Source organism: Zootoca vivipara, chromosome 6 (assembly GCF_965207765.1).
Source record: "Zootoca vivipara chromosome 6, rZooViv2.hap1.1, whole genome shotgun sequence".
Lineage (NCBI taxonomy): Eukaryota > Metazoa > Chordata > Lepidosauria > Squamata > Lacertidae > Zootoca > Zootoca vivipara.
The window spans coordinates 11603192-11675280 of NC_142589.1; the positions used below are offsets into that span (position 1 = coordinate 11603192).

General features: G+C 47.5%; 1 protein-coding gene and 1 pseudogene across 7 annotated transcripts in view; one reads left to right on the top strand and one right to left on the bottom strand.

The window, feature by feature from the left end:
- The first annotated feature begins 15779 nt into the window (after positions 1–15779).
- On the top strand, positions 15780–54669 carry LOC148685249 (eukaryotic translation initiation factor 1-like; annotated as a pseudogene).
- A 13870-nt stretch (positions 54670–68539) lies between these two features.
- The window catches only part of UBIAD1 (UbiA prenyltransferase domain containing 1), a 9846-nt gene continuing 6296 nt past the window's right edge, over positions 68540–72089 (bottom strand). For 6 of the 7 annotated variants that reach the window (XM_060276249.2, XM_088671535.1, XM_060276250.2 and 3 more), the window contains one exon: positions 70318–71420. In XM_060276249.2, coding sequence (XP_060132232.1) covers positions 70933–71420 — 488 coding nt within the window. In that variant the 3' untranslated portion in view covers positions 70318–70932. Of the gene's footprint in view, positions 71421–72089 lie in introns of all 7 variants that reach the window. The other variant, XM_035120884.3, reaches the window with a different exon arrangement.

Here is a 72089-nt window from a genome sequence, read left to right on the forward strand (position 1 = left end):
AAAACATGAATCGATTAGAGGCCAGTTCTGCTGCTTCATTACAATCTCTCCAGGTAATGGAGCCGGAAGCCTTGAGGAAACTTATTTACAAGGTTGTGAAAACATCCTGCCTTGGGCATAAATTAGAACTCTTCAACTTGAGGTTCACAATCAATGAACTGCCTGGCATTTAACCCGTGAATTAACTTGTTAAATTTAAATAAATTTATGCACTGCCAGACCTCAATAAAGGTGGACTCTCTCTCTCTCCCCCTCCCTTTTGTTAAAGTGAAGGCTGCAGAAAGATGAACGGATCCCTTGATTTGTGAAATATCCTTAGGGGGAAAGCATAGCTGACTCAGTATAAGGCAACTTCCTATGTTCCTGTATCTTGCCAGAAGGGTTGTAGCTCTCGGGAGGGCTGGGAAACTCTAGAGCAGGCATCCCCAAACTGCGGCCCTCCAGATGTTTTGGCCTACAACTCCCATGATCCCTAGCTAAGAGGACCAGTGGTCAGGGATGATGGGAATTGTAGTCCAAAACATCTGGAGGGCCTAAGTTTGGGGATGCCTGGCATAGGATGTCAATCAGATTAACCAAAGACATGGTTAAAAAGGAACATTTTTGCCTGGTGCCTAAAGGTGTATAATGAAGGCGCCGGGCAAACTTCCCTGGGGAGAAATTCCTTCCAGTAGCACCTTAGAGACCAACTAAGTTTGTCACAGGTATGAGCTTTCGTGTGCATGCACACTTCTCGAAAGCTCATACCTATGACAAACTTAGTTGGTCTCTAAGGTGCTACTGGAAGGATTTTATTTTTATTTTTTGTTTCGACTACGTCAGACCAACACGGCTAACTACCTGTAACTAGTTCCCTGGGGAGAGTGTTCCATAGATGGGGAGCCACTGCAGAGAAGGCCCCTCCTCATGTTGCCACCCTCTGCACCTCTCGAGGAGGAGGCACACTTAAGGAAGGTCACTGGCCGGCACGTGCTGTAGAGTAGAGTTTGGGGATGCCTGCTCTAGAGAGCCACTGCCAGTCAGTGTAGACAATAATGAGCTAGATGGATGAATGGCCTGACTTATAGGATAACAGAACTGTAGACTTGGAGGGGACACTAAGGACCACCTTGTCCAAACACCTGCTTATGGAGCTGGGAAAGTCCCGCATCTGAAACCCTGAAAAGCTGCTGGGGGAGGTATTTGCTAGTCCTACCTAGAGATGCTGAGAACTACACCTGGGACCTTCTGCATGCAAAGCAGATGCTCTAGCCCTGAGCTATGGCCCTTTCCCAACTGTAATGGCTGCAATCAAGCCAAAAATAAAACTGTCAAGATCAACAAAATGAAATCGAAACATAAGAAGGGCCCTCCTGGATCAAGCCAAAGTTGAGATTCCTCCATCATAGGAGGTTAGACTAGATGACCCTCAGGGTTCCTTCCAACTCTACAATACTAGGATTCTATGAAAGAGTCACCTAGTCCAGCATCCTGTTCTTGCAATGACCAACCTAGTGGGTGCAGGACAATTTTTAATGGCATCCTAAAATAGATTAGAAAAAGTGGCCAAACTGTCGTTCAAAGAAGCATGCTGATAATGGCATTTTTGTTGTAGGTATTGTTTAGTGAGGATCCCCCTGATAAGCATTAGACAACCATAAGAACATAAAAAGAGCCTGCTGGATCAGGCCAATGGTCATCCAGGCTCCCATCTGTTCCCACAGTGGCCAACCAGATGCCTTATGGCAAACCTGCTAACAGAGCCCTTGCGACTGGCATTCAGAAGCATTGCCCTCTCTCTCCATGGAGGCAGAGCAAGCCATCATGGCTAATAGGCTGTGCCGAAACACAGTTTGAAAACCATTGATTAATTCCACCAATTAATTGATCCAAGCTAGACATCTGGCAGGCATCTGAGGAGCACCAATTCCGCTCGGCTTTCCATCTCCTGCTTTGGTTTGCTATTGGCACACAGGAAGAGAGGATGAAAAGGCCAAACTGGCAGCCAGAAGCAGTTTAATTAATTCATTTTATCATGTAATCAATGGCTATTTTCCTCCTTTCAAGTGTACACACACACACACACACACACACACACACACACACACACACACACCACACATTATCACTAAACTCTCGCATAGTAGATTCCGGCAAATCACAGACTTCAAACGAAGGGTGAATCTCACTGGTTGTTTATGGATATTTATTATTATTATTATTATTATTATTATTATTATTATTATTATTATGACTTTTTGCTCCTGTTGAATAAGAAAGCACCCTTGGCTAATGGAATAAATATAAAACATTTCAGAAGATAGTGATGCAACAAATCGGTGTGTGTGTGTGTGTGTGTGTGTGTGTGTGTGTGTGTGTTATGTAGTTGTGGGAAAAACCTCCAGTGCTTTTGGAAGCTAAATTCCCCAGGAAAGTACATACAGGATGAACAGGGGAAAAGAGCTGGAAGACTGGGGGGCAAGTGATGAATTAAACATAGCTTCTTCTTTTTTTACTAGCTTCGTTCCTCTGAACATTGGGAGCTGCTCTAGACAATCTGAAAAATGTTTAATTAATAACATGAGAAAAAGAGCTGGGAGTGGAATGAAGAAGCTACATTCACACACACACACACACACACACCACAATTTTAAACCTGGCAACCACAGTCGGTTATTTCTGATAGAGTATCCCCCAAGACAGACATTTATTATTATTATTATTATTATTATTATTATTATTATTATTATTATTTTCAATGTATCAGGTTGCATCCAATTAATTGTGTGTTTTAATTGTAACCTGCCCTGGGACCATGGGGTAAAGGGAAGGGAATGAATTTAATACTGCTACTACATAAGAGCTGTTTGAAGGTGGAATAGACTCCCTCAGACGGCAGTGGACTCACCTTTATTTGAGGTTTTTAAGCAGAGGTGCTTTGGCTGTGATTCCTGCACTGCAGGGGGTTGGACTAGATGACCCTTGGTTCCCTTCCAACTCTAAGATTCTATGACTACTATGAAGAAGTCCTACTCAGAGCCATTGAAATGAATTGGGCTAAGTTAGGCATGTTCATTCTTGAGGAAATCAGCCCTGAGTGCTCCCTGGAAGGACAGATCGTGAAGCTGAGGCTCCAATACTTTGGCCACCTCATGAGAAGAGAAGAATCCTTGGAAAAGACCCTGATGTTGGGAAAGATTGAGGGCACTAGGAGAAGGGGACGACAGAGGACGAGATGGTTGGACAGTGTTCTCGGAGCTACTAACATGAGTTTGACCAAACTGCGGGAGGCAGTGGAAGACAGGAGTGCCTGGCGTGCTATGGTCCATGGGGTCACGAAGAGTCGGACACGACTAAACGACTAAACAACAACAGGCATGTTCATTACCTCCAATGGATCTACTCTATGTAAGACTAGCATTGGATCCAACCCCCCTGGATTGAATTCATTTGAACCTCCAATTACTGCTGTTCTAATGGTTTCCCCCCCCATTTATTTATTATTTAAAGTGTGATTATTTGTACTCTGCTGTTCCAGTTAGGATGAGGGTTGGGCGACCCGGAAACCCATCCGTGGCTGAACAACGGAGGCTTAACTCTCTGCAGAAATGAATAAAAAGTGAAATTTACCCCTTCCCTTATCTCACAGTTTAAGTGTGAGCAGATGTGAGGGTCCTCTTGCATTTGCTTTATTCCCAGACATGCCTTTCAGTTTAGGAGCAAAACACCAATAACAAAATAAGAACAGAAACCTCCCCAATATATACACAACCCTGAGCTTCTGTATGCTAAAAGCTGCTTCCTCCAGTGTTTTCCCCTCTGTAGGCCTATTTCCATTGGCTTAACATCCCCCCCACCCCCAAACATGGGTCTTTATTAGCAATGAAACCGTGAAGTCTTTTGCACAGCTCCTGCCAAAAAATTTTATGAAGGCAAGAAACAACCTCTGCAAGATGGATGTGCCAGGGGGGATGGTGGGCAGTAAGCAGCTGTAAGGATTTTGGAGAGGTAAATGCGAGAAAAAAAGAGGAGCAGGAAGACAGAGAAAAAAGATGGCGTGCTCCCAAAAATGATGCAGGGAGACCATTGCACAGATTTTAAAGAAAAACTGGGTTGATGCAAGAAGAATGCAAGAATCATAGAATCATGGAATCATAGAGTTGGAAGAGACCACAAGGGCCATCCAGTCCAACCCCCTGCCAAGCAGGAAACACCATCAATACGCAGAAATACGCAGGGATTTGTGATGTGTGAAATGAACCATGGAAAGAGAGGAAGTCATTGATATCTTAAGGACGTAAAAATGAGCACTTTAAATTGCAAAACAGAAAATGTATGTATATATATATATATATATGTATTATATATATATATATGTGTGTGTGTGTATATATATATATATATATATATATATATATATATATATATATCGCACACACGCACCTGGTTTTCTGCATTCAGCAGTGACCCAGAAGTGTGCTTCTTGCCAATCAAGCTTTTCCAACCTACCTCTACCCCTGCCCTGGTATCTTGTAAATGCCTACATCCTTCTTGCTCCACCACAGACCTGGAGAAAAACCTATCATCCCGTCTTGCTGTATGCAGCCCCACATTGAGGTGTCAAAGGATGCCTCTTCTGCATCTTCCCACTCCAGCCAAAGGGTAGTACCAAAGGGCTGTGCTGCCACTGAACATCAAGGCTACCCTCAGACACAGCAACTGAACACCTGTGAAATGCAAGGAATGAAGCCAGCCTTCATTTCTTATGCACCATCTCCCGTGCTCGGCTCTTGTACGCCCATCAATCTCCTCTATCTCTCTCCCTGCGATGCTGTCCTCTTTTGCGCAAAGAGCCTTCCGCTTGCATGTCAAATAAAACCCCTGTTCCCACTCCAATCTCTGGAATGAAAGTCAATATGGAACAGGCTGGTTATCTCCAACTTTTTTTAAACACACACACACACACACACACACACACACACACACACACACACACACTATATAGCTTCACTTTCCCTGGCAAAATGTGATTGACAGTGAGATCTCATTGGCTTTTCTGTAACAGAGACTCACAAGCTGTATGAAACCTTTTGTCAGGGACTGGGCAGAGGAGGAATGGTAGAGACCGTCTCCCCAACATGACCCTTCCAGGGAGGAGGAAGACAGTTTAGATTTACGACAGGGGTTTGCGGGAGGTCACAGCTCAGAGGCAGATGAGGGGGAAAGTTGGGAAATAATGGGAGGGAAGGAGGAGAAAGCAGCAGAGGGGGCGACAGCTGACGGACATGGTGTCTTTTGAAAGCATTCCAGAGCCCCACTCCCAGAACCCGGCAAGCCTTGAAAGTAGGAGAGCAAAGAGCTCAAAGACAGAGGACACGTAGCAGCACCTGTAGGAGAGACAATGAGATTGACGAATGAGGAAGTGGGAGAGACGGGGAGTGGAGATTCACTCCAGACAACACCATTATAAAAGAGGCTGGGTTCTATAGCCTCTCTGTGTAAATACTGAATAAAAAGCAGAAACATTTTCTTTCTTTTTTTAATAATAATTTTTATTGATTTTACAACAAAAAGAAACAGCACAATATAAGAACAATAAACACAATAACAATAAACACAAATAACAATAAACACAACAATATGAAAGTAACAATAAACACAATAAAACAACATTAAAAAGACAAATACAGAAATCCAAATGCAAAATCCTTATTCTTTTAACATTGTATTGGGGGGGGGACTTCCTCGAGTTCCCTCCGTCTGCGGTTCAATACTCCTTTATCTTTAGCAATTTCCAATTCATTATTTAAAACTCCTTATGATTTCAAATCTCTCATACTTCAATTTACTTCACATAATTCCCAAACCCGCAGTTTCTATAAACTTCTAAATCTAATCTCAATATACAATTTTACCATATTTTTTTAAATAAATTTTGAAATCTTTAAAAGCAGAAACATTTTCTTGTCTTTGTTCATTCCTGGGCAACTGGCCAGGAGTTGCTAGCAGCAGCCTGACCCCTTTGATTTTGCATGGATGTTCCATCCATAGCCCTACCAGAGTAAGGGAAGATGGGAAATGAAAGAATTTGGGATAGTTTGGGGTGACAGGGCTGAGAAAATGGAACTATTTCCCCCACATACCTTAATACAAACCCACATTTACCATGTTGTACCATAGTGGTGTCATCAACATTCCTGGTGACATCATCAGAGTAGAGCTGGGTTGGGATTTGACTTCACAAATGGAACACCCCCTACCACTTAAAAACTCAATTTATTCTGAGTTTAACCATAAACTGAAAGGGGTTGTTGTGCCCAGGGCTGGGAGAAACCAGTGCCTAATAACATGGAGAGCTGCTGCCAGTCAGTGCAGGCAATCCTGAGCTAGATAAAGCAAAAATAAGGTTTCCCTACATTCATGAAATAAGACTCGAATATGTTCAAAAGTGGGGAGGAGGGAAGAGAGTGAGGGACAGCAATAGAATTAAGTATTTAATGTGAGTAACAGTCCAATTTGCCAAGTTATCAAAGGTGGCAGTTCAAAGGATCATCAAGAATAATCAAGCTACAAAACCCCCCAAAATGAACAGCCTCGGTTAATTTGATTCCTGCCAAAGAATGGCTAGATCTGGAAGCTGACAGAATCCATTTGAAGATCAAACTGAATGACGACTGATAAGTAGCAATCATATTAGTCGAAATTGGGTGTGAGGTTCACCCCCCCCCCTTCATTTTGCGGCTTGGATACGATGTTCATTCTCGACAATTCTGTATACGTTAGCTCCTTCTATATTTTACAAATTGGATTGCTGCAATTTCGTAGCTCACTTAATTCCCTGATTTCATTGTTGTCTCTCGTCTTTTGAGTTGGTTAAATTTTTACTCGGCTTTAGGGGTAGCCAATGGGGTCATTGAACTCCACCTCCAAACAACTTTTTTTGGGGGGGCACCCCATTGGCTACCCCCTATCTTAGCACTTCTACATATTTTTAAAAGCAAATAACTAGGCCGTATTTGCTTGTAAAAGTTGAACTATGCAGCACATAGGCAAACTATGGAACTCGTTCCCGTGGGAGGCAGTGGCCGCCACCAACTTGGATGGCTTTAAAAGAGGATTGGGCAAATTAATGGGGAAGAAGGCCATCCACTCTGCCTCTATGGTCAGAGGCAGCAATGCTTGTGTTGGTCCGGAGTACCTTGTCAGCAATATGCTGATGACACTCAGCTCTATTTCTCCTTTACATCTGCAGGTGAGGCAGTGGAAGTGCTGGACCAGTGTCTTGCCTCGGTAATGGACTGAATGAGAGCCAACAAACTATGAAACTCAATCCAAATAAGACTGAGGCATTGTTAGTGGGTAAGTTCCCTAGACCAGATGGGTGGGAGATTGCCTGCTCTTGTCAGACCTCACCTGGAGTATTCTGCTCTGGTCAGACCTCACCTGGAGTATTGTGTCCAGTTCTGGGCACCACAGTTCAAGAAGGATACTGATAAGCTGGAACGTGTCCAGAAGAGGGCAACCAAAATGGTCAAAGGCCTGGAAACGATGCCTTATGAGAAACGGCTTAGGGAGCTGGGTATGTTTAGCCTGGAGAAGAGAAGGTTAAGGGGTGATATGATAACCATGTTCAAATATATAAAAGGATGTCATATAAAGGAGGGAGAAAGGTTGTTTTCTGCTGCTCCAGAGAAGCGGACACGGAGCAACGGATTCAAACTACAAGAAAGAAAATTCCACCTAAACATTAGGAAGAACTTCCTGACAGTAAGAGCTGTTCGGCAGTGGAATTTGCTGCCAAGGAGTGTGGTGGAGTCTCCTTCTTTGGAGGTCTTTAAGCAGAGGCTTGACAGCCATCTGTCAGGAATGCTTTGATGGTGTTTCCTGCTTGGCAGGGGGTTGGACTGGATGGCCCTTGTGGTCTCTTCCAACTCTATGATTCTATGATTCTATGATGGGGTTACGCTTCCTCTGAAGGAGCAGGTTCACAGTTTGGGGGTACTCCTGGATCCTTTGCTGTCATTCGAGGCTTAGGTGGCCTCAGTGGCCCGCACTGCCTTCCATCAGCTTTGGCAGGTGGCCCAGCTATGCCCCTATCTGGACAGGGATAGCCTAACTACTGTCTATGCTCTGGTAACTTCAAGGTTAGATTACTGCAATGCATTATACGCAGGGCTGCCTCTGAAGACGGTTCAGAAACTTCAGCTAGTGCAGAATTCACAGCCAGGCTGCTCACCGGTTTGAGCGTATTTCACTGATCCTGGTCCAAACGCACTGGCTACCAATTAGCTTCTGGGCCCAATTCAAAGTGCTGGTTTTGACCTATAAAGCCTCAAACGGCTCAGCAATACTTCAAGGACCGCCTCTTTCCATATGAACCTACCCAGACTCTGAGATAATCTCCGGAGGCCCTCTTTCATGTGCCTCCTCCTCAAGAGGTCTGGGGGGTGGCAACACGAGAACGGGGCCTCCTCTGCGGTGGCTCCCCATCTGTGGAATGCTCTCCCCAGGGAAGTTCGCCTGGTGCCTTCATTATACACCTTTAGGCGCCAGGCAAAAACATTCCTTTTTAACCAGGTCTTTGGTTGACCTGATTGACAACCTATACCCTTTTAAAATGTGGCTCTTTCTCTCTCTCTCTCTCTCTCTCTCTCTCTCTCTCTCTCTCTCTCTCTCTCTGTGTGTGTGTGTGTGTGTGTGTGTGTGTGTGTGTGTGCTATTGGGTTATTGTTCTGATTTTTAATTTATATATTGTGATCTTTTCTGTGAACCACCCTGAGACCTCTGGGTATAGGGAGGTATATAAATTCAATAAATCATCATCATTTACAAGTTCTTGGAATTTGCCAGAGGGGATATTGCTCTTGTGCTCAGGTCCTGCCTGCAGGCTTCCTGCAGGAATTGGTTGACTTTTGTGAAAAGAGAATGTTGGACTAGATGGGCCATTGGCCTGATCCCGTAGGAGGTTCTTACGTTCTTTGGTGTGAGGGATGCCATGCTCCTAGGGGCTAAGTACAGCTCCTCCAGACCTCAACAGGCATCCAAGGCAGCCTACAAAGTCAAAACTGGAGGGAGGGATGCCATCAATGAAGCAAGGCTTGTTTTGTTTTTGAAGCTGAACCGAAATGTTGTACAGGGAAAAGAGAGCAGGAGGGCAGGGGGGAAGGTATCCCAGAGGTAGTTGGCAGATGCGTGTAATTGCTCATTGCTTGTGTCATGAAGATGCGAGACCTCCCTCCTTCCTCTCTCTTCCCATTTAGCCACATCGGCTAATGAGAGCTTCATTGGAAAGTGTGTCTGAAAACAATTAGAATCACATTGCCAGCGGGTAGATAATTCAGTCCTGGAATATTGAGCCAGCAGAGCTGGAGGAAGAGGAGGGGGTGTGTGCTGGGAAGATATTTCCTGATTTGCCAGGCTGGGAAGCACAGATCAAATGTGAGAAGGGGATCAGCAGTAGAGGTTGACTCCACTGGGGCAAATGGGGTGGTGCCCCGCCAACCTCAGACTTCCCTCATCCAGCCCCTGTCTGCCTTCTTACTTGCAAGCAGTCTAGAGGGTGACTCCGCCTGTCGGCTTCCTCTTCCTTAGTCTCAGATGTTTCCTTTGTAGAAGTCAGCAGGGAGGAAGATGAAGACATAAACTGGACTTAGTTGGCCCTGCCTGCCCTTATTCTCAGATGTTGCCTTTGTAGAACTCGGCAGGAAGGAGAATGAAGACAAACTGGACTTAGTTGGCCCTGCCTGTCAATGACTCTGGCTCCACCCCCTGTTGGCCTCCCTGCCGTTTGCCCTACCTGTTTCAATGGACACCAGCCCCCACTGTATATCGATATCAATACGTAAGGCTGTCGTCATGCTGCAGTTCCCGTGGCCAACAATTCAGTGACCAACTTCCTCCTCCCTAATCTCAGTGTTTCCTCCTGTAGAATTCAGCAAGGAGGAGGAACATGGGGACAAAACTAGAATCATCTAGCTTTGCTTATTGTTGGCTCCGACTCCACCCACTGTTTGGACTCCTTGCCTTCTGCTTGGCCAGTCTCAATGGGCACCAGTCACCGCATATCAGACGTTGGGATGGCAAAAGCCATCAATTCTGGTTTTCCAGTCTTCAGTTCAGTTCTTTCCCATTCCTGCATCAGTTTGCTGCTGCTTCTTTATTTCTTTTTCAAGATCATAAAGGCTTGCATGCTTTTTGTGGACATTTCTCCTGATCTATGTGTTTTTAGCACATTTTGGCCCAATATGCACAGTTTTCTCCAGTAATTCTTCCCAACACAAGAGATCTTTGTATGCTTTCCCCCCTTGCACTGATAGTTCACACACACACACACACACACACACACACACACACACACACACACACACCTGGGCAAACAAGAGGCAGGATCATTTCAATGACACCTTCCCACTAGCCAAAAACCCTTAAGGAGGGTGCAAAGCAGGGCTGGAGAGGTCTGTGGCCTGGGGAGATTCTTGAGGGCCAGATAGTGAAGACAGTTGGGAACAGGCTTCCCCAGGTGAATTTCTGCCTGCCATTGCAATTGTTCAAGGCAGAGAAGGAAATAAACCCGTGAGCCTACTTAAGCTTGATGGCTGCATGAAGGAGAGAAATCAGCTGAAATGCCTCTCATGCAAGTCATTGCCTGCCTCTCAGCGCCTCAGTGCTGCTGCACTCCTGATCCCTGGAGGTTTGTGCCTGTGAATTGGGAGGATTACTGGGATTCAAAAGGAAGCAAAGCATTCAGCAGGTCCTTATGGGGTTTGCTTTCATTTGCTGCAGCTCACTGCTCTTTGCCCAAGAGATTTGCTGCAGCAGAATGGATTCGATTTCTTTCTCTTTTTTTGTCATTGGGAGAAGTCAAGATGGGGGTGCCATGAAGCCAGAAGCCCTGGTTTCACTGGGACTTAGCAAGAGAGCCTTTGTTTGGCAAGGCAGGTAGGCTCCAGGTTGGACCCAGTGGAGGCTTGGTGACCATTGGGACTGACAGGGCAAAAGGCTGGGAGCCCAACAGTAGGGGGCACCAGAGCCAAAGATAGGTGGTTTCAGACAGAGAAGCTTTCCCAGCCCTATCTGGAGATACTGGGGATTGAACCTGGGACCTCCTGCATGCAAAGTGATTGCTCCACCACTGAGCAATGGTCCTTCCCCAGATGGGAAGTTGCTTTATACCAAGACAGACTACTGGTCCATTTAGCTCAGTATTGTTCACACCAAACATCATCAGCTTTCCAGGGTCTGAGGCAGAGAACACCCTCAGCCTTAGCTGGAGATGTTGGGCATTGAAACTGCAACATACTTCATGCAAAGCGGATGCTCTACCACTGAACTATGGTCTTCCCCACTGTTGCAGAGTGGCTGTCTGGATGGAGAGGAGTGGTGGTCGGCACCAGCCAGGGAAACCCCAGGGGAAGAAGGCCAGGGGATTGGTGGTGGGATGACGATGAGGGCCAGGGGGAGAAGAAGAAGGATGACGGGAGGAGATGTCAGAAGCAGAAGAGGTAGCAGGCTTAGTGAGCAAGAAGAGGCTGCCTCAGAACACAGTTCACACTCAAATGCAGAAGTGGAGGCTGGAAAGGGGTGGAGCCAGGAGACCGAGAGGCAGGTGACTGAAGAAGCCAGAGAGCTTCCCCCTCCTGCTGCGACCAGTTCCCCTCCTCCCTGGTCTCCTAGAAACCGTGAAGAAATGAAATGGGCAGAACAGAGGGTGGTTGTGCGCAGACACAGCCTGAGAATGCTTGGGAAAGACCCTGGAAAGGAAGAGACCTTCTGGACACTGGGAAGGCAGGGACCTTCAGTCCTTGCAACTACTTCATCGGGACAAGACCTCCTGAAAAGAGTGGCTGAGACCACTAGGTCAGAGCAGTGCATTGTTTCCTTGAATAAAGAGTTGATTCACTGACCTCTAGTAATTTATTGTTTTGTTGCTGACCTACACCTGACTCCCACCCTGACACCCACATAGGAAGTTTTTTAATACTAAGAATATTAGTCCATCTCATCCCACATTGTCTTCACCAAACGGCGGCAGCTGTTCAGGATTTGAGGCAGTTGTCTTTCCCCAGCCCTACTAGGAGATGCCAGGGATTGAACCTGGGACCTTCTGCATGCAAAGCAGATGCACGACCACTGAGCTACAGCCTTTCACTTAAGAAATAGGAATATGGGAAGTTGCCTTCTACCAAGCCAGACCATTGGGTCCTTCTAGTTTGGTACTGATTGGAAGAAGCTCTCCAAACTCTCTAGGCTACCTATTGTGTATGTTATCTATGAATTTCAATAAAGTATTTAAACTGGGGGTGGGGGTGGGACAGTATGATGCATGAAGACGTATGTTCGTCTTTCTGTCCTGAATCTTCAGCTTCATTGGATGTCCATGAGTTCTAATGTTATGATATGGCTGCTTCTCTCTCTCCCTCCCTCCCTCCCTCCCTCCCTCCCTCCCTCCCTCCCTCTCTATTATCAATGGACATGGGTAACATGTGCAAAAGCAAGCAAAGGAATTGAAATGTGCATTCCTAAATCGGCTGGGGGGGGAGAGAGAAGGAAATCCACAAGATAAGCCTAGAGCTATCTCTGCAGGCTCTATCTGTAGACCCCTTCAGATACAGTGGAGCGGTAGAATTACCTCGCTCCCTTCCTCAAATGTAAGGTAATTCTCACTTACAGGTGGTACCTAACGTCATGGAAACTAACGCTAATGCACCCAGGAACCTCACCAAAATGCTGGAGAGGATGCACCTCCACAGGCACATACCTCCACATGTGGTGGGAATGCCCTAAAATCCAACTCTTTCTGGACATCAACCATACAAGAAATACGCAAAATAACTAAGCAAGTATTAGAAGTCACCCCAGAACTGGCCCTACTAAGCATCTTCCAAGACAATAATGCCCACTCACAACACAAAGAGCTCATAACCCACCGACTCTCAGCAGCCAGAAACATCATGGTCAGACACTGGAGGGATTTGCCAGGAGTAAGCATAGACCAATGGTATCAAATAGTACGGGGAACAGCCTTATTAGAAAAACTAACCACCAAATCGAAACTGACATGGGGACCCGATATGGTTACCCTTTATCACATACACAGCCCAACAAGACAACAACAAGAACCCACCAACAGCATTCAAATCAATCTGGCTAACCTGATCCAAAAACACACACCCCACTCACACACAAAAAACAAAGCTCACCACAGCCAATCAAAGACAAACAACCACATCCTAGGCCAACCCCAATCTCTCTCACCAGCAAAGGAATACAAGTGAATAGTAAAGAGAACCCACACAAGCGACGTTGACACAAACACTAAGTAGAATAGATGCATTGCCACCCCACCCCATCCACCCACCACTCCCCCATCACCTCTTTCTCCCTCTTCCCCCCTTTTCTTCCTAATGTAACACTAATGTCTCAACAAATGAAACTTATCTGTAGAAAATGTAACTTGAAAAAAGAGACATCACACATACTTTTGCAAACCAAGAAATCTTTAAACCAAGAGAAGCAGGGGGTTGCCTCCTTACTGGGATTCCTTCAGACTTGTGGGAGGCTGTAGTAATTGAAGGGATTTATTTATCATGATACACCTGCGATTCTCTTGAGGCACACGCACGCACGCTGGGGAATCCAAAACCAAAGAAAGCCGAAAGTAAGCTAATTTGTACGCTCCAGACCCGCAGGCTCCCCATGGGGAGGGGGAAAGCTTTAATTACTTATGAATGCATTGATCTGCTGCTATTTCAGGAGCATCTAATGACCTGGGAAGAGAGAGAGAAAGAAAGAAAGATGTATCCTAGACAGAAGCTCTTCATCTATCACCTTACTGGGTGATCACAGAAGAGAACACAGTCAGAGGCTGACTGGGACTGAGATCTGAGAATGGCCACCTATGCCCATCGCAGAACATCACCTAACTTTCAGTGGAAGTTCAGAGGTTTCTTACCAAGTGAAGGGTTGAAGGAGAGGATGACAAAGAGAAGGGTGGGGAATGCCACAGACTGAATGGGGCTTCCCAGATCCTGGGACTCTCCATGGCCACACTCTCTTCCAACAGGCCACAGCTCTTGCTGGTTCTGCTTCTCAGCCTCCTTTTGGTCTGCCTGGAATGTATCCTTGAACTCTGATAATGCCCCTTGCTTGCTTGGATAGTGTCAGGCTCCAGGGAATCTGATCCCTCCCACAGTAGGTGGCCAAGAAGTAGATGAACAAGAAGAGTTCTTACCAAGTCTTTTATTCGATATTCACAGAGAGAGACATAGAAATGCCACCTCTCTTAGATAATGGCGTTGCTCCAAGTAAAGCCCCACCCCTCCGTCTCTCCTATTATACGTCATCCCTACGTTGGCTGATCAGTGCTTTCTGCCTCTGAGCTTTGTGTTCTCCTACTTTCAATGCCCACCGAGTTCTGGGAGAGGTGGGGTCTGGCATGCTTTCTAAAGATATTGAGTCTGTCATCTCTCTCTCCCCTGGTGCTTCTTCTTCTTCCCGTTTCTCTCCCAATATTTCCAAGTTTCTTCTCTCTGCAGCCTCTGAGCTGTGACCTCCTGCAAACCACTGTTGTGAATCTATACTGTCTCCCTCTTCTCTGAAGAAGTGTGCATGCACATGAAAGCTCATACCTATGACAAACTTAGTTGGTCTCTAAGGTGCTACTGGAAGGAATTATTTTATATTTTGTTTTGACTACGTCAGACCAACACGGCTACCTACCTGTAACTAACTCCCTCTGGCCCCACCCACCTCTGGAATATTGCCCACATAAGGCTGCCCAGAAGGGAATGCGGCCCTCAACATATTTTTTTTAAAGTTTCCCTACCCCAGCATAAGGAACAGACTAAAGAGCCATCCTCTTGTTCAGTCTCCTCCCCCTAACTTTCACATGTTATTAAGGCTATCTTAAGGACTAGAAACTTCTGGGGTCTTAACAGGCACTTTCACATACTGAAGCCTACCTTAAAGAGTAGAAGCTTTTAATTCCAATCCAAGGTTGGCAGGGTGTTTTCACCCAGACTTGCTTTTCCACCCTTCTACCAGGTGAGAAAGAGTACATCCCTCCACCAATGGTTCTTCCTTTTAGACTTTTCCCAGATCTTCCCACTTCCAAATTTCATTACCAACTCAGTTGGAAAGGATACATCTTGCCCTCTTTCTGTTTTCACCACCTTTAAGAAGTGATTCCTCCAGAGCTGGAAAAAGCCACCAGTTCACATCACTGTTCGGGATGTCTTAGATTCCATCTGTCAACGCTTCATTTGTCACGCTGTCTAATTAAATCCCAATTATCCCTCCAGTGAATTGTTGAGCTTCAACTTCAGCTGAAGCCTTAAATAAATTATCATCTTTATTAAGCATTTAAACTCTAAATAAAGTCAACAGAAGCCAAACAGTGCTGATACATCTCCCCCAGTAAACCAGTGCCCAGCTGAGCGACAATGAAAGCTTCCTTCCTTTATTTTAAATTTCCCAAGGATGCCAGCTTCCCATATTCAACCTTCAAAATATCAGAAACAACCAGAGCTTCCACTCAAATCCACCCACCCAGAATTCTGACAAAAACAGAAAAAAGAGGAAGAAATGGTGGGTGTTCACGGATGTCCAGAATGGGAATCAATTCAGTGAATTATCATCGGTAGTCGCTGTTGTTTTCAGTCTGAAAATGATGTGTAATTGATTATGTCCCTCCATGCCCAGTTTGCATTGTGTTTCCTATGCATTCAAATGAATGCAGTAGAATAATGTAAACAGACAAAGTACATTATGCCATTTCAGCACAATGGACAGCGGGATGAACAATGTCACTTTGGGTGGAGGAGGAACTGCAGCAGCATGAAAACAGGGCTGTGAGTGGCAGATACAGGGCAGAAGGGGAAAGCAATGCCTTCTTGCCTTGCTGACTCTTCTCCTACAAATAATTTTCATGTAAAACAGCCTTGCCCAAGAGATCTGTAACACTGGCTTCTGGTTTCTCCCGCAGACCGAGAAGGAGCGCGGGGCGTTCTCTGGAGAGAAGTCCTGAGCTTTGAAAAGGCAAAAAAGAGGTTCTGTGCCTTCTTGCCTTGCTGACTCTTCTCCTACAAATAATTTTCATTTAAAACAGCCTTGCCCAAGAGATCTCTAACACTGGCTTGCCCAGCCTGATGCCTCATCCCTGGCAGCTGGCCATCCTGCCTGGGGCTGATGGAAGATGGAGCCCAACAAAGCATCCAGTTTAGTCTGCAGCATGGAATCTGTGCATGGAATGCCACCGCAAGGTGAAGGTGAATGGAACTGTCTTGTTGTTTTCGGGATCCATTTCTTTTCAATAAAGTTTTCCTTAATGGGGAAAGGAGGAGGGGTGGCCTTGGCAAGATGGTGGCGCCTGTGGCACCCTTGATTACTGGGTGCTGCTTCCTAAGGACTGTCTCTCAACACCCTGCTCTCTTGCTAACTGGGTGGGGTGAAGACACCACTCTGCAGAAAGCTTACACTTTGGGGCAGCTGAGAAAGCAGCCAGGGGCACTTGAATGGGTGCTAATTCGAAAGCCTTGTTAATTTTCAATAGACCTTTAGAACATTATGAGTTTCTGATCAAAGCCGAGGAACTGGTAAGGAACAACAAAAAGTTGTACAATGCCTGCAGAGCTGTAAAGGCTACAGAATCAGTCCAAAGGACATATTTTATCAAAGCTGCAAACTCTGCAGTTCAATGGAAAACTGCAACCTGAAGCCAGTCCCATGGGATAGTGAAAATGCAATCCAACCAGCAATTCATGTTTTGCTAGATAGGCACATGATAGGAACCGAAGCTCACAGTTTCCCTGTAAACTTGCTAGAGAGGACTCTATAAGAAACACTCCCCTTGTGCCCTGATAGGGGAGGGCATCACTATATTTTCTCCTACCTGCCTGGGCACACTCTTATTCTCTTCCTCTTCCTTTCCCCCTTCAGCCAACCATGTGAGAAAATCTGCTAAATCTGAGCGCCAAGCACACTCCATTTTTAAGCTAGACTTAAGTATACCTTTGTAACTGAATTGCCATTTTAAGCCTTCCTGAAAAAAAGCTGCTGCGTCTGTTACTCTTCAACAAGTATTCCGAGTAAATGTTATTTTTACCTTTTACAGGACTATTTTGCATGTGATTGTTATTTTAAGGGGGAGAAAGGGGGGAAATACCAGGAGAATCCAGCCTGCCTTAAAGCATCCTGGATTACTTAAAGGCTAAAACTAGCCCAAGCTTCCTTTGAAGCTGCAAAGGGATGGAACTCTGAGGTAGGAAGGGCAATATCTAATAAGTATAGCCTCTCCTAGCATCTATTCACATCCTTACCCTTCCGTCCACCCAACGCATTCTCCGCAGCAGCTGCGTCCTCCTGTACCACCATGTCAGCGAAGGTTCAGCTGAAGAAGTTTCTGAAATGAAGAAAGAGCAAGGTAACAGAGAGTGGACTTTTGCATGGAAGAGCTGTTGAGTCTTGTGTAGTTCTTCTACTTAAAACCCAATTCCCGAGCTCCAAATCAACCTCACTCTCTCTCACACACATACTACCTTCCCTTTTGTCTCTGTATCAGAGGATTTCAGTTCTTCCTCCTCCTCCTCCCTGCATATTTCCTCCCCCCCCTTCCCCTTCTCATAAAGTTTAATTATCTTCTGAGATTCAATGAATAATTATAAATCTTTTCAAGATGCAATCACGGGCACTTGCCTGGTTCATTAACAGTAGAGAATCAATTGAAATCTGCGTAATCCTTTCCCCTGGGTTGGTTGGTTGTTCATAGCCTCTGAGCCCTGGTAGCTTTGTTAACACCAGAGGTAGGGAGCTTGTGCATTTTGGGGTGCTCCACAGACATCCACAGTGCCACAATTTAAGAAGGATATTGACAAGCTGGAACATGTGCAGAAGTGGGTGACCAAGGTGATCAAGGGGACTGGAAGCCAAGCCTTATGAGGAATGGTTGAGGTCGTTGGGTATCTTTAGCCTGGTAAAGAGAAGACTGAGAGGGAGCAGGATTTTTCCCTGGATCCGGGAAATCTAAGTAACCACTAGCCAATTGCTAATCTCTCCCTCTTGGGCAACATTCTTGGGTGGGTGGTCCAAGTGCTCTTGGAGGAAACTAATTTTCTAGATCCATTTCAATCAGGCTTTAGGCCTTGTTTGGGCACAGAAACTGCTCTGGTCACCCTTTGTGATATCCTCTGAAGGGATAGAGACAGGAAAAGTATCCCTGTTGGTTCTCTTCAACCTCTCAGTGGCTTTCAATACCATTGACCATGGTATCCTTTCGGAGCAGCTGTCTGAGTTAGGAGTGGGTGGCACTGCTTTGCGGTGCTTCCAGTCTTACTTGGATGGATGTTTCCAGACACCGTGGAAACTTCAATGTGGGGTTCCTCAGGGTTCAATTTTATCCCCTATACTGTTTAACCTCTACGTGAAACCACCGAGTGGGATTATCTGGAGGTTTGGAGTACATTGTTAGCAATATGCTGATGACACACAACTCTACCACTCCTTTACATCTGCAGATGTGGCTGTGGATGTGCTAGACCAGGCATCCCCAAACTGCGGCCCTCCAGATGTTTTGGCCTACAACGCCCATGATCCCTAGCTAACAGGACCAGTGGTCGGGGAAGATGGGAATTGTAGTCCAAAACATCTGGAGGGCCGAAGTTTGGGGATGCCTGTGCTAGACCATTGTCTTGCCTTGGTAATGGGCTGGATGAGAGCCAAAAACTGAAGCTCAGTCCAGGCAAGACTGAGGCACTGTTAGTGTGTGGTTCCCTAGACTGGATGGATTGCAGGTTGCCTGCTTTTGATGGAGCTACACTCCCTCTGAAGGAGCGTGTAACGATCCAGTCGGCGGGCGTCAGGACCAGAGGCAAGATGGTGGTGTAGAAGCAGGAACAGGTGCAGGGCTGAGGGTCCAACAGCAGGCAGTTGCAGGGTCAAGGAGCAAGGCGTCGACAAGGCAAAGGTCCAAGGGTCGAGGAGCAAGGCGTCGGCAAGGCAAGGGTCCAAGGAGCAAGAGGCCAGAGGCAACCAGGCAGGGATAGCGTTGCTGTGGCAAAGAGCTGAAGAGAAATGCTGAGCTTTTATCCCTCCCAGCTCCTGCCACCAGGTGCAGTGAGGTATCAAGTGGCCTCACCTGAGTGGCCACTCCTTGCTTCTCCAGTACAAGCTGAGGCCTCACCTGAGTGGCCACTCCTGGCTTCTCCAGCACAAGCTGAGGCAGGCCCCAGTCCTGCAAAGCACTACAGGCCCCAGAGCCTGACTCCTGCCCATACTCCTGACAGAGCGGCTATGCAGCATGGGGATAATTCTGGATCCTTTGCTGTTGCTTGAGGCTCTGGTGGCCTTAGTGGTGTGGAATACCTCCCATTAGCTCCAGCTGGTGGCCCAGCTGCACCCCTGCTGGGACAGGGCTAGCTTCTGCCCTCTATGCTCTGGTAACCTCTACGTTAGATTACTGTAACACGTTATAAATGGGGATGCCTCTGCAGACGGTTCAGAATTCCGTGGCCAGGTTGCAAGACAGTAGAATGCTCTCCCCAGGGACATTTGGCTGGCACCTTGATTATGCACCTTTAAGTGCCAGGCGACAACAATCCTCTTCAACCAGGATTTTTGCTAACTAACATCCTATATCCTTTTAAATGTGTTTCTGGGAGTGGGGGTTATTGTTTGTTTGTTGTTCTTGTTTTTATTAAGTGTGTGTGTTTTATCTTGTATTTTTATGCTGTGAACCACCCTGGGATCTATGGCTGAAGGGTGGCATATTATTATTATTATTATTATTATTATTATTATTATTATTAAGTGCTAAGAGGCAATGGGGTACAGGGGGTGCTGGACATGTAAATGATAATTAGATCTTGAGAAGCTGGCATCACTGAATCAAGTTCATTGCCGCCTTCTGTCTCTCTCAGCCTCCTGTACCCTATCAAAATAAGGGGAGTTCTCCTAGTACAGCAGAAGATGGCAAGTAGCTGAACCCCTCTGGCTCTATGGTCTTTCTCAAGACCACAGAGTAGTGCCCTTCCCTCCTGCCATCTCCGTCACACTTTCCTGGGGCCTCGCTTTCCTCACCATGACCTTTCTAATTGCAAATTCCTAACCTTTCACCTTCAATTACTGCAGCACTTTTTTCCCCATGCAGATTTTTTTAAAAAAGGGGCCGATTCCTCCCCCTCCCCACTATTTTTTTTCTAAAGGTTAAAAGACAAAAGATAAGAGGGTGGGAGGGAAGAAATAGAGAGTCGGAAATTAACCGAGTCAAAGTTTGCCATTCTTGGCAATCCCCGGAGAGCTTTGTGCCGGCGATGACATTTCCGTACAATTGACATTTCCGCGGCACCAGCAATCTGAGCCACCGTTTGCCTGAGAGATAAGAGAGAGATATAAAGAGTCAGACACCCGTGAAAATGCCTGCTCAGATGCTTCTTCTGATGGAACGCACGACTTTCACAACCACCTGTTGCAGCTTTGCCATAGGTAGCAGCTTCCCCGTGACACCTGCTGCAAGACTGATCCACAGTGCAGAGTGAGGAATGATAGAGTTGGAAGGAACCCCCATCTAGTCCAACCCTGCAATGCAAGAGTCACAGCTGAAGAATCCAAGACCATTCAACTGCTGCTTAAAAATCTCCAAGGAAGGAGCCCACCACCTTCCGAGATAGTCCGCTCCACTGTTAAATGGCTGTTGCCATCAGAAGGTCCTTCCTGGTGGTTAGTTGGGATGGCCTTGCTTGTCATTTGAATCCGCTGGTATGGGACCTTGCCTCTGGAGCAGCAGAAAGCAAACTTGCTCCAACTTCCATGTGACAGCACTTCAGATAGTTGAAGATGGCTATCACATCCCCTCTCAGTCTTCTCTTCTTCTGGGAATTTAACTGGAGCTCACTGTTGCCTGATGTCATGACACCCCCCCCCGAGTCCAGCAGTGACCTTGCCTATCTAACTGGCCCTTGGGACTTTCCCTGGGCACAGCCCTCACTGGCTTTGCTCAGCATCCTCCCTGAGTGCATTTGCCTGGCTGGAATATGCCTGGTGCTTCTGGGCTGCAGAGTTACCTGCTACAGAGCCAGACCAGGTTCCCAGTTTTGAATCTCGTGCTAGTGATCAGGGGAATGATGACGGGGTTTCTGAACTAGATCCCACACCATGACAGACCCATGGAAGCCAGGACCCTCAAGGGGTCAACCTATTATTTATTTATTTCCTGCCCTTCACTCTAATGTCCCGGGGTGGGTTGCAACATTAGAACGCGATATTAAAAGTTGAAAGCAACTTACAATCACAAAAATAAGGTGGGTCCTAAAGAGCTGCATCTTCCAGAAGCTGAATAATTAAAGGTACCAGGCACACCTCTGTGTTCCACAATTTGGTGACTGCCACAGAGAAGGCTCTCTCCCAGGATGCCTCTCTCAGAACCTCTGAGGGTGGAGGAACTACCAATAGGGTCCCCTCTGCCGATCTCAGCACCCAGGAGGGTCTGTAGGGAAGGAGGCGGTCTTTCACATATGTAGGGTCTTAGTTGTTTAGGGCTTCAAACACTAACACAAGTGTCTTGAATTGGGCCCAGAAATGAACTGGCTATCAGTGTGTGTGTGTGTGTACACGCATGCGCGCGCGCACACACACACACACACACACACAGAGAGAGAGAGAGAGAGAGAGAGAGAGAGAGAGAGAGAGAGAGCTTGGGCTGGAAACCATATTACCGTGTTGGCCTGAATATAAGAATATAAACCTCCCCAAATTCTGACCGTGAAAAGTTAAACTGTGGCTTATAAATCGTGACCTTATGGTATGCAGCCAGGCGCGTGGGCCAAACAGCGCCAGGAGGGTGGCAAAGCGGGGCCCGCCCCACGCCCCCATGCATGGTACCCTGTCCTCTCCCCCAAGGCCAGGAAGGGAGAGAGCAAGGAAGGGGAAAGGCCACCAGCAACACAGCATTCCCCCCCCCCCGCCAGTATGCAGCCCAGAGCAGCAAGGAATGGAGTGGCTTATATTCGGGGGGGGGGTTTCCCCTCCAATTTTAAAGGTGTGGCTTATATCTGGGTGTGGCTTATATTTGGGCCAATACGGCACCAGAGATCACCAACTAGGACAGAGCAGGCAACCACATTGCTAAGGCTCCAATTTTAAACTTTAAAAACCTCTTAAGGGAAGGAAACCCAGCTCTTGGCTTGTCCCCAATTGCCAGCCAATGAAGCCACTTCCAATCAACATAAATTTAAATAAATTAGATCATGTACAACCTCAACTCTCCACTCCCTCTGGGTCAACAATGGGGGGTGGTGGCTTAACTCCTTGGTAAACCCTGTCCCGTCCCTGCCTCCAGTTTGTGATGAGGTGGAAACGACTCTGGCAGCTATTAAATTAAAATCTCACCAACCACAGAGGGAAGGATAATGGGGGGGGGGGAATTGATGTTGACAGTGGTAATTATCCAGGAGACCCCAGCTAGCCTCGTAAAACCTACGCGTCTCTGTGCAAAAAGCCCTACGAAAGAGTGGAGGCAAGACAACAGCATCCTCCTTTATATCTTTCAAGCATAAAGGAAAAAATAAGAAGAACTTGTGAATAGTAAGTTGCCAGCCAGCAGAAATCCTCCGGGGAAAGCTGGTCTATTAGGGCAAAGGGGGCACTGCTCCACCAACCTGAGGCCTTTGCTGGAACCACTTGTTTACTTGGAGCTGTCTGTGGTGCTGAAATCACCAGCTTGCTTTGATGCCTCTGATCTCATGCGTACTCAGTGCAGGCAGGTTCAGAACAGTGCTCAGGAGCCTTCGCACAAAGCCGCCAAGCATTCTTTCCTTCTGAAGACACGGCAGCCTCCGAGTATTATTTATTTATGAATTTATTTCAGCAATCCATATGCAGCACCGAAGAGTCCAAGCTGTGAACCGTAATATTGGGCGTGGGGTGGGGGTGGAAGTGCATGGCTGATTAAAAAAAAACCGATCAAAATGAATCCTAAAAACAGAAAGTGTCCTTAAAATACCTATTCAAATAGAAAGTGCTTGAAGTTCAACAGGGAAAGTGCCTTGCTTGATCCAAGCCAGGAGGGAGTTATACTGTCTCAGGCCCACAACAATGAATGCATGGCTCTTGGTGGAGAACAAGCCATGCAACATTTTGCACCAGCTGGAGATTCTGGGCCAGGCCCAACGGCAGCCCCAACATAGAGTGCATTGACGTAACCAAGCCTTGAGGTTCCTAATGCATGAATCACCACAGCCATGTGGTTACATCTCAACAGTGATTTTGACCCATCTTCTTAAATACCTTTCCTTTGATTGCCAATCAGCAGAGGGTTGCCATCGGCGATGACTTCTTCCTCTTGTTGTTGTCCATACAGTGAAATATGCTTGCATTGTATGCCCGTCTCATTCGGCGCCACCATTTCTTGAACCTGTTTCACAAGAAAAGGCTTCTGCAATTGAGAGAAACTGTTGTATAATACCCCACATCCATGTCCTCCCCCCACACACACTTCTTGTGCTGCATCATCTTAACCTTGACGCTTTCTTTCTTCGCAGTAGCCTCACCCTGCCTCTTCAGGCTTGCCTCTGTGATCTCGGCCCATCACAAATTGCTGGCCCCAACACCCCAGGCACCGTGGGCGACAGACACTTCCCAGAGAGTGACAGGAAGCCCGAGTCAGCAGAACGGCAGCCCGTCGCCATGGAAACCCGAGCCCCCTTTTCCCTAACATCTTTGCCGTTTTCAGGAAGGCAGCCAGATCCTTGCCGAGAACGGAAGGGGGGGCACCTCCTTGCAAGGGGGCTTATGGCAGGATTGTTTTTGGCTTGTTTTGTTTTGTTTTTAGCACCCAGCCATTGCAGTCTGAGCCAATTATGAGCTCTGGCAAAAGGGAATGGGGCCACAGCATGGTTTGAGTTGGTGACGTCAAGGCTATATTCCCCAGCAGAAAAGCTTGATCACCAAAAAGAGCTTGGAACTTCTGTTCCAGGAGAACCAGCGTCTCATTAGTTTTTCATATTTCATGTGTTTGGCATCCCTTAGCGAGAGAACATTGCTAGAATATGCTCCCTGCTAAACCGCTGCTTCTTCTTTTTGCAATCCTTCCTTCTGCCCTTCCTCTGCATCCGTGTTTTATTGTCCCATTCACATATCCTTGGCTGTGTGGCTCAGTGGTTCCCAATGTGGGCAGAGCGTGTGGGATTACCTAGGGGGGTGCGAAGAGGCAAGGGAGCAGCAGGGGGGCCTGGAGGGATAAACAACCATCAGACTTTGAAAAACTGGCATTCACCCATTTAGTTGAATTAGTAAAACTAAATGGTTTTAATTGGACTTTGAATAAATGTGCAATTAATTGTTGCCGTTTTGAATGTTAATGTGCCATTATCCTCCTTGGTGGGTCATGCAAACCACTATTCTGAATGGTGCTTTTTATAAGGTAGGGGGCACAACACATGCAGATCAACATTGCACTTTATTTGTGAGACCAGCAAGCTTCCCATAAGGGCAGCGCTGAAGCTGTTGCAGACAGCAAGGGAACTGTTCAGCAGAGGCACACAAAAGGAGGAAGACCTTTCATTGCCTACAGACAGCCACCCAGTCTTAAACAACTCCTCACCCACAATAATACAACCACCAGACTTAACATGGACACTGGTTCTAGAGCCAGCAATAAACCCAGATGCCAACTTTGCTGCCACATACACCCGGACAACACCATTACTGGCCCCAACAACATCCAACATACCATCTCAGGACTATTTAATTGCTCATCTTCTAACATTGTGTATGCCATCAAATGCCAACAGTGCCCTTCAGCTCTCTATATTGGACAAACAGGCCAAAGCCTACGCCAAAGGATAAATGGACATAAATCTGACGACATCAGGAACCACAAGACCGAGAAACCAGTAGGCGACCACTTCAATCTCCCAGGACATTCTATACAAGATCTCAAAGCAGCTGTTTTATTACAGAAAAATTTCAGAAACAGACTGGAAAGAGAAGTTGCTGAATTGGAACTCATTACCAAGCTTAAAACCATGGAACCAACTGGGATGAACAAAGACATTGGATTCTTATCTCATTATGCATGATCAAGCTTTCTTTAGCGCCTTAGCACTTGCTTTTTCCCCGCAGGACCAATTGCAGTCATCAGCAGTCGTTAACAGCCATCAACAGGTTTACCACTCCTACCAGCCCATCACCCATTCCCACCCCACCCCCCACCCTCTGTATATACATAAGGGTCTGGCTCTTCTGTTTCAAGTGTATCTGACGAAGTGTGCATGCACACGAAAGCTCATACCATAATAAAAACTTAGTTGGTCTTTAAGGTTCTACTGAAGGATTTTTTTTTATTTTGAAAGGAGGAGGTGATGCTTCAGCAAGAGCTAACCCCCCCCCCAACTGAGAGTCTTTATCTCTGGATTTGCTGCCCTGCCCCTTCCAAGCAAATCATGCATCCCCCACCTGGAGCACTTGAGGAAACTTGCTTCCTCCTCACAAATAGGGCCAAGGGATGGGATGTTTGAGCAGCTGGATGGTCACTGCAAGACAGGGACATAGGAACCTGCCTGTACTGGTCCACCTAGTTCAGTATAAATCTAAACAGTGCCAAATCCAAGCATTGCTGCTTCTTGTTAATGGAAGCTGACATTGATTGCTTTCCCCCACTTTACATACATATGTAAAATATAGGATTACATCCAACTCAGTCCGACTCTAAGCAGGCCCACTGAAATTGATGGGCATAATTTGGTCAGTTTCATTCACTTCAGCAGGTCAATTCTGCATTAGCCGCTAACCACAGTATCGTAGTTAGACAAAGTGATTATCTCTTTGCATGGCAAGGCCGTGGGCCCTGCAGCCCCCTCCAAAATAGATACACAAAGACAAGTATATTGGGTTAATGGGATAAATAAGGCCACAGCTTTATTGGTTAACAGATGTGAGCGGTTTGGCTTAGGCAATTAGAATGGAGGCAAAAGGAGGCTGCTTCCCCGGCTGTGCCACAATTTAAACAGTCGTAGCCATGCCCCCAGGCAAACCCGAATGCAGCAGAGCATCCTCCTGACATGGGCTGCGTTCCTCTGCCCACTGCCAGGTCACTATGAGGAGCCAGATTCCCACCCACAAAGCAGCCCCCCAAAAGAGGGAGCTGACATATCTCTCTCTCTCTCTCTCTCTCTCTCTCTCTCTCTCTCTCTCTCTCTCTCTCTCTCTCTCCCTTCCTTCCTTCCTTCCTTCCCTAGATGCAGAGACAGTCTCTAGTTCATGGGTAGGCAAACTAAGGCCCAGGGGCTGGATCCGGCCCAATCGCCTTCTAAATCTGGCCCACAGATGGTCCGGGAATCAGCATGTTTTTACATGAGTAGAATGTGTCCTTTTATTTAAAATGCATCTCTGGGTTATTTGTGGGGCATTTATTTATTTATTTATTTATTTATTTATTTATTTATTTCAAAATATAGTCTGGCCCCCCACAAGGTCTGAGGAACAGTGGACCGGCCCCCCTTCTGAAAAGTTTTCTGACCCCTGCTCTAGTTAGCAGCCACCAGCCATCAAAAGCCATCCATGCCCATTTAAGCAAGCAGCCTCTAGCTGTCAATGACCATCGAGGAACCATCCTTAGCAATCAATTAACTAAGAGAGTAAGCTTTTAGAAAAACAAACTCACTTTTTAGATGTGTTGGGAAGGAGGACAGATCAGAGCACAAATGTACATATTCTCCTCCTCGGCTCAATAAAACCTGCGCCTTTAAACATCTTCTGACAGGCAGGATTTCTCGCCCTCCACCCCACCCAGCTGACTGCCCAAGAGTCGCCTTCTGACAGCTTCATTACGAGTGACCTTCAGCACCAGCTTTGTCAGAGGAATGATTTAGAACCAATTTACCAACACATTTTCGCCTTCTGACTCTCTCTCTCACACACACACACACACACACGCACACACCCCACCAATTCTTGTTCGGTGCATTTGAGTGCAACACACATCATTCCTCCCAAAGGCACAACAGAACTTGCAACTTCCAGAATACCGATTCCAAAAACATGCCCAAAGTTCCCCTGAGCTTGTCCAATCATCTGTCCCTTATAACCCAAGGGAAGGCACCTTGCAAATGTTGCTGAAGGAGCTCACTTGTTTGATTTTCACCCTCTGGACATTCCACTGGTCCTCCGGGGATGTCTTGAGTTCCCAGAAATCCAAGCCCTCTGTGGGGAAAGGGCCCAGAGAGAGCCAACGCTGTTGTCAGACAGCCCAACATGGTCAACGGGTGTGGAATGCTCACTGATACTTAGAGGAGAAGAAATAGAAAACAGGAGGATGGGAATGGAATGGAGTATCTTAGAAAGGGCATGCCTGGCCTAAAAACATAAGAAGAGACTGCTGGATCAAGCCACTGGCCCATTTAGTCCATCTGTATCTGGAGATTGCTATGGTTTATCCCGTAAGACACAAGAACACAGGAAGCTGCCATTTGTCCATCTAGCTTGGTCCATCTAGCTCAGTATTGTCTACGCTGACTGGCAGCAGCTCTCCAAGGTCTCAGACAAGGCCTTACCCAAAGATGCTGCCAGGGATTGAACCTGGGATGCTCTACCATCTTCTTATTCCTTCTTACTTCTCCACATGCATATTGGATAAACGGCGCTGAAAAGTCAAATGCCAAACCTGTTTGACATCTGATGGGAGGGCAGGCGCCACTACCAAGAAGGCCCTCTGCCTAGTTCTCTGCAGCTTGACATCTCTCAGTGAGGGAACCACCAGGAGGCCCTCGGAGCTGGACCTCAGTGCTGGGTGCTGGAAGTAGAGTCGCTCCTTCAAGTATACAGAGCTCAGGCCATTTAGGGCTATTTAAGGTCAACACTAACACTTTGAATTGTGCTCAAAAATGTACTGGGAGCTAGTGTAGAATTTTTGGTGACGCCTGCCCAGCTCCACACACCCAGGATGGGGTGTGAGTGTGCTTGTGGGAGGCAGAGCTTCCAGCCTCAAACCTTTCTGTCCACACACACACACCCCAAATCATGTAGCAGATCCGCTCTTTTAAAAGGGGCTTTGGATCAACAAATCCTTCATGCCCTCAGCAAGGAGAGAAAGGGAGGGTGACAACACAGAGAAACCCAAGCCATGATCGCTCCAGCTTTATTATTTATGATGCTTTAGTTAGTTCACATATAAATAATCCATGACTGCAAAGCGAGGTTTGCACACTGAATATTCATGGCTCATATTTCGTAGGGAGGTTTTTAGAGTTGTGTTGTCGGGGGTGGCAGTGAAGGTAGGCTTCGTGTGTGTGTGTGTGTCGTTGTTGAGAATCCAAGATGTCAAAAAATTCCAGACACAGAAATCATAATAATAGCATTAATAAACAGCAATCAGACAAAAGGAAGCCGGAGAAAGGGAGCCGTCACAATAGAGACCTCATCTGTCATCTGGTGCCTTGCAAGTCAGGAAAGGGAGGAATGCAGCGATCCGTCACCGTCCCTCTGCCTCTAAGGACTTGCCTGTGCACAGCAACAGAAGGGGTTGGGGAGTGTGGGGGTTAATTTGCAAGGCAAGCGGACAACTCCCAGCGAGGGAAGGGGTGGTTGGGTAGGAAGGATGGCGCGGGACTGACTGCAGAACTCTTTGTTTTTCCACCCTCCTTTTCCAGAACACAGGGGGTAGTTTTTAACACCACTGCTGCTCAAAAGTCTCCACTGGGACCTGATCAATTTATTGTACTTTCAGAGATTTTCCTCGCTGTGCATGAAAGCGACGCGTTAGACCTAGAATCATTTAACTTGCCCAAAGCACTGACGACATAAGCATTAGCTGTCTGCATTCTGTAAATGGCTGGGCATCTCAGGAAGCTGGCTTTCTCTTCTTCTTTCTTTTCTTTTCTTATAAAAAATAAATACATTGAAGCTTCTAGCACTTATGTTGTTGGCATCCGTCTGTCTCAAAAGAAAACCGAGTGCGTATCTGGGGGGTTGGCCAAACCACTGGAGAATCACAGCGCCTGCTGTGGCTGCAGAAACCAGAAACTCATAACTGCTGCCTCCTGCATTGGTTTTACTGCATTAGCAGCACCGAAGTGACCTGTCTGAGGTGCAAGCCTGGGCAATGTGTATGGAGATCCTGGGCTGCCCAGATGATATAATCTCCCTCTCAGCCTCACTGATGTGGTCCAAAGGAAAGCAGACCAATATATCTGGCACCAGCTTGGCTGCAGGAATTGTCAAAAGGAAGCATACAAAATGCCATCAAACAAGCTTAGGGACTCCAGATTTGTGTAGGGTTCGCTTGCTTGCTTGCTTTATATTTGTATACCACCCTTTATCCATAGATCTCAGGGCAGTTGACAACATAAATTTACTCCTTAGCCTTTTCTTCTCCCAAAGATGTCCAGCAAGGCAGCAGGTACGGAGTTTTCCTCTGAGTTCCAAAGACTTTCTCATGGATGAGTATAGCCAAAAGGCAGTAGAGATTTAGGATCAAAGTTTTCCTTCTCTGAGATGGGCTACCTTTCCAGGTTGATGAGCCTCATATGCCCCCCTCACTTCCCTCTAAACCATGTGCAGAAACTGCCTTCTTGATCATTTGACCCACTCTTGGTCCCGTCTGCTCAATCCACTGGAGCCTGCATGGGAAGTCCCTAACTCGCTTAGGGTTTGAGACCCATCGACTATCCTCACCTGGTTTAGCTGGTCATTCAAAGCCATTCCTGGGGTGTGGCCACTGTCACATGCTGACAACTCCTACAAGCCACAGGTGACAGCTGAGTGCAGGCTGGGGACCAAAGGTGGACTAACTACCCCTCTTAAGATGACCCAAAAAAAGGTATTTGGAAAGGATGCAGGCAGTGTGTTATAAACAGAGGGGAGTGGGGACTGAGGCTGTGTGCATACCATATATTTAAAAGCAATTTAAAGCACAGGTCAACAATGCTGGGAACTGTAGTTTACTCCTCAAAGAGCCACAATCCCTAGCACCTGCAACAAAGTACAATTCCCAGGATCCTTTGGTGAAATCCATGTGCTGTGTTTGCATTGACTTGAAATTAATCAGCACAGCTGTGGCTATTTCACCCCTTCCACCCCCCCAAAAAATAAACCCTGCCCTAATACAATCTAGGGGTGGGCACCCCTTCATTCTGACTACATCTGGCTTGTATCACACCAGAAAGAATTTCCACATCAAGGAACACAGAAAGAGTCCTCTGGGATCAGATCAAAGGCATATCTAGCCTAGCATTCAATTTTCAACAGCAGCTGATCAGATGTTTGTGGGAAGCACCACAAGCAGGGAATTTAAAAAAAAAAACACTAGCTCTACCCAGTTTGTGGCGCTTAGGTGAGGCACACGAGAGGCTGGAAGCTGCAGCTGTACTCAGTGAGCACAAAGCTTTTATGATGCTTCAGCCAGGAAGGAACTGTATCAGCCTTATATAGGAGCTGCACAGATGCCTCCAAATTGTCCCCACCAGGAAGCACTGCTTTGCTTAAAGGGAACCTGACCTCTGTGGTCACCCTGATTTCTCCATGGAGTCATCCAAGACAAAGGATAGTAAGGTCACATCCCTGGGTGGTCCTGTAGGCTCATTGAGTACCAATGCTTCTAGGGTGTGCCCTGTGGTTCCTGCTCCTTCTGTTTAGAATTCTTTCACTTCACCACCTAAGGAGGACTCTGACTCCTCCTCATCCCTGGCGGTCTCCAGACTCTTCTAGGGCTGCAGCTTAGTGGTAGCACATCTGCTTCAGATACAGAAGGTCCCAGGTTCAGCCTCTGATATTGGAAGCTGCCTACTGGTGAATCAGGCCCATTGGTCCACCTAGTCCAGTATTGTCTACACTGACTGGCAGTGGATCCCCAGGGTATCAGGCTGAGTTTCTTCCCAGCCCTACTTGGAGATGTTGGAGTTTGAACCTGGGATCTTCTGCATGCAAAGCAGATGCTCCGTTAGTGAGCTAAGGCTCTATAGGAATATAGGAAGCTGCATTATATTGAGTCAGACCATTGGCCCACCTGGCTCAGTATTGTCTGCACTGATTGACAGCAACCATCTAGGACAGGCATCCCCAAACTTCGGCCCTCCAGATGTTTTGGACTACAATTCCCATCATCCCTGACCACTGGTCCTCTTAGTTAGGGATCATGGGAGTTGTAGCCCAAAACATCTGGAGGGCCGCAGTCTGGGGATGCCTGATCTAGGATTTCAGAGTCTGTCTAATGCCCACCTGGAAATCCCAGGATAAAACTTGGGACCTCCAGCAGGCAAAGCATTTACCCTACCACTGACCTAGGGCAGAAACCCTCAGTTCTGGCATTACAATAAAGAGGAGCCTTTCTTTACCCAGGCAGGATATCTTTACACAGGCAGACCCAACTAATTCCATTTTTGTCCCCATCCTCCTTTCTGAGTTCTTCAAGGAGCAGCAATGAGACTGAAGAGAAGAAAGCTGTCGGCAGGGCTGTCTCTAGTCTGGTTGTAAGTAGGAAGGAATACAGGCTGCGGTTGGTGGGACAGTGCCCCACTGACCCTAATGGACTGGTTTAATAATCCTCATTTATCCTACTACACCTGACCCTTGGGGTCAGCCTCTCATCAACAGCTGATGGCAGCACCCTGCAGAAAGATCCACCATGCCTTTTCAAAGCAGGGTTGCCATCTGGAGTGATTTATGGGCCCTGTCAATCTGACAGTGTGAACTGTAGCGGTGGCTGGAACACGCAGCAAGCTGAAAAGCAATCCATCAGCGCTGGCTGGGAGTCTCCAGCGAATCCATCAATGGCTTCATGATGGTGACATCATGGTGAAGGCGGAGAAGAGGAACTTGGTAAGAGTGGGGTGGGCAGCTTGGTTGTCAAAGTGAGGAAACCCGGACGAGTTTCTCTCTGCTTTGTAAGACGTTCTTTTTTAAAAAATATATTTAAAAAATGACAGGCTGAAAAATACTTGCCTACGTTTTTGGCAAGAACTTGGAACAGTCCATAGGAGCTCTCAGACTGCTGCAATTAACACATATCTGGGTAGAGTCTGTTGCAGTCAGATGTCTTTGAAATCAGACAGAGGGTGATGACAAGTCACGGCTGTTTTATAGCTAAGGTGAAGGTGCTAAGAACATAGAAGAGCCCGGCTGGATCAGGCCAATAGCCCATCTAGTCCAGCCTTCTGTTCTTACAGTTGCCAACCATATGCCCTAATGTGATTCTCAGCGACTGGCATTCAGAGGCATACTGCCTCCAACAGTGAAGGCAGAACATAGCCATTGTGGCTACTAGCCATTGATAGTCTCCACCATGAATCTGTCAAATCTCCACCATGAATCTGTCAAATCTCCACCATGAATCTGTCAAATCTTCTTTCAAAGCCATCCAAGTGGATGGTCATCACTGCCTTCCATTATAATCTACCTGGACAATATTTTATAGAGGCTCCCTGTGGAATTGGGCAAAGTCAACAACGATGGTCTTATTTAACAGCACACAGCCAAACTCTCCAGAGGAAGGAGCCCCCCAGGTCTTCTTTTCCCCAAAACCTTTGCCATTTATGTTAGAAATGTGAAGGGGTTCATAGCTTCCAGGATTCAAGCTGATGAGTGAGTATAACTAGGGCCTTCTTAAGAACATAAGAAGAACCTGTTGGATCAGATCAGTCACCCAGCTTGTCCAGCATCCTCTTCCCACCGAGGCCAGTCAGATGCCAAGCACAAGAGCATTCCCCTCACTGTGGTTTCCAGGCACTTTTATTCAGAGGTGTGGAAGAAACTCAAGGCTTCACATTATGATTAGCAGATCAAACATCTCCTCAAGCCAGACGTATCTTCTGAGCTGATCAACAGGGTGTTCTGCTTACATACAGAACGGCCTTTATAGGAATAACAAAGTTATCACAACCTGGTTAATAAGAAACAAGAAAGTAGCTTTGTAGGCAAGCTTGTCAACAGCACTTGAACATTCCATAATTCCTTCCTTCCTTCCACCTTTCACTCACCTTTCATGTTGACCCTTTCTCTCCAATCTAAGGGAAATGTGGCTTTAAGATAGAAACCAGTGCAGGCCTTGCAGATCCCAGAACCATACATTTTGCTTCCACAGAGACATTGCTGCCTCCAACAATGGAAGGGTGAAGAATTAAAGCACTTGACTTTCCCCAAAGGAACCTGGGAACTGGAGTTTAGCCCTCTCCCACAAAGCTACAATTCCCAGCACCCATAACGTACTCCACTTCCCAGGATTCTTTGGGGGAAGCCATGACTGTTCAAAATGGTACCAGACTCCTTTAAATTTATGGTGCAGATATAATAATAATAATAATAATAATAATAATAATAATAATAATAATAATAATAATTTATGCCCCGCCCATCTGGCTGGGTTTCCCCAGCCACTCTGGGCGGCTTCCAACAGAAACATTAAAATACACTAATTTCTTAAACATTAAAAACCTCCCTAAACAGGGCTGCCTTCAGATGTCTTCTAAAAGTCTGGTAGTTATTTTTCTCTTTGAAATTTGATGGGAGGGCGTTCCACAGGGCGGGCGCCACTACCGAGAAGGCCCTCTGCCTAGTTCCCTGCAACTTGGCTTCTCGCAACGAGGGAACCGCCAGAAGGCCCTCAGTGCTGGACCTTAGTGTCCAGGCAAAACGATGGGGGTGGAGACGCTCCTTCAGGTATACTGGACCGAGGCCATTTAGGGCTTTAAAGGTCAGCACCAACACTTTGAACTGTGCTTGGAAACGTACTCTTTCAAGACCAGTGTTATGTGGTCTCGACGGCTGCTCCCAGTCACCACTCTAGCTGCCGCATTCTGGATTAATTGTAGTTTCCGGGTCATCTTCAAAGGTAGAGCGCATTGCAGTAGTCCAAGCAGGAGATAACCAGAGCATGCACCACTCTGGCGAGACAGTCTGCAGGCAGGTAGGGTCTCAGCCTGCGTACCAGATGGAGCTGATAGACAGCTGCCCTGGGCACAGAGAGGCCACAGATGGGGCCTTAGAGTGATATGAATGCCTTCTATACCATTTTCCTATTCCCAAAATGGAGATGATGTACAGGTAGGAGACGAGAGAACACAGGGCTTATAGAAACCCAGCTAGGATGTTTATTAGCTTTGGGCTGTTCCAGCAAACCCCGAGCTCTTTCCAGCTGTGCGGTCCTGATGTAGCAATTTTCTGGCGGCACATGTGAGCAGCAGGAGCACTCAGTGCACCATGTCATTATTTCAGAGAGTGGAGAGAAAGATGGTGTACAAGTAAGGGATGCTGGTGAGGAAGGGTTTTAGAAACCCATCAGTCATCTCACGTGATACTCAATCCAGAAAGAGACACAAGGTTTGTATCCAAAGCTAGTCCTATACCCAGAGCAGACCCATTGAAATGATGGATTTTGGAGGTAGGATAGGATATATTGTCTTACAGTTATTCTCCCTGTTACATGTGTGTGCAGAACATTCAAAGCAGGCATCCCCAAACTGCGGCCCTCCAGATGTTTTGGCCTACAACTCCCATGATCCCTACGGTAGCTAACAGGACCAGTGGTCAGGGATGATGGGAATTGTAGTCCAAAACATTTGGAGGGCCGAAGTTTGGGGATGCCTGATTTAAAGTAATCAGTTTAGTGTTTAGACTTAAAACAATTAGCAGAGTTTAAAACACCCTCCCTTGCAACATTAAACTGGAAACTTTGAGACTAGGCTGTGTAGTCTTATTTTTATTTCAGCCAGGCTGTGGTAACAGAGTGGATTTCCCCCCTTTTCCCTTCTTAATAAAAGACTCACGTAGCAGATTGTAAAGTAAGCATAAAAATAGTGTTTACTTACATAAAGTCCTGCACTCAATTCTAGCAGCAGCAGTAGCAACAAAAATAAGTCGGGCAAATTCAACCTCTAGATTACAAAACACATAATTGAGTTTTTAAAAATGGACTCTCCACTGGAGCGGAGGCCACATGGACATCTGTCTGCCTCAGAAGCATTGGTGGGAAAAAAGAATGAGTTCTGAGGCATCAGAAAAAAATTAAAACCTTTTGTCTTTTCCCCCGCCAGGTAACTCAAGGGAAGTGACATCACATAGAGCTCTGTCTCTGCCAGTTACATGGCTTTTCTTTGCAATCCACCTGTCTAGCAATTTGCAGCTCTGTGGTTGCTAGTCCCTAGAATTACTAAACAGTAAGAATGTGTTGTTATTTTGACTGCAAACCCCCACACAAACATGGCTAGTTCAGGTCCATTTATTTCAATGGGTCTATACTGAGTAGAATGGATGCTTTTGAATTATGGTGCTGGAGGAGACTCTTGAGAGTCCCATGGACTGCAAGAAGATCAAACCTATCCATTCTGAAGGAAATCAGCCCTGAGTGCTCACTGGAAGGACAGATCCTGAAGCTGAGGCTCCAATACTTTGGCCACCTCATGAGAAGAGAAGAATCCTTGGAAAAGACCCTGATGTTGGGAAAGATTGAGGACACTAGGAGAAGGGGACGACAGAGGACAAGATGGTTAGACAGTGTTCTCGAAGCTACGAACATGAGTTTGACCAAACTGTGGGAGGCAGTGCAAGACAGGAGTGCCTGGCATGCTATGGTCCATGGGGTCACGAAGAGTCGGACACGACCAAACAACAACAACAACATACTGAGTAGGGATAGAAGAATCTGCCAATTTCAATTTCTCCCCCTTTTCCCCAATCTTAAGTTCAGTTTTCCACAGTCCCACATCAGTTTGCAATATAAGTCCTCATTCAAATTCACCCACATTGTGTGTGCGTGTGTGTGTGTGTGTGCGCGTGCACACACACACAACTTCCCCAATATAATGCATTTTTGCATTTTAGTTTCACTAATAGATGCACTTTTACATAACAATTTCCCCAATGTTATAACATTGTTTAGAGATTCAGTGTGGTTAGAGTGTCAGACCATGACCTGGGAGACCAGGGTTCAAATCCCCACTCAGCTACAACACTCACTGGGTAATGCTGGGCCAGTCTGCCTCTCAGCCTAACCTACAGTTGTGGGGCTTAAATGAGGAGAGGGGAGAGCCTAACATCTGGTCGTTTCTGGCTACCTGTAGGAATCCCAGCAAAGGCAAACCTTCTCCTGTTATGCTGTGAATGGGAACAAGATGGTCTTTGATGTGCTGAAAATAAACTGCTTTCTTTTCTTTTCTTTTCCCTTTTCCTTTTAAAAAGGCAGCCAGCTGAGATTATGCTAGCTATTGAGCTATCAAGAAGCCGCATTTTTTAATCCCATTGTTCTCTGCATGCAGAAAATTGCTCCTTCCACCCAGGCCTTCAGGTTTTGGTTACGGCTTGTTATGTTCCTTTCATTATTGTTATTCGGATGTTTTAGTCCGTTTCTGCTCAATGCAGAGGCCTGTTAGTTCCCTAGGCAGTTTCCTGCCCCTCAAGACCGTATCAAACTACTTGACAGCAAAAGTCAGTCTGGGCTTCACCACCCGGCTCAGTGACATAAAATATTCGGGGGTGGGATTCCCACAACACCAAACTTGCACCTCGTTCTTCCTAGGGCACATATTTCTCCATTTGGTGTATCCTGTTTCCCTCCATCTCCTAACTCGTCGGCAGATCGTTTGGAGCAGGGGTCAGCAAACTTTTTCAGCAGGGGTCAGTCCACTGTCCCTCAGACCTTGTGGGGGGCCGGACTATATTTTTTTTTTAAAAAAATGAACGAATTCCTATGCCCCACAAATAACCCAGAGATGCATTTTAAATACAAGGACACATTCTACTCATGTAAAAACATGCTAATTCCTGGACCGTCCGCGGGCCAGATTTAGAAGGCAATTGGGTCGCATCTGGCCCCCAGGCCTTAGTTTGGGGACCCTGGTTTGGAGGATGTGCATAACAGCCACCAGGGCGTTCCGCCCAATCTCTCTTCCTCTCTCGCTCTGCGTGCATTACTGTTAATCTTGACAAAAACGCATTATATTTAATATGGCTTCTGCAGGCCTCACTTGCCGGATGCATTAAATCTGGGAGACGCTTCGGCGGAGGGACGTAGCACAGAGGCAAATTGGGCTTTGCTAACGCTTTGCAACCAGCACGAACTTTCCCCTCACGAGAAGCAAGGTGGAAGAGAGAGGGAGGCGGGAGAAGACATCCACACATCGGAAGATGCCTTACACTGAGCCAAGGTGGTCCATTGTTCAGTATTGTCTACTCTGTCTGACAGTGGCTCTCCAGGGTTTCAGGCAATGTTTTCTCCCATCCCCTACCTGGAGATAGCAGGGAAGTGTGGCATGGGCGGGGCAACATGGGTGCTTGCCCTGGGCACAAAATTCTTAGGGGTGCAAAATTTCAAAAGAAAGTAGGAATAATACATTTAAAAACAGCACACGTTCCACCTCACACAGAAAATCTCCCAATATTTAAACATTCTACACAGTTTTCCAACATGTCAGGGAAAATAAGCATTGTATTCAGAATATGGGTGTGACCAGGATTTATTTACAGATAGGTAGCCATGTTGGTCTGCCGTGGTCGAAACAAAATAAAAAAAAATCCTTCCAGTAGCACCTTAGAGACCAACTAAGTTTATGTTAGTGGGGGCAGGACACCCACCTGTCACCATCCTCTATCTGCCTCTGTTCAGCAGATTCAGAATGAAATAACGCTACAAGAATTGCTTTAAATTACTTTCTTTTGACCCCCAAGCACTCAGGAAAATCTGTCAAAATCTTCAGTCATTTGAAAACCAGAAAGTTAACTTAGAAAAAAAAAACTAACATCACAGAGTGCCTTTCATGAAGTTCATGAGTATATTTTGCTAAATTACAAACAGCATGCCTTTTTCATTATTATTATTTTTTAAAAAAAATCTAAACTAAAATAAGTTCTCCTGGATTTGCCGAAAACCTTTTCAGCACTTCCTTCTCAAATTCCTCCTTTTTTCCTGTGCAAACTCGCTAAGTCCATTGAGGTGCTCCTCTGTCATTGTCAACTTTAGTCAGGTCTTTACTCTCTGCAAGGTACTGAATGAGCATTCTGCGTTGCAAGTAGCCTCAGCGAGCATTCCAATTTCAAATAGTCTGACTATCGTTCTGCCCGGACACTGAGGTCCAGTGCCGAGGGCCTTCTGGCGGTTCCCTCGCTACGAGAAGCCAAGTTACAGGGAACCAGGCAGAGGGCCTTCTCGGTAGTGGCACCCACCCTGTGGAATGCCCTCCCACCAGAGGTCAAAGAGAACAACAATTACCAGACCTTTAGAAGACATCTTAAGGCAGCCCTGTTTAGGGAAGCTTTTAATGTTTGATGGATTTCTGTGTTTTGATGTTTTGTTGGAAGCCACCCAGAGTGGCTGGGGGGACACGGCCAGATGGGCGGGGTATAAATAATATATTATTATTATTATTATTATTATTATTATTATTATTATTATTATTTCTACTTTCAGTTAACTGTTTTAATTTCTTCACTTGGTTTAGTGGGGGGCAGCTACACCCATGATTCAGAAATATTGCCACCGTCAACTGTGGAGGCAGAGCCGAGCCATCATGACTAGCACCCATAGCTCTCTCAATCCCTCTTTTTTGTTCCAGCAATGTTCCAAATGATTTTTTTAAAAATCCCTCTTCCACCTCAATATCCCAACATGCCCAGCATGCTTCCATTCCGCTACCAGCAGCCCCAGCCCCCTGCCCATGTTTAAAAGCAGCTTTGGGGACTTCCCAATGTGAGTCGCCCTACAATGACAGGCTTGAATGTCCACTGGTGTTATAATCTACTTTATCTTAATGCAATCTTTCCCCGCCGAACTCTCCGGGAGCCTTAACAGACTATTTTCGACAGAGGGCCTTTTATATGATTATGATGGTGATGATTCGATACTGTGATTACTCTCACACTCCTGAACTTTGCAGGGAAGGGGGTGGGAAATTAATAAAGGCTTTGTTTTGTTTTGTTGTGGATTTGTGTTGCTTTCCTATTAAGCACCTGAGGATCTTGCTGAATACCAATCAGCTGCGCACTGAGTCTCAGCGTTTCCTCTGTACTCTGAAAAAGGTTCATTCTGTTACCAATCTGTCTAAACTACTCAGCTTCTTGGGCTTGCCAATCACAAGGCTGGCGGTTCAAATCCCCGTGATGGGGTGAGCTCCCATTGCTCTGTCCCAGCTCCTGCCAACTTAGCAGTTCGAAAGCATGCCAGTGCAAGTAGATAAATAGATACTGCTGTGGCAGGAAGGGAAACGGCCTTTCTGTACGCTCTGGCAGTAGTCATGGTGTTTCCATTGTGTCAGAAGCTGTTTAATCCTGCTGGCCACATGACCCAGAAAGCTGTCTGTGGAAAGCTCCCTCTGCCTGAAAGCGAGATGAGTGCCGCAACCCCATAGTCGCCCTTGACTGGGCTTAACTGTCCAGGGGTCCTTTACCTTTAACTTTTACCTTTTACCTCTTCCCACAGGCACAGAATCTTCTGTTGGAAGATTCGAGGCAGGATTTTAAAAATCTTCATGCAGCACATAGTTAAACTGTGGAACTTGCTTCTGCAGGAGGCAATGATATCCACCCACCTAGATGGTTTTAAAAGTGGATTAAAGGTAAATGTAAAGGTTAGGTCCATTAGGTCCAGTCGTGGACGACTCTGGGGTTGCACGTTCATCTCACTCTATACGCCGAGGGAGCCAGCGTTTGTCCGCAGATAGCTTCCGGGTCATGTGGCCAGCATGACTACACCACATCTGGCGAACCAGAGCAGCACACGGAACGCCATTTACCTTCCCACCGGAGCGGTATCTATTTATCTACTTGCACTTTGTCGTGCTTTCGAACTGCTAGGTTGGCAGGAGCAGGGACCGAGCAATGGGAGTTCACCCCGTCGAGGGAATTCGAACCGCCGACCTTCTGATCGGCAAGCCCTAGGCTCTGTGGTTTAGACCACAGCACCACCCGCGTCCCTAAAAAAGAGGATTAGACAAAGTCATAAAGGAGAAGGCTTCAATGGCTGCTAGCCATGGTGCCTATGCTCTGTCTTCAAGGTAGGAGGGAGCAATGCTTCTACATCAGAGTTGCTGGAAACCACAGGAAGGGAGAGAGAGCTCTTGTGCTTGGGTCATGTTTGCTTCTTGCATGCATCCGGTTGGCCCCTGTGATGGGCGCCCTTTCACCTGATCCAGCCATCCTCTCCTTATGTTCACAGTTCTCCCCTAACTGCATTAAAAGTCCTTCCCGCTCCTTCCTACATCCTGCCTCCATCTCCCTCCTGACAGGCGAGGACCAAAACATTTCCTGCCACGCAGTGAGGACTTTATGAATACGCCATTAAAAGGAAACATTACCAAGAAATGAAAGGTACTAATGGAGGAAGCTAAGGATTTCTCCCAAGAGGAGCCTCTGTCCCCTCTTGCCAGCAATACGCTGGTCCTGCTAATGGATTTGGAGGGGAGGGAGAAAGAGAGAGGTGGGGGAGAAGAAATATATTTCCGGAGGCCGCCTGTGCTCTGCTAATGTCCAGGAAATAATGTCTCTTGATGACAGCTTCCCTCCATCCCCAATTATAGCCCTCGCTGATGGGCTCCTTCGCTGCAACTTCAGGATTTCAGCTATGGCCAAACAGGACCTGGAAGCTCGTTCTTCTTCCCTGAGCAAATTAAAGTGATTTGTCATCGTAATCGGTTCTCCATGTGTCGGTGAGACGTGGAGGCCGTCAGTCATTATGCCACACTATTAACAAATTAAAGGGCAATTGTACCGTGACTGACCAGCCTTTTTGTCCATGTGTGCAACAGCAGGCACACAGATCTCTCTTTTAACTGAGTCAGTCCACTGGTCAACCCAGCCCAGTACTGTATGAATTTACATGTTTCCAGTTGACGTCACTTCTGAATGGGGTTCATTCATAAAGCCATCATATTCTGCTCATACGCATTTGGGAGACACCCTAATCTTGTGACTGTAATTCATAGAATCATACAGTAGGGAAGGATCTCATCTGGTCCAACCCCCTGAAATGCAGGGGGTTCAAACTGCTTTTAATGTTGCATTTTAAATTGCTGTGACCAGCCCTGGGATCTTAGGGTGAACAACAACAACAACAACAAATACATGGACTCTCCTTCCTTGGATGTTGAGAAGCTGGAATGAATGCAGAGGCGGGTCTGGAAACCAAGCCTGATGAGGAACGATTGAAGGAGCTGGGTAGGTTTAACCTGGAAAAGAGGAGACTTCAAATATCTCAAGGGCTGTCGTGCCACATGGAAGAGGAAACAAGCTTGTTTTCTCCTGCTCTGGAGGTTAGGACTCAAAACAATGGCTTTAAGTTACAAGAGATTCCGACTAAACACCAGGAATAACTTTCTGAGGGTAAGAGCTGTACAACAGTGGAATGGTCTCTCTTGGGAGGTTGTGGACTCTCCTTCCTCGAAGGTTTTTAAGCAGAGGCCGGATGGCCATCTGTCATGAATGCTTTAGCTGAGTTTCTTTCATTGGACTAGATGGCCCTTGGGGTCATCCAGCTCTATGATTCTGTGATTTGCATGTGAAACATACAGGTGTACCCTCCTTCCCTTAAAACATAGAAAACTGCCTTAAACGAAGTCATAGAATAGAATCATAGAGTTGGAAGAGACCACAAGGGCCATCCAGTCCAACCCCCTGCCAAGCAGCAAACACCATCAAAGCATTCCTGACAGATGGCTGTCAAGCCTCTGCTTAAAGACCTCCAAAGAAGGAGACTCCACCACACTCCTTGGTAGCAAATTCCACTGCCGAACAGCTCTTACTGTCAGGAAGTTCTTCCTAATGTTTAGGTGGAATCTTCTTTCTTGAAGTTTGAATCCATTGCTCCGTGTCCGCTTCTCTGGAGCAGCAGAAAACAACCTTTCTCCCTCCTCCATATGACATCCTTTCATATATTTGAACATGGCTATCATATCACCCCTTAACCTTCTCTTCTCCAGGCTAAACATACCCAGCTCCCTAAGTCGTTCCTCATAAGGCATCGTTTCCAGGCCTTTGACCATTTTGCTTGCCCTCTTCTGGACACGTTCCAGTTTGTCAGATCATATGTCCATCTAGCTCACTATTGTCTACAACGCCCTGCAGCAGCTCTCCAGGGTTTCAGGCAGGGGACATTTCCAGTCCTATATCGGGGATTGAATCTTCCCTCACAGTCACAACATAGGGACACACTGCTGTTTGTTGGCTCAAACCGTTTCTCCATATTAGCTCAGTATTGTCTGCACTGACCGACAGCAGTGGCCTCCAGAATTTCAGGCAGCCCTGCTGGGAGACGGATCGCACAAAGAGAGACACCACAGGTGCTCCAATCGCCTCCTCCCCTGAGCGCCTAGTTCCCCCAGCAGCCCTTAATTGTTTAATTCATTCATTCCTCACGGCATGCTCGAGCTGTTCCCCGTGCGCCGGGCCGATCGAGGGGAAGGACCGCTATAAATAATGCATCACCCCGCTTATCGCTAGACTGCCGGCGGGACCCATCTATCACAGCTCCTGCCAATATGCTTACAAGCACCCTTAACACTAACACTGCTCCTGCCTCGAACGGTGGTTTACTGCTTCCGTTCTTGTAAACTGCCGCCTTAAAAAATGCATGAGTTCAAAACAAGGGTCGGATTCTGCCTACTGTGATCGGGCTGGGCCCTAAAGGCGGATAATCATCCTGGACTGGAGCTTCACTATTCATCTCAATTCCCTTCTTTCTTTATCCTCCCCCCCCAGCCCTCCCTCCTTAGACTCGTAAAGGTTGCATCCGACGATATTCCTACCGTAGCTGCGGAAATTAGAAACATAGGAAGCTGTCTTATACCAAGTCAGACCAGTGGCTCCATCTAGCTTAGTATTGCTTGCAATGACTGGCAGCAGCTCTCCAGGGTTTCAGCCAAGGGGCATTCTCAGTTCCACTTGGGGATGCTGAGGACCTTCTGGCACAGGAGGGGAAAGTGCTGTTGGACTCAGGTTCTGCTTGCGGGTTTCCCACAGGCATCTGGTTGGCCACGGTGTGAAGAAGAGGGTGCCAGGCTAGATTATCAAATCCTGAGTGCTCACTGGAAATACAGATCCTGAAGCTGAGGCTCCAATACTTTGGCCACCTCATGAGAAGAGAAGACTCCCTGGAAAAGACCCTGATGTTGGGAAAGATGGAGGGCACAAGGAGAAGGGGACGACAGAGGATGAGATGGTTGGACAGTGTTCTCGAAGCTACGAACATGAGTCTGACCAAACTGCGGGAGGCAGTGGAAGACAGGAGTGCCTGGCGTGCTCTGCTCCATGGGGTCACGGAGAGTCAGACACAACTAAACAACAACAAAATCCAATCTTCTCTCGTTCTCCTCTTTTCCAGGCTAAACCTACCCAGCTCCTTCAACCGTTCCTCATCAGGCTTGGTTTCCAGTCCCTCCTCTGCACTCGTTCCAGCTTGTCAACATCCTTCTTAAATTGTGGGGCCCAGTGGTGGACACAGGATTCCCTCATCAGGTCCTGCTCTGGAGACACCACTAGATTCCCTGCAATCTTATAAAAAGTTGCACTTCTTTCTCTCTATAGGCAAAAGGCCTCCGACTGGCAAGGTTTTCTTTATTTTTTCTTTCTTTCTTTCTTTTTAATGGGAGAGAATGAAATGGGCATTGATTAAAAAAACAAAGGAAACCATATCCATCTTATCTTTACCCTTATCTCAAGATGCATCTGTAGCTGTGTCTCACACACTGAAATTGGAACACAAGCAAAGCATTATGGGTAAGGCCGGCTCTCATCGAGTGAGTGCTACAAGCTGATGGAAGGCTTTCTTATGCAGTTGGGGACACCATTCCCTCCTTCCCAATGGATCAGCTCTCTCTCTCGAAATAGCACAGAGGAAAGAGATTGCCAATTTGGTTGTATTAAAGATAAAGGGACCCTCCCTTTCCTAACACTGTCTGTTCATTTCCAGGGTGGAGGCTGCTGTCTTTGTCTCAGCTTGACGTGTCAAAGGGGCCATAGCTAAGTGACAGAGCACCAGCTTTCCATGCAAAAGGTCCCAGGTTCAATAGTCATTGGCATCTCCAAGTAGGACTGGGCAGTGCCTTTTTTCTATATATATAAAAAATATTTAGGGGTAATCTCATTTTCCTACTCATATTGAAACACTGCCCCTCAATGAGGCCAAACCTAGATTCACAAAATGTTTAGGGGTATGCGTCCCACCAGAAAGAAACACTGGGACTGGGAATGTCCTGTGTAGACAATTACAGCTAGGGTAGACAATGCTGAATTAGATGGGCCCAATGGTCTGACTTGGTATGAGACATCATCCTCATTTTCTCAACCATCCTCTGTTGGGTGAGGGTACATAATTCTGCCCTTTCTCTACAGCGTGATTAGTTCACTCAGTTGTCCAACCATTGGCCATGATGTCTGGTGTGATGGGAATCCACAAACACCAGAAGAGCTGCACAACCCTCAGTCTTGCTACATGTCACCAAGAGAGTGTTTGGGGAAGGGCCGTAGCACAGTGGTGTGCATCCAGTGCATCCAGTTGAAAGGATCTCAGGAGGAGAAGATGGGGGGAGACCCCTCTCTCTGCCTGAGCACCACCACCACCCCGAGAACTTCTGCCAATCAAGACTGAGCAGACAGTGCAAGAGGATTAAATGGAGCTCCAAGACCAGACTGCTGCAAGGAACTGGGCAGAGCAGCTCATAGAGATGAGCTAAGCTGCACTGCATGCTGTTGGTGATGTTGTGTTCTGCGTTTCAGGACCACTGACAGCTCCAGGTGGTCCACTCCCTGACTGAGCCTTTTGAGGCTCCTGCTCTTGTGCATCCAGGCTCATGCCCTAGAGATCCAGGAAGTTTTCCTGTGAGGCTCACGTTCCTCAGCCACAGGCCAGGTTGCTTCATGGCTGGCAGAACCCTGCATCCGGCCTGGCCTCTTAGCTGGAAAGTCTGCAGCTGGCGGCTCTTGAGTCTTGATTGCTGCTGGGCTCTGGGGTCATGGCAGGCACCCTTGGGTGACCTCTGCTTGAGGAAAAGAAGAGCCAGTGCCAGGGTTGATTGTCAGTTGAGAACTGAGGCTTCTGCTATGCATTGCAACTAATCTCACGCCTACTCGGACACCAGCGGGGGAATTAAGCCAGCTAGAGCAAGCAGAGGTTGCAAAAGATGGGATGGAGCAAGTGCAGCCTCTGTCTAATTCCCCCCCCCCCCGCACTCAGAGGAGCTGCACCCTCATTTGCTCTCTCTCCCCCCCCCCCTGGCCTTTTATCCCATTCCTCCCCTGCAGCCCCCCCTCTGGACCTGGGGGCTTGAATCCTATGCACTAACAGCAAAAACATTCCCCGAGTCTCAGTATTTTTATGTAGCCGAGCCCAGCAGAATGAGCACATATCAGAACTTCAGAAGAGACCTCTTGGATCAGGCCAATGCCCCCATCTAGTCCAGCAGCCTGTTCTCCCAGTGGCCAACCAGATTCCCAACGGGAAACCAGCAAGCAGGACCCAAAGACAAGAGTAACCAGCAACTGATATTCAGAAGCATTGCTGTCTCTGACTGTGGAGGGAAAGCATAGCTATCAAAGTGAGTAGCCATCCATAGTCCTCTCCTGCACACCAGATACTGACAGATGAGTGGGGGAACTCCAAGATTCATGGAAGCTCATATAAATCAAGTGGGAGGTGGAACAACCCAATGAGAACTGAGCATGCTCAGAATGCTGGGTGACTGGTTTGGGGCAGGGGGGGTGGAATGGAATGGAGCATCCTGGATTATTGGGCTGGCATTTTGGAATCTGAACAGGAGTACTTCATACCACAACATTTGTTGCAGACCCCGTTTTTAATTATCATTGCTTGCTGTTCTGGCCTCGAACCAGTATACCTGAAGGAGTGTCTCCGGCCCCATCATTCAGCCTGGACACTGAGGTCCAGCTCCAAGGGCCTTTTGGCAGTTCATTCACTGCAAAAAGTGAGGTTACGGTGAGCCAGGCAGAGGGCCTTCTCGGTAGTGGCGCCCACCCTGTGGAACGCCCTCCCATCAGACGTCAAGGAAATAAATATCTGACTTTTAGAAGACATCTGAAGGCAGCCCTGTTTAGGGAAGTTTTTAATGTTTGAAGTTTTAATATTCTGTTGGGAGCCATCCAGAGTAGCTGGGGTATTATTATTATTATTATTATTATTATTATTATTATTATTATTATACCTGCTTATCCTATCAGGCTGCTTTCTCCCCACCACCACCCTCACCAAGGGCACAAAACCATCTTCACAGTCTATTTAATCCCTCTGGTTTTTTAGACAGGGTGGGAAAGAGAGCCAGTCTGGGGATTTTTCTCTTCCGAGGGGCGAAAGAATCTGATTCTTCTCCTGCCTATAGGCGAGGCTCGGGGCTCCCTTGGTTGTGGGCTTATCGCCTAGAACTCAGCACTGCTTGATAAGAGTTTGAGAGAGGTGCGGGGGAGGAGGGGGTGGAGAGGGGAGAAGAAAAGATATAAAACTCTTAAAGAATCAAAGGATTAAAATCTTAAAAGGTTCACGTGCCTGGCACTCTTCAGTCGGCTCTGCCAGAATCCTCGGAGAGACTGAACGTGCATCTCTTTATTACCGGTGACTGGGAGAGGGGATGTGAGGAGTGGGGAAGAAGTATCTTTATTAAGAAGGCTCAGTAATGGAATCGTGAAGCTGCAGGGGTAGGCAGACAGCTTTGGCAGATCTCTCCTTTTTTAAACAAAAACAAAAACCCTCCATTTCACCTTGCAACTGCCGCTCCTGCACTGGTTAAATGCCAGGCGTTCCACACCCTGTCTGCCTGGGCACAATAGCACTGCCACCATGCTGTGGACAGACTCGGTGCATTAAGGCAGGCTTGGGGAAGCTCTGGTTTACGGGCTGAATGAGGTTGTCTAGCCCTCAGGACTCTCCCCAGGCCACATCGCCTCCTCTGACCCACCCCTTCCCCCCCCCAGGCCATGCCCCCTCGCCAGCTTTGCATCCTGAGAATGTGTAGAAACCGGCCTACCATCCAAAAAGATAAAGTTTGTGCTCTTTGCTCTACCAGCTTTTGCCTCTGGCGCTCCCCTCCCATCCGCTTAGATTGCCTAGAAAGGGTTAGGAAAGTGTTCCCCCACCCACTTCGGGGCAGGGGTAAAGAGGAGGGAGTTTGTCGCCTCTCTGCAGGAGTGCCTGCTCGCTTTTGCCACTTCCTATTCAGCCTTGGCAACTCTGCTCCCTCTCTCTACCTGCTTCTTCCTTCCTTCTCCCTTTTGTATCAGGCTGATTATATTGTAAACTAGGCGTGGCCAAAGTCCTTTTCGGGGGCCTAATCCGGCCCGCCGGTCGGTTTAATACGGCCCCTGTGGCATCCAATAAAAAGCTCAACAACTTTGGTTGGCCCTCACACATGTTCACTTCATCAAATCTGGCCCTCTTTGGAAAAAGTTTGGACACCCCTGTTGTAAACCTACAGGTAGGAACACCTATTTTTTAAAAAAGAGAAAAACTTCTCCCCTGTTTCCCAATCTTTAATTAAAGTCCCAGGGAAGATGATGTCATGGGTTAAGTCCTCCCATAGCACTGTTTTCCCCCAGATAGGCTGCTGGGAAGCTGCAGAGCCACAGGGCTGGAGCAGAGTACACCTGTACGGACTTACAGTACAGACCTGTTTTATTCTTAAGAGATGCCGTTCCAAAGCACCCAACTCACATCTTTTGATGAAGGAGTCATAGGACAGTTTGCTAGGTTTCCATAGGATTCCAGGGGTTCCAGGCACTTACCCAGCGTTCATGTTTCCTTTTGGAAATGAGACACAGCAAAGACTTTGGTGCCTGTAGGATATCTTCTTCTTTGGTGATCACTCATTGCCAAGTAAACACAGTTTTAACAGTGAGGCTGTAAGTGACCATGGAGGCCAGTTCTGGATCCACACATCCTTCCACAGTGGGGATATGGGTTTCTGGGCGGCAGTTGATCATGGTGAGAGTTTGCCAAGCATGCCTTCCTCTTAGCACGTTTCTTTCTCCCTTTCGTCCTGAGTTTGAGCGTCTTCAAAACCCATGGCACTTTTGGTAAAGGCTGTTCTCCAGTTGGAGCACACGCAGGCCCGTGTTTCCCAATTGTCGGTGTTTATACTACATTTTTTTTAGATTTGCCTTGAGAGAGTCTTTAAACCTCTTTTGTTGACCACCAGCATTACGCTTTCCACTTTTAAGTTCGGAATAGAGTAGTTGCTTTGGAAGACGATCATCAGGCATCCACACAACATGACCAGTCCAACGAAGATAATGTTGAAGAATCACTGCTTCAACACTGGTGATCTTTGCTTCTTAGGATATATGGTTTATTTGCACATATATGCAACCTGCAGAGGAGGGGTTCACAGCATTAACACCCCAAAAGGGTCCTCTTTCTCCCATCGCCACAGCCTTGGATTCAAACAGAAATCAAACATTGCTCTCAAGCATTGCTCTGACACTCTCTTTCTCCCACTTACTGCTTTGCTTCTAGGACACATCACTCTCCCCTTTCAACTCTAAACTCAGTCTCTTCCCTTCTAACTATCTCTGAGTTGTGGGAGGGGCCCTCAACCCATTTGCTGTCTTGCACACACACACCTCCCTTTCCTATGTTCTTTTAATGGGCTATCACACAGGTGATCATCTCAACACTGGAAGTTAGCCTGACTTATATCTGAACGCTTGCTGGATGCAGGGGGTAGGAATATCATGCATGTTGCCTACCGTGTTTCTCATATTATAAGACACGTCTTATATTTATTTTTTCCTCAAAAAAACACACTATGGCTTATTTTCAAGGGATGTCTTATTTTTTTCCTCCTCCTCCTGCCGTGGCCAGCATTGCTGCTGCGCCTATCACTATGTCTTATTTTCGGGGTATTGCTTATATTCCTTGAATGCTTAAAAATCCTGCTATGGCTTATTTTATAGGTATGTCTTAAAATATGAGAAACAGGGTACTTCCTCCCCGCTAAACTCATAACAATATCTATTTCTCTCAAGTGTCAAAGATAATGCAGGAGGGTGTGTTGTTTGTTGTGCATCTTTCTCTGTTTCTCTATGTGTGCTGATCCATTTGACACATCAGCGGTAGCTTTAATCTTCCATGGCTGATATGCAAACAGGAGCAGGGAGAGCCATCTCAACCAAGGAAGCAGACGAGATGTTACTGCTAAGAACGGCTGGAGAATGCTTATTTATAGCATCTCAGGAATGGCAAAACAGTTCAGCAACTCATAGTTGCTGAGAAAGCCCTGAGAGCCAGTGTGGTGTAGTGGTTAAGAGCGGTAGACTGTAATCTGGGGAACCGGGTTCATGTCTCCGCTCCTCCACATGCAGCTGCTGGGTGACCTTGGGCTAGTCTCACTTCTTTGAAGTCTCTCAGCCCCACTCACCTCACAGAGTGTTTGTTGTGGGGGAAGAAGGGAAAGGAGATTGTTAGCCGCTTTGAGACTCCTTCGGGTAGTGATAAAGCGGGATATCAAATCCAAACTACTACTACTCTTCTTCTTCTTCTTCTTCTTCTTCTTCTTCTTCTTCTTCTTCTTCTTCTTCTTCTTCTTCTTCTTCTTCTTCTTCTTCTTCTTCTTCTTCTTCTTCTACCTCTTGTTAACTTTGTGGTGTCAATGAGCAAGGACAGTCCTCTCCTGTACATGGGGATTTCCTGAGGGATTTTGGCATTTCCTTTACACTGCAATGAATGTAAGTGGCGTAATTTATGTAAACAGTTATGTCTAGCTCCATAACTTAAATAGTAGAGAGTGAGACAAATAATGTAGTGTTTGGTGCAAACCAAACTGCAGCAGAACAGAAATGGGAATTGCAATGAATACAGGTCAGAATGGAAACCCTTGCCCTCCTACATCCCTAATTCTATGGTGGTAATCTTGCAGCTCTCTCGCTCTCTCGCTCTCTCTCTCTTTCCCCACTGCCCTGTTCTTGTTTTATTGGGAATGTCCCCGTGCAATTTTCCGTGTCAGTCATTAATGTCATAGGGAAAGGTACAAAATGTGGGTTATTTTCCTTCTGTGGAGACTATGGAACATTTTGTCTCTCCACCTTGGCAGGCACAGTGACGGGGCAGGAGAGCGCGTGAGTTTGGAAATGAAACGATTTATTGCAGCCACGGCTCCTTGATTGCTGTAGAGGAGGTAAATGAAAGTACACTTTGGTTTATTAGGAACACACCACAGTAAATACTCAAATTGGTGCCAGCCTCTGGCTTGGCAGATGGTCAGGCAAAGCACCCGAGTGGAATTTTAATGGGTCTGTTTTGCTCAGAGTACAACCATTATCCTGCCAATGTCTGGATGGCGACCAGACGCACAAGGACCGAGGACACCTGACTTTGAAACCCTTTCCCAGAGTGAGTCGCCCTATGAAGCCTCTTGCAGAAAAGCAACAAAGGGGGTCTTGTGGCACTTTGAAGACAAGAGTGCTGCAGCACTTTGAGGACTGTGAGGTGTATTCAATGCTCAAAGTAGACCCATTAAAAATGAACCTGTTAGTCAGGTTGTTAAGCATCAATGTGTCTGTTCTGAGTAGGACTAGCTTTGGATGAAATTCTAACCTTCATAGGGACTGTGGACAGGACCTCCAGTAGGACATATTCAAGCAAAGGGCTGTCGAACCTGCGTCCCGCCAGCTCCCATCAGCCCATACCTGCCAAGTTGCTGTCAGAGAAATAAGGGACCGGGCCGGAAATAGCAGACTGGAAGTAGCGCTGCCACCATTTTGGAACTGGGCAGAGCAGCATCAAAAGTCGCTTCTGAGCATGCTCCGTCCAGTTCCAAAATGGCCGCCACGCCAGAATAAACCGGGGGAAAACAAAAAAATCCATTTTTTCAGCTAGGAACAGCTGGAAAAACGGGGATTTCCCGGGGAAAACGGGAGCCTTGGCAGCTATGCATCAGCCCCAGTAAGCATGGCCAATGGTCAGGGATGATGACGGGAGTTGGGGGGCAAACAACATCTGGAGAGCCAAAGGCTCCAGGAAAGCTCAGAGGTTCACCATCTTCCTTTAGAATGGTCTTAGCCAGTGGCGTAGCATGGAGCATGTGGCCCCGGGCACAGATTTGTGAGGGGGCACAACCAGGCACCCCCATGATAGGCTCCCTTATTGAGGCTGGAGCTGCAGGGAGGCAAACTGTGCCCAAGCTGGGACTTTGGGGCTGAGGCACTGATGATAGCACCTCCTTCTCCTTGTGGCTGGCAAAGGGATGCCCCATGCGCCTCACTCACTGAGAGGGAGGGAGGGAGGGGCAGGGCTCTGCCACCACCCACCAAGGAGGGAGGGAGGAAGAGGAAGATGGGGAAGGACTGCCAGAGCCACAGTGGAGAGCACCTCACTGCAAGGACAGAAGGGCGATGCGAAACAGTGGTGCTCCCAGCTTCTCGTTTCTCTGCCTTATCTCTGCTCCTAGGCTGGGGCTAGTTTGCAAGGAGACACTCCCTTGCAAACTAGCCTTGACACGCAGGCCAGCAAAGGGACGGACCGCTGCCCAGTCCATCAGGGGGACGCAAAACCTGCCCTGCCCCAGCCTGGGCGCCAGCAACCCACGCTATGCCCCTGGTGTCAGCCACCTGCAAAATGAACCAGCAGAGAGAGAAAGGGAGGCCGAGAGAGAAACATATAAAAAGGGGAACTGCCACCATGCAGACAACTAGTGGGAAGCAATTATATGGACTGACATCCTTAGGAACGTAGGAAATGTGTGATATTATTAAACCAGACCACTGGCAACAGCTCTCCAGGGTTTCAGGCAGGGAATCTCTCTCATCCCTACCTGGAGAGGTTGAACCTGGGACCTTCTGCATGCCAAGCAGGTGCTCCACCACTGAACAGCCACCCTACCCTGAAGACAATGAGAAGGCGGGAAGCTGCCTTCTTCTGAGCCAGGCCCATTGCTCCATCTAGCTCAGTATGGTCTGCACTGACTGGCAGCACCACTCTAAAGTTTTGGGCAGGGGGCATTCCCAGCCCTACCTGAAGGTACCAGAGACCCAGAGCCCTCCCTAGTCCAACATCCACTGCACCACTGCTGCTCACGCTACTATGATGCCATGTTTTTGCTTCGGGTTTACAAGGCTGGCTGGTGTCACCATGGCTGGCAAAACGTCCTCTCTCGCACGCCTTTTGTGTGCGCGCACGCATGCGCACTTGCCTCTGGACCAGTCAGAACGCCGTAATTGCAATGCCATGGTGCACCTGGAGACAATTTTATCACCCTCAGTAAAATGTGTAAATACCATTAAGTTAGACAGATTTTTCTCATTAATTTTCTCTCCTACCGACAGGCCAGGAATTAACACCATTGATTTTCCAGGCCCTGCTCATTATCAATCATCCTGGAACTTAGTCACATTTCATCTGTTCCACCTGCTCCCCGGCATCCATTTGAAGCCCTCAACATATATTAAACTAATAAAGCACAATGGGTACCACAACCCTCAGCGTTCGGAAAGCCGGGGAAAGAATAAACGAGTTAATTCCCAAGCCTCTGCGCTTCTAGGCTCCAGCGTACATTGTGGCCTTTACAAAGAGAAAATGGGCACCAGGGCTGGAAATTGCTACGCCAGGCCCAATTTTTTCACTGGTCTTTTCCCAAACACTGCCAGGTAAATAAGTCTCAGGGAATATACAGCATCCAGCTTGAACCAGGGAGTATGAAGGGACATTAAGCATCACCATGCAATGCAGGAATCACACCGAAAGCATTCCTGATAGGCTTAAAGAGAGCCAGTATGGTGTAGTGGTTAAGAGCAGTAGACTCGTAATCTGGGGAACCGGGTTCGCGTCCCCGCTCCTCCACATGCAGCTGCTGGGTGACCTTGGGCTAGTCACACTTCTCTGAAGTCTCTCAGCCTCACTCACCTCACAGAGTGTTTGTTGTGGGGGAGGAAGGGAAAGGAGAATGTTAGCCGCTTTGAGACTCCTTCGGGTAGTGATAAAGCGGGATATCAAATCCAAACTCTTCTTCTTCTTCTTCAAATGTAGTTATACAGAATGGGGAGAGGGGAGTAAAGGGGGAGGAGCCGCTTGACTGCAGTGTTTGGGGGGAGAGTGATGCATAAGGGAGGTTAAAGAATTTAGAGCGAGACCCCACTGCTGATGCAAGTAAGGGTAATGACTTACTTCCTGCTGGGATTGAAGACTACATCCATATAAGGATCCAGCAGAGAAACGGAAGAAAAACCCTCACCACAGTCCAGGGCAGGCACCCCCAAACTGTGGCCCTCCACATGTTTTGGCCTACAACTCCCATGATCCCTAGCTAACAGGGCCAGTGGTCAGGGAAGATGGGAATTGTAGTCCAAAACATCTGGAGGGCCGAAGTTTGGGGATGCCTGATCTAGGGCATCGCCAATGATTATGATAAAAAGAAACTGGTGAAGGCCTTCAAGGAGAAATTTGCCTGCAATGGTACTGTGATTGAACACGCACAGTATGCAGAGGTGACTCAGCTTCAAGGGGATGATATGTTCAAGGGAACATATGTCAGTTCCTCATTGAGATTGGACTGGCTAAAGACAACCAGCTGAAAGTCCATGGCAGGAGTCAGCAAAGTTTTTCAGCAGGGGGCCAGTCCACTGTCCCTCAGACCTTGTGGGGGGCCAGACTATATTCGGGGGGGTGTGTGTGAACGAATTCCTATGCCCCACAAATAACCCAGAGATGCATTTTAAATAAAAGGACACATTCTACTCATGTAAAAACACGCTGATTCCCGGACTGTCCACGGGCCGGATTTAGAAGGCGATTGATCCAGATCTGGCCCCCGGGCCTTAGTTTGCCTACCCATAGTCCATGGGTTTTAAGTGCCTGTGGCTCACTAAAGTCTCAAAGGGGAAGACTTACCTGAGATTAGAAATGCCTTGTGCCCCGCATCACTAGTTTAAAAACAAGCCAGTTTGCATAATGTAATCACATCAGGTTTCCCTTAGTCTGGACTAGTGTAACTCAGCAATGTAATAAACTGACAAGAGCCCCCCCCCCAAAAAAATGTAGTTATATGGTTTAGATTAGAAGTGGAGTCTGATCTGTGACTCAGACTCAGCACATGTCCTACATCCCTAGTCACTGATGAAGCATCGAAGGGAAGAGATCAGAAAGATAACAGATAACAGATTGCCGACGTGACCAGTTTATACAGGAAAAACAAAACCCCCTCATTGTGCCCCTTCTTCACAGCAACCCCCCCCCAAAAAAAAACCTTAAAAGACAAGAGTAATAACTATATATCCCCACACAGGGGATTCTCTCGAGCTCCTTGATCGTTTCCGTCCCCCTTTCCTGCAACTTTTCTCCAGCTCCACAATCCCCCCTGCCTTTATTTTTCAAGGACAGGCGAGGAATGACAGCCTGCCTGACTTTCTGTCCCTGCACTTAAATCCAGAGCGCATCTGGGAGGCTTTGTTTACCAGAAGCTCCGTGAGGCTGAACAAAGCAGCACTTACAATTTGCATGACAATTCGGAGCTGATGTATGCAAAGGCGCTGATAATCCCAAACTCTTCGTCTCCAAAGGGAGGTGGGCAACCGCCGATGATGCGGGAGGGGAACCCTCACAGGTAATTTGGCCCACAAATGAGCCAGGGAGAAGGGAATTGGCGGGGTCTCACCTGTCATACATTTCAATCCCCCCCCCTTCCCTGAATCACCTGCTTTGCAATCCAGCCTCAATTGCATGAAACTCTACTAATTGGACGCCCTTCCTCATTCCCATCCCAGGAAGCCACGCTGCTGTCTCAACCCTACAGGGATTAGGTGTCCAATTAACGGGGAGAAGCAGCCACTAGATTGCAGATTTCTCTCTCCCACACTCACGCACACGCGCACACACACACACACACACCTGCCTCTTAATATTCCTCTCCTGTCCCCATTGCCCAGCGCTGAAAGTTTCAAAAGTCACCTCATAAAAACAGATTAGGCTCCCCTCTTAAATGGCTTCCATAAAGATTATCATTATGTAGTGATAATTCCAGTTTAGGTGGCCCGTCTGGAATATGGAGAAGATCCTACATGGAGATACGAAGCTGTCTTGTACCAAGTCACAGCCATAGTCCGCATCTAGCTCGATATTTCCTACACTGGCCGGCAGCAGCCCTTCAGGGTTTCAGAGAAGGGGCATTCACAGCCCTACCTCAGGATGCCAATGGGGATTGAACCTGGGCCCTTCTGTCTGAACATGCACGTACTCTGCCAATGAGTTATGGTCTTATCCAAACAATAGCCTAAGTTTCACATCCTCATGATTCTGAAGAAAGCGTTGATCACACAGCCAACTGTCTTATATTAGGTCAAACCACAGGCCCATCTAGCTCAGTCCTGTAGTGTCTGAACCAGGCATAGCTGTCAAGTTCTCCCTTTTTTAAGGGAAATTCCCTTATGCTGAATAGGCTTCCTCATGAGAAAAGGGAAAACTTGACAGTTATGGCAGGCTGGCAGGCTGAACCAGGGACCTTTGGTCTCCTGATGAGCTTCTCTCCCTCCCTCCCTCCCTCCCTCCCTCCCTCTCTCACACACAAAAGGAGTATGTAGTGCTCATTCATTTCATTTTTAATTTGTATGCCATCTTTCTATATTACTACTGTATACACAAGGTGTTTTGCAAGCTGAAGAGACAACACATGTAATAACCATCTGATTCCATACGAAAAAGTCACAGTACTGTAACTTTAAAATAGCCAACTTATATCAAATAAAGCAGACACTGTCAAAATCGGGATCCTCAGAAAAATGGCACGTTCTTCATATCCTGAATTGTTGATGTATATGGGTCATATAAAATCCCAATAAAAGAGAAAGGGTGGTAGACGATGTTAGTCACCTCAGAGTATGTCCAATGAAAGCAATGGATTTAAGTAACTAGTGTTACCTAAACGCTTCTCCCGCATTTCTTGATCTGACAAAACCCCAACGAAGGCATTTCCTCATGAGCTTTAATTAAAACATGGAACGCAGTGGACCTCCTCTGGAGATGTCTGAATATTGGATATCAGCCACTGCATTTGAACACAGGAATAAAATAAGGGGAGGCTGATCTTCAAGGGCAAGCGGGGTGCTGCCCCACCAATCTCAGCCCTCATCCAGCTCCCACCTGCCTGCCTTCTTACAGGTGGGGTGGCCCTGCCTGTCAGCTTCCTCCTCCTTAGCCTCAGTGTTGGTCCTTGTAGAACTCAGCAGAAGGGAGGGTGGAATCATAACTAGGAGGAGCTGGCTCTGCTTGTCATTGGCTCTGGCTCCATCTCCTGCTGGCCTTTCTGCCTTCCGCCCTACCAGTCTGAAGAGGTACCAGCCACCACTGTGTCCATATCTCCCTATAGACATAAAAATGTAAGGCTGTCATCACGCTGCAGTCTGCATGGCTGCTGATAGCATGGCCAGATTTCTTCCTCCGTAATCTCAATGCTAGCCCTTGTAGAACTCAGCAGGGTGGAGGAGGAGGATGGGGACAAACCTAAAAACAAGCCATCCCTGCCTGCTCTACCTCCACCTATCTGGCTTCCATTAATGTTTGGGCTCCCTGCCTTCTGCCCACTTGTCCCATTGCTCACCTGTCAACCGCTGGATAAAATGTGATAGAAAACGGGAGAGATTATAATTTAATGACCCAATATTAACACCATTTTAAGTCATCTCTGACCACTGGCCATGCTTGCTGGGGCTGACAAGAGTTGGAACCCAACCACATTTGAAGCCCACGGCCTAGCTGGCCATCCTAGTCTGCTAATTTAAGAACCTTTCCTCCAATGGCTGCAATTATTCAGTAGTGAGAGAAAGTCACTTTGCACATGCTCACAGATGCTCATTTTCCTGCCTACATACCTGCTGCCTGGACCCAATGAACAGTCTCCCCTCCTTTTTTTAAAAAAAAAGACTCTTGGGCACTTCAATATTTCAACCCTCCATACCAGTCTCATGATACTCGTTTTCCCCACCTCAACACCATATTTCACCCTCTTCCCGTGGCATATGACTACGTTCGTCCTCCATGTTCAGAGGCAGTATTGCTTCTGAATTCCAGATGCTGGGGATTGCAGGAGGGGAGAACAGCTCTCACACTCGGGTCCTGCTTGTGGGCTTCTCATCGGAGCATCTGGCTGACCGCTGCGAGACGAGGGTGGCGGGATAGACGGGTCCCTGGCATGATGAGCTTCAGGGCTCCTTTTATGCTCTCACCAGTGACATGTTTCCCTCGCCTTGGCGCGCTTGGATTGGCAGCTGAGATTATATCCACGAGGCCGGCACCGAGCCAGGGGGGATCTCTCTTTGCTGTCACACATTTGGCAGAGAGTAGAGCAATTTATGGCAGATTGAAGTGGAGAGGCTGGACAAGAGAGAGAGAGAGAACCTCATTCATTGCCATCTGTATTTCCACTGGCAAAACATGCTTTTGAGAGGGAAAGGGCACTGGAAATGAGCCTGAATGTACATTGAGTTCTGATAGTGTGTGTGTGTGTGTGTGTGTGTGTGTGTGTGTGTACACACACACACACACTGTATGCATGCACATGTCAGTGAGCACCCACACAGGAGACAATGGAGTGTGCCTCCAAGGGTGAAGTCAAACCATGGGAGAATCACAACACCTGCTGAGGCTGCAGTAACTGGCAACTCACAACTGCTGCCTCCCACATTATTTTCGCTGCATTAGCGGCACCCAAGTATCTTTCCTGGGGTGCAAGACTGGGCAGTGTGTATGGAGGTCCTGGGCTGCTCAGACTCCCCTCTAAGCCTCACTGATGTGGTCCAATGGAAAGCAGAGCAATATGTTGATTAGCCAGTGTGCCGTAACAGATAACATGTTGGCCTACGACCTGGGAGACCAGGGTTCGAATCCCCACTCAGCCATGAAGCTCACTGGGTGACCTTGGGCCAGTCACCATCTCTTAGCCTAACCTACCTCACAGGGTTGTGAGGATGAAATGGGGGGGGGGGAGAGGGAGAGAGAACCATGTACACCACCTTGAGCTCCTTGGAAGATAAAGGGGGTATATAAATGCAATAAATAAATAAATATTTGGCATCAGCTTAGCTGCAGGAGTGGCTGGAAAGAGGTGTACAAGGTGCTATCCAACCATCTTAGGGACTCCACTCCGGATTTGTGCGGGTTTACTCGAAAGTATCGCTGCATGTCATAAAAACGGGCACACCGCTCTCTTGGAACCTTGCATTTTCAGTGCTCCTAAATGCTTAGCTTTGAAGGATATGGAGGAGCTCGTTTCCTGCATGCCTTCTCCAGAGTGATTGGGTGGCTTTAGGATGGAGGAGAAAGGAACCCTACTGCAGAATAGCAGTGGGTCTTTTGCAAGGTACAAAGAGGCCCGCGGCTCTCAAAACTGGAGGAACTGTTTTGCCTTGCTGGTGTTCCTTTTTAAGTCCATTTCTTTGCGCACACACACACACAAAAAAAAAAACCCCGCCAACTCAATGATTTCCTCCACTGGTTCATTCCTCTCTGCAAGTTATTGACAACACCAGCTGATTAACTACCAGGGAATCTCCCTCCGATAGATCTGTGGGCTGCAACCACCTCGCTGCACAAAGGATTGCAAAATTAAGGGCTGGGTTGGAAGGCGCCTGCTTTTTGATTGATCATCTATTTTTTCATCAATTAATCAGCTCATTGATTGTGTCTAAATACATTTCCTTATTACCCAAACTTTTAGCCTGCTTTTAGGATGACGAGTGAGGAAACCGCAAAGAAGGGCAGGTAAAAAGCTGAGTTCCAAGTGTTTTTTAAACGGAGGCTGGATGGCCATTTGTCGGGGATTCTTGGTTTCTGCATTGCACGGGATTGGACTAGATGACTCTTGGGGTCCCCTCCGACTCTCCAATTCTATGATGGTGCAAAGCACCGTTTTTCAGGGCTCGCCTTTACTCACGTGGAAGTGGGTGGATCTGTCACAGGAACACAAGCTGCTGCCTTATAAGAAATTGGAACCATTGACCCACCGGGCTCAGTACTGATTGGCAGCAGCTGTCCAGGATTTCAGGCAGAAGTCTTTGACCCAGTCCTACCGGGAGATGCCGGGGATTGAACATGGGACCCTCTGCATGCAAAGCAGATACTCTGCCACTAAGCTACGACCCCTGTCCTTGAGACACAGGGATACAGGAAGCTGCCTTACCGTATATGAAATCAGAGCATTGGTCCATCGAGACTGTTATCATTGGCACTTCCTGGCAGTGGTTCTCCAAGGATTCATGCAGGGGATATTACCAGGCCTTCCGGAAGATCCTGGGGCTTGAACCCGGACCCTTCTGCATGAAAAGCAAATGTTCCACTACTGAGTGATTTTAAAGGGGAAAGCCATTGCTCAGCAGTGGAGCACAGGCATTGCAGCCAGTCCCAGGTTCAAATTCTGGCATCTCCAGGTGGGGGCGGGAAAGAATCATGTTCGAAATCCTTGGGGAATGCTCTCAGGCATCGTAGACACTGATGAGCTAGTTGGACCAAGCAGAAGTCGGACGCTGTCGTCTGTCATGGATGCTGGAGTTGCAAGGTTCCTGCACTGAGAAGGAAGGGGGCTGGGATGGAGGACCCCTAAGGACCCACCGAACAAATAACATTGACATTTCAACCAGGCTTTGTTTCAGGGAAACCTTTGGTAGACCAGATATTTGCCCAACCACAGCTCCCATCAGCCCCAGCCAGACTGGCCAATGGACAAGGATAATGGGAGTTCACCAAAATCTAGAGGGCCAATTGCCCCCCCCCTCTCCATACCTGGGCTATTGGAAGAGTGAATGAATTCAACAGGTGCAGCAGTAGCTTCAGCCTGGATTTAAGCTTAGTTTAGGGCCTTGCCAGCTCCCAAGCTGTCTGGATCAGCACAGGTATCTCTCTCTCTCTCTGTGTGTGTGTGTGTCCAACTTAATTCTTGCAGGAGGCCTTGACTCTTCTTGTTTCCGCCCACTTCCTTCCTACACACCCACATAATACACAGTAGGCCCTGGGTGTTTTGTTGTGTTTAGTTTAATCTTCTGCACCAAGGGTGACTGACTCTAGCACGGAAACTGGGACAGGTGGCCACATGTGCGGCAGTTTCCAAGGCAACAGATGCAGCTAGTTTGTGGCGCTCATGATGCTTTCTGCTGTTCGACAAGGCCTCTGGGCGCCTGGCAGAGCCCTTCCCGCAAGGAACGTCCTGGAGTCTCTGAAGTGGAGAAAGGGAAGAAAAGAGAGATGAAAGACCGCGTCTCCGTTGGCAGAGCATCCGCTCTGCATGCAGAAGGTCCTGGGTTCCGTCTCCCAATGGCATCTTCCAGGTGGGGCTGGGAGTGATTCGTGCCTGCCAGTCAGTGTGGGCAGTACAGAGCTAGATGGACCCAATAGTCTGACAGGCAGATCTCTACATTCCTATCAAAAAAAAACCTGGGCACTTCTATATGCAGGGCATGTGTCCACACTTCCTGGCCCTGCTGAAAACATGGGTGGGCAACCTCAATCCAGCAATCGGATTTATTCCTTGACTTGTCCTCCCCCTGTGGAAATGCTAGCAAAATGTTTCCCTATGACTAGAACGCCCCAATTGGAAGGTCCCAGAGACCCTGCAGAGGTCCGGCTAATATATATTACATGTACCATAGCTATCCTTTGTTCCTATGATGGAATGGAAGTTTGATGGGTGTTGGAAGATTCGGGACAGATAAAAGAAAGTCCCTCTTCACATGGCACCTAGTGAACCTGTGGAACTCCCTGCCACATGAGGCAGTGGTGGACACCAACTAAGAGGATTAGACAAATTCATGGAAGAGGATTCGGCAAATCCATAGAAGAGAGGGCTCTTGATAGCTAAAAGCCACGATGCCTGATTACGCTTTGCCTCCGCTGTTGGAGGTAGCAATGCTTTTGACTAACAGTTGCTGGAAACCACACGAGGAGAGAGGGCTCTCGAGCTTGAATCCTGCTTGCTGGTTTCCCACGGGCAACTGGTTGGCCAAGGTGAGAACAGGATGTCCAAGCAGAGGAGTCCAAGACTTCAAGCAGAGAAGATGGACTGTTCCTGCTGCTCCATTCTCCACCCCCCACCCACCCACCCCAGCCCCTTTGCTGCAATAACACAGAGTTTTATTAAGCCTTATGAATTTTTAAGCAGTGCTGGGAGCTATAGATTTTTTTAAACTCAGGCAGATATTTCACTCCACCTTAAAGTGAAAAACAGCCTCCTGGAAACTAGAGCAGCAATTCACCACTTAAGGAGGCAATCCCAAAAGAGAGAGGGCAGATGTGAAGAAAATGACCTCTCCAAGCAAAGCCAGAGAAGGCCACTTACTGTCAAATGCTTTGGGGAGGAAGATTCAGTGAGCAGGACAGTTTGGGTCCAAGTAGGACTGATAGTTCTGTTTTGTTATCACAGAGTCTTATGTGAGAAGGGCTTGTTGTCTGTGGATTGCCTGTCCCAAACCTCTTCTCTGCCCAGGTATTGGCTGAGCTTTCGTGATGTCACGGAATGTTCAGAAACACACAGGAGTGGCCCCTCTCAAATATTCAAAAAAGGTAAAGTCAACGGGGCCTGTAACCATGCGAGAAATAATAGATGTTACTCAGTAGAAATAACAATTTGATATATAGTGACAGTAATGGATAATAAAACAGATATGCAGCAGACTAATATTAGAAAACATTGTGGTACATAGAATCACGAATGAGACAGATGAATATGGTAGGCAACATAAAAATAAAAGCAATGAATGAGCTAAGAAAAATTCCATTGGGAAGGTGCATATCAGACAAGTATGTTGGGTTGTTGGTGACATCTCAGATTCTATCTCGTTTTTTTCATCCAAACCAATTTAGAAGTAATGGAAGGTGCAGAATCCTGACAACTCTGGTTTGTTTTCTTCTTTTGCCTCTCTTCTTTTTCTTTCTAAAAAGAAGCTACTAGTCATCATTGAAATAAAATTGAAAATGTGGCAATGAGGTCAACAAAGGTTTCAGAGGATGAGGTCCCAGAGTCCTCATAGCCCATCTGCATGGGGGAAGGCTGTAAGTGTTGGAGAGAGAGGTTTGGAAAAAAGAGTCCTACTCTCCATAGCAGAGTTAAGTACAATGGTGATTGCTCCAAGCACATTAAAACTTGGTTAGGTTTACATCTGCCCTCACCCACCTTTAAACAAATGTTTCCCACATACTTAGGCTAGAATAAATCACAGATTTAGCTTTCCAGGTAAGAGAATATTTTACTCGCAGAGTTTCCAGAAGATACAACAAACAAGTCTACATCTCCTGGCAATGAAATGAAGAAGAAAGGTTCGAAACAACTTTAAAAGTACTTAGTTTCCTTACAAAAATGATAATGCAATCTTTGGGATAGCAGGCTGTAAAATCTCCCTTTCGGAGAGATTCAGTTCCTTTGGTTTTCTTGTAGCTGGGAGCCATTGGCCACATAGCTCATTTTTTCCTTGTTCCATCAAGCGTAAAGAGAAAAAGATTGAGAAGTGGGGAAACAGAGACTGCCACACTCACTTGCAACTTCATACACACAAGTGTGAGTCATTAACTTTATATTACAACAGTAAGATGGCCTTCTCCTGGGGAATTCTGGGTTCTGATCCTGCTTGCGACCCAACAAAACAGACCAGTCCTTCCTCCAGATCCTCCTTCCTCCACCCGTCCCAACTTTGAAAGGTAAGGTGTGGGTGCTAGTTTGTTTCATTCAAGCTGTCTTCATTTATTTTATTTATAACATTTATTTCACTTTGCCCTTAAGGTGGTGTACATGCTTCTCCTCATCTCAAGCCCCATTTTACCCTCACAGCATCAGTGATAGGTGGAGACACTGGCCCACGGTCAACCAATGAGCTTTATGGCCGAGCCAGGATATGAACCCAGGTTTCCCAAGTTTCTTCATCCAACACCCCAACCACTACGCCAAACTGCCTTTCTGCATCTTTCTGTGCGCCCCTAAACCTCCGTCCTCTCCCTTTCCCAGGGAAGAAGGGGGCCTGGAATGAGGGCAGCAAAGCAGCCAAGCTGGGGCTTTTTATCTTCTCGAGCCACCAGTCCTCCTCATTACACTAATGTCATTAAGGCTTTTCAATTACATGCAATTTCCCCAACCATTATTTCCGGGAGAAGAAGTCTCCCTGGTGCAGTGTACGGCTGAGATGTTCCACACATTTGCTCGCCCCGGATAAATTAGCTCTTTAAAGAAAGACTTGACAAGAGGGGGAGGGCAGCGGAGAGAGATAAGAGAGGACTCTGGCTACAATACAAACCAAATGAATCATCTTCCATGATCTTGCTCGAATCACTGGCCTGAACTAGCAGACCCAAGTTGAAATGGATTCATATTTTTGCTATGCTCATGATGGGGGGCCACATAGAATAATAAAATCATAAAACTGTCAAGTTGAAAAAGACCCCAAGGGTTGTCTAGCTCAGGCATAGGCAAACTTGGCCCTCCAGATGTTTGGGGACTACAATTCCCATCATCCCTGGCCACTGGTCCTGCTACCTAGGGATCATGGGAGCTGTAGGCAAAAAACATCTGGAGGGGCGAGTTTGCCTACGCCTAGTCTAGCTCAACCCCCTGCATTTCAGGTGTCGCAAATAATTCCTGACACATGGCCACCCAACTTCTGTTTAAAAAACCTCCAGTGAAGGAGCTGTTTGACAGCGGAACGGGCTTCCTCGGTGGTGACCTCTCCTTCATTGGAGGTTTTGAAACAGACATTGGATAGCCATCTGTCTGGGATCCTTTGGCTCCGACACCTGCATTGCAGCAGGTCGGGCCAGATGCCCCACTCAACATTGTCTCCACTGACCAGCTGTAACTCTGTGGTTTCAAGCGAGGGTCTTGCCCACCCTTAGCCAGACTGAACCTGGTGCACAGAGCAGTGGGTCTCACCAAGATACTGAATTGCAATCTGAAAAACCAACTATGTCTTAGGTAGGTGGTGAAATGCTACCACCTGGAGGATACCCAGAGGCACAGCTGTGTGTCCCTGAAAATTTTTACACATCACCTGAGAAGACAGGCGAACTAATGCCTGTGTACTGAAAGAAGCAAAGATCGCCAGTGTCGAAGCGATGATTCTTCAACATCAACTTCGTTAATGTGTCCTAGAAGCAAAGCAGTAAGTGGGAGAAAGAGAGAGTCAGAGCAATGCTTGAGAGCAATGTTTGATTTCTGTTTGAATCAAAGGCTGCGGCGATGGGGCATTAACACCTTTTGGGGTGTTAATGCTGTGAATCCCTCCGCTGCAGGTTGCATATATGTGCAAATAAACCATATATCCTAAGAAGCAAAGATCACCAGTGATTCTTCAACATCAACTTCGTTGGACTGGTCATGTTGTGCGGATGCCCGATTATCGTCTTCCAAAGCAACTACTCTATTCCGAACTTTAAAATGGAAAGCGTAATGCCGGTGGTCAACAAAAGAGGTTTAAAGGCTCTCTCAAGGCCAAAAAAAAAAAAGTCGTATAAACACAGACAACTGGGAAACTCTGGCCCGCGAGCGCTCCAATTTGAGACCAGCCTTTACCAAAGGTGCCATGGGCTTTGAAGACGCTCAAATTCAGGATGCAAGGGAGAAACGTTCTTAAAACCAACCCAGTTGGCGGCCATCACTAAATCCTGTGGCAGCGAGTTCCATAGTTCCATGCTCTGTGTAAAGAAGTCCTTCTTTTTGTGTATCCTGAATCCAGCCTCACTGGATGCCTATGGGTTCTGATGTTACGAAAGAGTGAAAGTACCTCTCTGGCTTTCTCACCCTGGTGCCCCACGTGCACAGATGCCTCACTCACCTGGCTCAGTCCAAGAGTCACCTTTAATAGTCCTCCTACCTGTGCTGTCAGAACAGCCTCTAAGCCTGCCTTAATCCGATTTAATAGCCGGCAACATTTATATGGCAAGGGCTTCCTAAAAGTTGCACAAGTGGCGTTCTCTCTTTCACATCACATTAGCTGAACATTGGATGACTCAGGACAGATAAAAAGGAACTATTTCTTCATGCAGCACCATAGTGAAAATATGGAACTTGATCCCCCAACCTAGATGGCTTTAAAAGAATCAGGCAAACTCATGGAGAAGGCTGCTGATGGCTTCTGAATACCATTTCCAGGAAATGGCAGGAGGGGAGAGTGTTCTTGTGCTCAGATCCTGTTTGTGTGTTTTCCACAGGCATCTGGCTGGCCAGTGTGGAAGCAGGACTCTTCTTATGTTCTTACGAACTTAGGTCCATTGATTCCAATGGGTCAACAGATGATACTACTAGTATTCGACTTCCACTAGGAAGGCTAGCAAATTGAATCCCACATCAAGAGGCAAGGCTTGGGTGCTTTGGAACGACATCTCTTGAAAACTAAACACTACATAACGGGTGGTGTGGCATTTGAGGGTGTGAGAAAACCAAGTAGGATTGAATGCCCAGAACCAAACAGGATTGAACTCACCCTGCATCAGCTGGTGGGAGGAGGGTTCGATGGGTAGGGTTTGGGCGCATGCAGGAGTTGCATGCACAGGAAACTCTCACGCACCTGGGCCAAAGAGGATTGAGCATCAGCTTTTGGCATGTATGCGTGCTCCTCAGAGGATGTTGCATATGGTAAGGTAAAGGACGCCGTCATGGTGTCCTGTTGTGCCAGAGGCAGTTTAGTCCTGCTGGCCACATGACCCGGAAAGCTGTCTGTGGACAAACGCCAGCTCCCTCGGCCTGAAGGCAAGATGAGCACCACAACCCCAGTCGCCTTTGACTGGACTTAACCGTCCAGGGAAGGACAGATCGTGAAGCTCACTGGAAGGACAGATCGTGAAGCTGAGGCTCCAATACTTTGGCCACCTCATGAGAAGAGAAGACTCCCTGGAAAAGACTCTTATGCTGGGAAAGATTGAGGGCACTAGGAGAAGGGGACGACAGAGGACGAGATGGTTGGACAGTGTTCTCGAAGCTACGAACATGAGTTTGACCAAACTGCGGGAGGCAGTGCAAGACAGGAGTGCCTGGTGTGCTATGGTCCATGGGGTCACGAAGAGTCGGACACGACTAAACAACAACAACCGTCCAGGGGTCCTTTACCTTTACATTATGGGGTGCAGCAGGGGACGGCCTTATTCCCAGTGCTACTTAATATCTACAGGGACCCAGGTGGCACTGTGAGTTAAACCACAGAGTCTAGGGCATGCTGATCAGAAGGTCGGCCGTTCGAATCCCTGCAATGGGGTGAGCTCCTGTTGCTCAGTCCCAGCTCCTGCCCACCTAGCAGTTCGAAAGCACATCAAAGTGCAAATAGATAAATAGGGACCGCTCTGGGCGACCGTTTCCGTGTGCTGCTCTGTTTCGCCAGAAGCAGCTTTGTCATGCTGGCCACATGACCCGGAAGCTGTCTGCGGACAAACACCGGCTCCCTCGGCCTATAGAGCGAGATGAGCGCTGCAACCCCAGAGTCGGACACGACTGGACCCGATGGTCAGGGGCCCCTTTACCTTACTTAATATCTACACGAAGCAGCTGGGAGTGGCCATTGGCTGTTTCAGGGCAAGATGTCAACAGTATGCTGATGACGCTCAGCTCTATTTCTCCATAGGATCTGAAATCAGGAGAGGCTTTGCAGTCCCTAATCCACTGCCTGAACGCAGTGGTGAAATGGACGAGGGAAAACAAGCTGAACTTGTATCCTGGAAATGCTGTGAGTCGTCTCTGTGTCTGAGAAACTGGTCAGCTGCGTACCATGGATGGGGTTGCGCTGCCCCTGAAGGAGCAGGTTTGCAGTCTGGGGGTGCTTCTCTGTCACCGGAGGCTCAGTGGCTGGAAGTGCCTTTGAGCAACTGAGACGGGTTCGACTGCAAGCACTTAGCAATCATTTGCCATTATTTCTACGCAATTCCCCCCCCCCCCACACGCTTTGTTTACCAAGCAAAACTAAATTACACTGACTTAACCAAAAAAACCTTTTGAAAGGCTACAACTTTTTAGCACAAATGTAGAATTCGGAAGCTGAAAAATTCATCATGCCCCAATATAAGCTCGGCACCAGAAGAGCTGTAGAAAATGCCCAGGAAGAAAATATCCCGTGCAGTCGGCCCATAAAGCAGAGGCGTAAATAATTCCTCTGCTTTATACACGTAATTTGTGTTGACACAGGGAGTGTGGAAACCCCAGCCATTATGGCACTCATTATTACAGCGGGGTTTACTGAGTTGATTTGCAGCAAAACCAGCAGGCCTGGTTGGAGCTCCCTTCTGGTTATGACAATCCAACCGCAGAGGCTTCCAGGCAGCTAACAGCTTCCCCACGTAGAGTCACCATCCCTCTTGCCCAGGGTGAAGCAGGCTGAACTTGTGACATACCTGCCCTCCTGCTCTGGAATGAGAAAGAGCCAGCGGGACCCAGTGGGAGGGCGACTTGACTCAGCTTGCCCAACCCTGAATCCGTGGGATGGGAACCCAAGGCTGGCGCCAAAAGTGATCACTGATGAAATAGGGCAACGTAAGCAAGGTGCAGGGAAAGGAAGAGGACAGCCTTAAGCAGGAGGAGAGATGGAAGGAGAAAGCCCTATGAGGCCACATGAGGCCACAGCATGGTTCTGCAACAAACCACCCTAAACACCAGGGCTTTTTTTTCCCAGCTGGAACTCAATTCCAGCACCTCTCAGGTGGGTGCCATTGCCACTGTAAGAGAATGAGCGAGTTCATGGCGAGTTCTGGCACCTCTTTTTCTAGAAAAATAGCATTGCAAAATACCACCCACAATCTGCTTCTGGTAGCTGTTAAGGTGAACACATCACCAGGGAAAGGCCGTCACGAGGCCCAGAAACCAGTGGCTTTCCAAACATACTAACCGCTCCCAAAATTTCCTAATAATGCAAAATTACCCTTTCGGGCTGCCAGCGGCCCCTCATCATCCCTTGTCAGGCTGACGTACTTTGGGTGTTTGCAGGCATGAACAATCCATGTGCAGCTTTTTCCTTTCAGCCACCTCGTTTCGAGTAGGGGATGGGAAATTTGCAGCTCTCCAGATTTGGTGGGACTACAAGTCTCGCTATACATGACCATTGGGGCTGATGGGAATTGGGAGTCCCAACAACTCCTGGTGCACTACAGGTGCCCCACCCCTGCTTTAATCAGTCTTAATTAAAAAAAAAACGAGCAGCCACTCATACAGAGGCACAACGGAGTTTTCTTTGGTCTTCCCAGCTCCCAGGGGCCTTTAGTCCAGGGATGGGAAACTGGTGGCCCTCCAGATGTTGCTCCCATCGTCCCTGATCTGGCTGGGGATTATGGGAGATGCAGTCCAAAAATTTCTGGAAGGAATGGCAGGGTTCCCTCAACCTTTCCTTTAGGGTAGTGCTGTAAAAAGGATTGGGGGGGGGGGAACTTAGCTGCTGTTAAACTGAAGCTCTAACAAGCACCATTAGGAAGCATAACACTCCAGAAATTTTTGCAGCCTGGTTTTTTGGGGGCTGTTTCTCCACCAGAGAGCACAAAAGGAAAAGGGACCCTGGCTCTCTTTTTTAGGACAGTTCGTGATCCACCCTCAATACAAAACCGGTTGCCGTTTCAAGCCTCATCACCTGGATACACGGCAAAGCGGCCAGATTTGCCCTTTCTGCTCACCTTTCAAGCTTTCTGGCAAGCAACACTTTTCTTAGGCCACAGAACGCCCAGCCTATGGCTTTCAAGTAAGATAAAAGTTTTGCTTTATTTTTCAAGAACTCTTCTCAGGAAACAAACAGGAAGGAGGGGAGGAAGATATTTCAGGGACCCTATCCCCACGAGGCCCAACCTACTGACCACCCCCACCAACCTCAATAGGCTCAGCACATCACTAAAATTAGAAACACTGCAGGTTGTGTCCAACCTCCAACACTTACAAGCGCCGCTGTCGCCACCACTGGTCCCTTGAGCTTTTTGGCAGTGGTTAAAGTGGGGTACCTGTTAAATAAGGAGGATGCCTGTTACAGAACCATATGGAGGATTTAGTAATCATCGTCAAGATCCAAAGGGTAGATCCGTCTTGGCACCCATCTCTCAGAAGAGGAGAGAAAATGAACCAAGGATTTCTGTGTCATGGCGTCTTTGTCAGTCCTCTGGAATTCCTTCCAATGAGAGGCCTGGCGGAGCTCCACCCCACAGGGATGTTAAGAGGATGGAGAAGACACTTCTTTCTTAGTTCAGGCTATGCATTTAACTTTGGTTTTCTATGCCGTTGTATGCTTAATCGGCCTTCCCCAAACAGTTCTGAATCCAAACTCTTACTGCCGGACACTGAGGTCCAGTGCCGAGGGCCTTCTGCCGTTTCCCTCGCTGCGAGAAGCCAAGTTACAGGGAACCAGGCAGAGGGTCGTCTCGGTAGTGGCACCCACCCTGTGGAACGCCCTCCCACCAGATGTCAATGCAATAAGCAACTATTTTACTTTTAAAAGACAACGGAAGGCAGCCCTGTTTAGGGAAGTTTTTAATGTTTGATGCTGTATTGTTTTTAATATTCGGTTGGAAGCTGCCCAGAGTGGCTGGGGAAACCCAGCCAAATGGGCACGTTATAAATAATAAATTATTATTACTATTACTATTACTATTATTACGGAATTCCAACTAGGGCTGGGCAATATATTGATACCTTATATCATCCAAAACCAGTCAAGTCCATAGCATGCGATCTGTTTCATAAATTTTTACCTGGCAGTATATATCGCGAATCACGATGTGTGTGTGCTATGTAAAAATCACAATGTGGGGAAAACTGGGAAGCCAGCCAATGCCTTTACATAGCTCCATCCTTATTTCAGACATTGTGATGTATCAGTATTAGCTGGTGATATTATGACGCTGAAAAAACAGATATCGCCAAAAATAATTTGGAGTAGAAATGATATGCAGCTGAAAAGAAAAATTAAGGAACCGGGGGGGGGGGGGAGGAGTCGCGGGATTTGGAGAATCCCATTTTATGGATTTAATATTGTTTTTGTGTACATTTTTCTTTGTATTTCTTATTGTATTTGTTATTGGGCGTTTTTTGTTTTTGTTATTTTTGTTGAAAATTATATAAATAATTTTTTTTGGGGGGGGGACCAGATCCCACCCAGCCATAATTCCAAACTGGCTGGGCTGATAAGAGTTGGGAGTCCAACAGTATTCAGACTGTCACTTGCCCCTACTGCCCCCTAGCTACCTCCTGACGTGTCTCTATCACGCCCAGATACCTCCGTCATAACTCAGCGTTCTTTTAATGCAGCAATGGGAAGCCTGTTGATGACCTGATGCTGATGGACCACAACTCCCATCATCAATTGGCCCACACTGGCTGGGGCTGATGGGAGTTGCAGTTCAGTGACATCTGGAGGGCACCTGCTTGGCAAAGGCTGCCTGCCCTTCAGGGTTCCTAGAATTCCTTGCTCAGCTGCTTTCAATTTCACCTAACTCTGCAAAGCATGGCACACCCTTCCCTAGAAAGCCGGACAGTTTCTTTAAACATTTATTTTCAAAACCAACTTTTGGGGAGTGGCGGGAGAACAAAGGAAATTTCCATTGGGAGCTAAGCTTTCCTATCTCTTTCCTCCCCCCGCCCCCTGAAAAGAAGGCATTTTTACAGAGGGATCCCATGAGCAGGACTTCTGCAACTCCAGGTCACGGCCTGGTCACCCCTAAACCATTAAGACAAAAAAAATTAAAAACATCAATTGATAGACCTCTAATTCTTGTTCTCTGAGAAATATAACCCCACGAGCACTGCCCATGCAGTGGAAGCTGATGCCCACCAATACAGGTGTGGCAGAAGGCAGAGAGGGCCCCGGAGAAGGTGGTGTCAGAGAGAATGACAGGTAGAACCAGCCAATCCCAGCTTTGCCCCCATCCTCCTCCTCTTCCTCCATACTGAGTTTTATAATGGCAATACTGAGACTAAGGAGGAGGAGGAAGCCGACAGCCAGGACCCCACCCACAACAGACTGGATGCAATCCGAAGTTGGTGGGGCAGCGGCCCCTCTCGCTCCGATGGATCGACCTCCACTGCACCCAGTTCTCAAGGGAAAACCCGGAGTTTCCAGCCACGGCCACCTCCACAGAACTCCCTCCTCCTAGAGCTTCGGAAGGGACCCCGGGGGTGCCGAGAGGATGGCGAAGACATAGAAGAGTCCCAGCAAGAGGTTGAGCTTGGCTGTCCTTTGGGGGATCTTGACGAAGCTCTGGCTGCGGAACTGCTTCTCCAGGGAGAAGGCCATGGGGATGGTGAGGAGCGGGAGGGCCATTGTGATGGTGTAGCGGGTAGCCAGGACGCAGAAGACCAGGTAGGGCAGGAAGAGGAGGGCGTTGTACAGGAAGTAGGAGAACGTTGGCCCAATGAGGATGGCCAGGGTGACGATGCCGGCCTGCCGGTCCGACTCCATGTCCCGGGTGTTGTTGCTGTGCAGGATGGCCTCGGTGCTCAGGGCCAGCGGGACGGCGTAGAGCAAGGGCGAGACCGACAGGTAGCCCACCTGCACGGCATAGGCGAACATCACGGCCAGCGGCCCAAAGGTGATGAGGATCACCACGTCGCCCAGTGCCACGTACTTGAAGCCAATGCCTGCGGTTACAACAGAGCAGAATGACAGGTGTAGCTGTTAGAGTGGCAAGCTGGGACAAGGGTTCAAATCCCCTCCCCTCCCCTCCCCACTTTACCATTAAGCTCTCTGGGTGAGCACAGGTCAGGCGCTGCCTCTCAACATAACCTAACTCACACAGTGGTTGTGGGAATTAAATGAGGAGAACCACGTGCAGCACCTTGAGGTCCTTGGGGGGGGGGGGGGAGAGTGGGATATAAATGCAATAAATAATAATACCACAATGAGAGCCCGACAGGATCAGGGCGAAGGCAACTTCCTGATCTCCCTGATCTCATGGTGGCCAACCAGTTTGCTCCCATCATGGGAACACCACAAGCAAGACCCATGTGCAACAGTGCTCTCCCTGCTACTGATTCCTAGAAACTTTTGTTTGCAGGCATGTGGCCTTCAATAGTGGAAGCAGAGCATAGCCATTGCGGCTAGTGGGCACCGACAGCCTTATCACCCATGAACTGAAGACCAGAAGTGTGGAAGTCTTAAACCTACAAAAGACCTTCTGCGGCTCAGAGACCCCAGATATTAAAGAGTCAATTAACTCTTATGTAACAAACAAACAAACAAACAGAAACACCATCCCACAATTACCATATATAAATGTTCCTTAGTAGCAAACCAGTTTGATATGCAGT